The sequence below is a fragment of the Dicentrarchus labrax genome, unplaced genomic scaffold (genome assembly GCF_905237075.1).
Source record: "Dicentrarchus labrax unplaced genomic scaffold, dlabrax2021, whole genome shotgun sequence".
In the NCBI taxonomy this organism is placed as follows: Eukaryota; Metazoa; Chordata; class Actinopteri; family Moronidae; genus Dicentrarchus; species Dicentrarchus labrax.
The window spans coordinates 7,289,239-7,361,327 of record NW_026136707.1 but is presented as its reverse complement, the minus strand read 5'-3'; the positions used below and the strand labels follow the sequence as shown (position 1 = coordinate 7,361,327).

At 41.3% G+C, this 72,089-nt stretch overlaps 3 protein-coding genes across 6 annotated transcripts; 1 reads left to right on the top strand and 2 right to left on the bottom strand.

Moving 5' to 3' along the window:
• The first annotated feature begins 23,345 nt into the window (after positions 1 to 23,345).
• Positions 23,346 to 36,670, top strand: eva1ba (eva-1 homolog Ba (C. elegans)). Of its 3 annotated transcripts, XM_051407152.1 has the most exons (5): positions 23,347 to 23,642; positions 29,932 to 30,019; positions 33,446 to 33,607; positions 35,084 to 35,178; positions 35,270 to 36,670. In XM_051407152.1, exons 4-5 carry the CDS (start codon positions 35,112 to 35,114, stop codon positions 35,695 to 35,697), a joined length of 495 nt encoding a protein of 164 aa, XP_051263112.1. In that variant the 5' UTR covers positions 23,347 to 23,642; positions 29,932 to 30,019; positions 33,446 to 33,607; positions 35,084 to 35,111; the 3' UTR covers positions 35,698 to 36,670. The 3 variants fall into 3 exon arrangements, with proteins under 3 accessions (XP_051263110.1, XP_051263112.1, XP_051263109.1); XM_051407149.1 differs by lacking the exon at positions 29,932 to 30,019; XM_051407150.1 differs by lacking the exons at positions 29,932 to 30,019; positions 33,446 to 33,607 and having other exon boundaries at positions 23,346 to 23,642.
• A 3,937-nt stretch (positions 36,671 to 40,607) lies between these two features.
• Positions 40,608 to 53,094, bottom strand: sh3d21 (SH3 domain containing 21). 2 transcript variants are annotated; one of them, XM_051407142.1, is made up of 17 exons: positions 52,893 to 53,094; positions 52,200 to 52,357; positions 52,037 to 52,094; positions 51,069 to 51,178; positions 50,548 to 50,635; positions 50,405 to 50,466; positions 50,280 to 50,319; positions 49,722 to 49,816; positions 49,228 to 49,329; positions 48,806 to 48,857; positions 46,177 to 46,227; positions 45,961 to 46,078; positions 44,866 to 45,022; positions 43,904 to 43,987; positions 43,624 to 43,820; positions 41,501 to 41,564; positions 40,608 to 41,366 (listed from the first exon to the last, which is right to left on the bottom strand). In XM_051407142.1, exons 1-17 carry the CDS (start codon positions 52,894 to 52,896, stop codon positions 41,334 to 41,336), a joined length of 1,473 nt encoding a protein of 490 aa, XP_051263102.1. In that variant the 5' UTR covers positions 52,897 to 53,094; the 3' UTR covers positions 40,608 to 41,333. The 2 variants fall into 2 exon arrangements, with proteins under 2 accessions (XP_051263102.1, XP_051263103.1); XM_051407143.1 differs by lacking the exon at positions 43,904 to 43,987.
• An 885-nt stretch (positions 53,095 to 53,979) lies between these two features.
• thrap3a (thyroid hormone receptor associated protein 3a) lies at positions 53,980 to 70,274 on the bottom strand. The gene is given in 11 exon segments (XM_051407153.1): positions 53,980 to 55,687; positions 56,102 to 56,248; positions 56,383 to 56,563; positions 56,676 to 56,857; positions 58,196 to 58,292; positions 58,590 to 58,701; positions 58,969 to 59,141; positions 59,412 to 60,098; positions 60,498 to 61,415; positions 64,409 to 64,553; positions 69,929 to 70,274. Coding segments are annotated over 10 exon segments (2,850 nt in total). The 5' UTR covers positions 64,531 to 64,553; positions 69,929 to 70,274; the 3' UTR covers positions 53,980 to 55,456.
• Between the last annotated feature and the right edge of the window lie 1,815 nt (positions 70,275 to 72,089).

Here is a 72,089-nt window from a genome sequence, read left to right as displayed (position 1 = left end):
ATATTCAGTGAGAATGAATTACAGTCCCACATACATGGATTACAGAGTAAGACTAACATGTGTCTGTCCTGGAGGTTGCTGACAATTAGAAAAATATGTAATAATGTTTCCTGATGTTCCAGCCAGCTGTTTTTTCCCCGCACAGTATGAAAATCAATTAACAGAAAAGATGTTTCAGTCCAATCTGCATTTACGACTACACTCCCACTCAAAATATTGACGACAAAAATATATGCACTCTAAAATGAATTGTCTATCTGCAGCAAGTTTCAAGTTGATAACTCTACAGCATGAATTTGAGAAACAGTTGGCAGTAATGGAAAGTGTAGATGAATTGTTGGTATAGTCCTTTAATTCAAGCCTTGCCGGTGTGTCAACCATTCATTTAGTTCATTATTATATCCTTTATTGGGTATGCATGCTTTTATTTTCAGCCATTGGATCACAAACTTAGAGCACTCTGTCCATGTGCACTGACAACCGCACCACACATTATTTTACTTTGTTGCGTGAACGAAAAAAAGAAGTGAAATTCAAGAACAGAAAACAAAAACCCACCTTCAACAGTCATGGAGATCTTTTTTTTCATCTACTGTTTCTGTTTCTATCTGAGCCATCACTCTTCCCACAGAAAGCCAAATAGAGCTAGAGGTAGTCATTATAGGCTTCCCAGGGTAATGCTTGACTGACTGCTCAGGTCTATTCTCGCTCAGTCAGGGTGAAGTGGGTGCACTGTGGTTCTTATAGTAGACACTGGGTGACAAACATTCATATGGGGTGCAATTCTTGCGGTTGTGTCTTCAACCCCAATGAGGCATGGGTGGAGTACCACTCACTACAACCAAACCAGGATTTCCCAAGTGGTGCCAGGCACCCGTGGAGAAGAAACAAGTCTGGACCAAACTCTGGCTACATACTGGCCCAGATGTGAATTCCTCAGGGGTTTGGTTTGGGATCAGTTCCATCCGGGCTGCTGGTTTGCTTTGCATATCCATATTTTTGTGTGGGGCTGTATACAGTTGTAGGACGTAACAGACCTCTGGAGACTGGAGTCTCCATCACCACATATTATGATTGGAGGTGTACTGTGTCTGCTACCTGGTGGCAGTGATGCCAGATTGGGCGGTTTTCCGCCCAATTGGGCTACTTTTGTTTACGTCAGGCGGGAAAAAAATACATTGGGCGGGTGAATAAAATTTGGGCTGCTTTTGTTCACATTTGGTGAGTTTTTAAAATTGTGAAAACAGGACTCTCTCTCTCTTTTTAAATAAATAAATAGCCTAAATAAATAAATAATTGACATGAGTTGTATTCAATCAGCATCTTTTTTTTCTTTTTTCAATCGGCATCATTTCATTTGGCAACTTAACCGTGACGTCAGTTCAGCAGACAGCAAACGCACTGTAGCTGCGCTGAATTTGAAGCAGGTGGCCTAGTTAAGTTAGTATCATGCCGAAGTGGGGAAAATACAAGAAATCCTACTGGAAGGTATGGGAGACCGACCCTGAACTAAAAACCTGGATCGCGCCTGTCCCAGGAGACAACTCTAAAGCCCGTTGCAAGTATTGTAACACAGAAATAAGAGCTCACCTTAACGATCTGAAAGAACATGGCGCCACAAACATTTTTTCACAATTTGTGATGTAAATAATGAAATTTATTAGGCCTACATGGCTTAAAAGTGCACCTTTTTACATGCAGCTGGCATTATTACTAATCTGGGCCAGGCGCTAGGATGCCAGAGGTTCATTTGCAATTTGTGTAGCCTATGGTTGACTGCGCTCTTGTTGGTTGCAATTTGCAAAAACCTATTTATCTATCATTTATGTGTGGTTTTTTGATGCAGATATGAAGCTCTGGATATGTTTTCTATTGCACGTGTTATGATTTTACGGGTTTACACGTGGTTTGGGCTGGTTTTTATTGGATTGGGCGGGTTCTAAGATGTGACTGGGCTTGAAACTGTCAATGTGATCTGGCAACCCTGCCTGGTGGTTCTTATTCAGTAGACTGTTTTTTGGTCATGTGGTTGCTGTTAATCATTTTGGAGGTTTGGTTGGTTAAGGATAAGTCTGGAATCATGGCAGGTCATTGAGTCTCCAAGCAGTTACCGATGTGTGTATTAGTGATGGAAGAAGTATTCTCTTTAGCAAAAGTACTTAAAGGCCCACTGTGTAACATTTAGGAGGATCTATTGACAAAAAGAGAATATAATATTCATAGGTAGGTTTCCACTAGTATACTCACCTAAAAATACGGAATGTTGTGTTTTTGTTACGTTAGAATGAGCTTTTTTATCTACAGGGGGAGTGGATCCTCTTTTTTGGAGTCAGCCATGTTGAACCACCAAGACAAAACAAACACTGGCTCTAGACACAGTCTTTCACATTTTTCATGGCCACTGTAGTTTGTCCTACATGCTTGGAAGGTAAGCAGTATTCAGTTGGTAGCAATCTGCAACTTCACCACTATGTGCCATTAAATCATACATACTGGTCCATTGTCAATATGGACTCATCAGTGTACAAACAGCACTTTACTACTGCAGCTGGTAGTTTTAAATACTTTACATACAGTAAAGCACAGTGCTTACCTAATAGGGGTCTGACCTCCTCTGATGGGTCCCAACATAAATCTAAGGGGTTGTGAGATGATTAAAGGGTAGGAAAGAAGAATAAACAAAGTTCTGTGCGTTTTGTATGATGATTTTGTATGAATATTTTTGCCTCGCTGGGCCTTTAAATGAGGGATGTAAATGACATCATCTGAGGACTTTAGAGGTGAAATGTCTGTTTGGCTGGACTGCTAACAATAGACACCTGAAATGTGACATGGCGCCCCAACCAAACAATGTGCTGTATTTTATAAAAGTATCTGTTTTACGTAAAATGTGAATCCAAAAAGTATCATGTAACTATGGTTGTCAAATAAATGTTGTAGAGTACAATTGTAGAGCAGTATAAGTAGAAAGTAGCTGGTGTCACAGGAGAGGAGCTTGGTAGCTGAAGGCGCTCCTGTTCTACTTTTGGAGACTATATGAACCACAAGTAGCTCTGCATTCATAGAGCGCAGTGTTCTAGAGGGGTCATAGGGTACTATGAGCTTTTTAAGATATGACCATGAAGAGCTTTGTAGATGAGGAGGAGGAATTTAAATTCTATTCTGTATTTTGCAGGGAGCCAGTGCAGAGAATCTAATACAGCAGAAATATGTTCTCTTTTCCTAGTTCCTGTCAGTACTCATGCTGCAGCATTCTGAATCAACTGTAGCGTCTTAATGGCTTTATTGGGCTGGCCTGATAATAAGGAATTGCAGTAATCCAGCCTAGAAGTAACAAATGCATGAACTAGTTTTTCTGCATCTGTCTGTGACAGGATGTGTCGGATTTTTGCAATCTGAAGAAGTAATAATTTTTCCTGTCAAACTTTGCTAATATCACAGTCGTTTTAACACTTCCCTTACATGCATCAAGCTGAGTTAAATGTAAAATTCATAAGAAGCACACACTGTCTAGGATGTTTGAAAACCATTTAACATTCTGACATAAATAGATTACAGCATGAATTACAGCACACACAGGGTGTGTACTTTGGCTCTGTTTAGATTTAGAAAATGAAGACCTGCTCTTTTCATGCCTTTTTAAAAATGGGCTGTGCCTTTTGAACACCACTCTTTTTAAAAGGCAGCAGCGGCTGAAATCCCTGACAGGCTATCATTTCCCCCGAGAAAATTAATGTATTTGAAAAATGTGGCAGCAAACCTATATCATTTTATTTTTTCTGGAAGTGCACACAGTGTTCTGTGTTAAGTACACTGAAATAACATGGATAAAGGAACAGTTTCAGAAGCCTGAATATTACACAGATAACATCTCTTCCTGTGTTAATTGAATTCAGATACCAAAAAAGCCATTTCCATCCAGGGAACACTTTAAACTCTGTGGTGCCCTTTGTTGTTACATGTTTGATTTAGACAGTTTTTTGTTGTCAATTTATATTGTAATTAAACTAAAGTAAGTGCCTTGAACAAATCAGTGATTAGATCTCCAAAATGTCTTCCAGTTCAACAGAAATATTTGTTTGTGGAGCCAAAGGAGAACAATTAAAAGTCAGTGAAGTCAGACCTGAACTACCACATTAAAACAATTAGAAAATTGGCCTATACTATCATCTTCAGAATTTTGCACAAATTAAAGGACTCAGTCGGCTGTGAATCTGTCATCACAGGTTGTCACTATAAACAGTAAAGTAGACCACATCAGTCCAGTTCCCAGATCTTTGTACTGGCTTCCTGCGTGTCAAATAATTGTCAAATAGCTTTTAAAATACTACTGTTGTCATAAAGTACTGAATAGGTTAGGTAGCATTTCTGATCTGCTTCGATGTTATGAATGGTACAGGTTTGCTCCAACTCTCAGTTATTTTAAATCAAGGCTGTATCTTTAAATATCAACTTGTTGTTGAAAGGTATTATACAAATAAAACTGTCTTTTCCCTCCTTGATTGGTAAAGATCTGAAGGCAGCAATGAAACAGAAACTGAAATGTCTGCAGTCCCTCCACAAATTCATAATGAAACCTGGACGTCCATTTTGACCACAATAGCAACTTCCATCTGTGAAAATGCTTTGCACCAAAGCCCAGATTACATTTTTGCTGCAGTGCTTTCGTTGTAAATGATCTCCTGTACAGTAAAATAGGCTTTAAGAGGGCCTGACTGTTATTTATTAGGCTCCAGCCGATCTCTCTCCACCATCTACAGCAGCAGGTTACGAGGCTTTTATTCCAAACACCTGGACCATTAAGAGGAGCAGCAGGGATGCAGAGAAGGGGACCAGGCCAGATTAGTTATAGAGAGGACAAAAGGAATACCTCAAAAAGGACAGTGTGAACCTGCAACATCTCCAACCTGTTTCTGAAGATCAGATGAATAGTTTATGTATTGGTATACACATTTATAGGCATGAATATTTGCACAGTAATATTTTATCTGCTTTACTGGTGCCTCCCTCAATCAACATGTTAGTGGAATCAAATAAGTCAAATTTCTTTTAACTTTGACAAGGTGTCAGCTGTGTTTATGCTCCAATATGTATTAAAACTGGCATAACAACCTGTGGTTTAGAGTTCAGGGCTTCAAGCTGTGTTTATTGTTCCCACTACACACTTGCATGCATCATCTCTTTCTTTCTCTCTGTCTCTCTCTCTCTCTCTTTCTCTCTCTCTCTTTCTCTCTCTCTCTCTGACTCTTTCTCTCCCTCTCTCTCTCTCTCTCTCTCTCTCTCTCTCTCTCTCTCTCTCCACACACACACACACACACACACACACACACACACACACACACACTCACTGCCCCATTGCTTCCAGTGAATACTTTGTGAGCCTGTAATAGTTTATTTTCCCCCCTCATATGTCCTGGGGTGAACTCAGCAGTCCTGCTCTCCGGATTGCAAGTCTGGCTTCAACGAGCCTCCAGGCTAAACATTACCCCCTATACTGTACAGTCCAACCAAACAGTCGTTGATTCTATTTCTGGACACCTTAAGATGACTCAACAATGAGTCAACCGGAGCTAAGAATGCTGTAAATACACATTGGTGTTGACCAAGAACACTCTTTTCATTTTAAGTTTGTGTAAGAAATGTGTTTGAGCTCATAAGGAGAACATTTGGAAGCTGACAAGGCAACTAAATCTACACATATTGTATTAAATGAAAGGTCTTTTTTTTTTTTACCTAATTAGAATTAAATACAGAAACCTAATCAGGGGGAACTGTTTTGTTTGGAATACATATAGAGGAATGTTCATGGTATAGTCATTATTCTTGGACGCTGAAGGCACATTTCAGTCCATCCATTTAATTTCCCGTTTATACACTGGCTTCATCCTCATGTTACAACTAATGCTGCGGTTCATCAGATTGGATCCAGGAGAAAGCAAGTGGGGGAAACTATGTGCTGGAAGAGAGGTGAAACGTCTTGGGGGGAATCACGCAGTCTTGCCCTGCTTGCTTTGTAGTCCAAAGCCACAGCTGCAGCGCTGGAATTTAATTCTCTCAGAGGACGTGTTTGTTACGTTTCAACCAATGAAGCAAAAAATGAGATATGCTTGGAGTGAGTGTGGATGAGGTGATGTTAAACATTTAACATAATCTCCAACTTATATCTATCCACAAACATGCGGAAGACACAACAGCACTTAAAAGAACCAGTAAATTGCGCAGCTTTTGCATTTGGGCAAGGCATTTTGGCTGTTTCCCAGATTGCGTGTCACTCATTTCATCAGTGATAAGCATTGTACTATGCTGTGTCCGCATAAACTCTGGGGGCTTGAACAGGAAACTGATTTATGAAGTCTTGCCCGTTTGTTTTTTTCCAAGCATGCAGCCTCAATGTAAACACCCTGACACTGCACAAGCTGATTACAAGTGAGGCAGATGGTTTCCACTCCAAGGGAGTCATGTTTTTGCATTCCCCTGTCATGGGAGAGCTGAAAAATGCAATGCAGCACACACGCACGCACACATGGTACATTCATAAGCACACTTATATTCATGCACACATCACACACACTTTCATACAAGCAGGGTTCATCTACTACACTCCCTGAACTCTCAGGTGTTGATATATTCAGTGTGCTTGAAGAGAGCCATTATCAAAAAATAATGGCTGCGGAGAGCCTTCAGCAGAGATTGTCAGGGTGGATTTTTTGGCTGTTCATGCAGTGCTGTGTCTGCAGAGATCTGAATCCTTAGAGATTTCATAATTGTACATTTTATAAATCACTCAGGTTGAAATTTGAGCCTTGAAGATAAGTCTCTACATTGAATATCCCCATAAATATATCATTTCTCTGTGCTACAGACATGCTAAGAACAAATGGTTCATGAACTCAGTAGCACGATATTTTGAATGACAGTAATATATTCTGGGCTGCGCCTGAAGGAAGCGATATCTTACAGTAAGAGGGTGCTTTGATATGGGTTGACTGTGCACAAAAAAGATGAGATTTGTCCTGCACATGTCAGCTCTTGCTCCGGCTCCTCATAGGGAGGAGGAAATTATTTTTAAGTACTTTAGCTGCTAACTCGAAAGGTGTGAATGCATGCAGCGAAGATCAAGACTAGATGCTGACAGGTGAACATTTTTGTGAGCTCCTTCACTCTGACATGCAGCCAATGGCTTGCAACCAAACAAATTTCCTGCTGTTCTTTCATTTCTGTCTGAAGAAAGGAAGGTCACACTTATCTGCAGGCCAAAGAAGTTCTCTGAGAACAGACCATGGAAGGACAAATTCTTCCCAAAAAATCCTCGGGTCTTGAAAACAGAACTTGTGACAAACTTGTTCTGGCACAATTACAAGCCGCTCATTCACTTTTTGACACCATTTTGCTCTGCCGACTGTGCAGTGGTGTCAGAGTGCTTGTTTTCCAATGAAAAGTGGCTCAGCTTGTTATCACAAGTGTCAGTGTGTGTTGACTATAACTGCAGGGGTTTGTTCCGGTGAAGAGGTAAATGACCAGCAGGCCACAGTGGTGACCACAGTCCAGATGGATGCCTCTAACCCGAAACTGTTGATTTAGTCAACCATGAGTCAACAGTTCCCCACAGAGGGGGACGGCATGATGGAGGGACAGAGGAAAGGAAGTGCAATGGTGTTGAACGATTACATGGGGCTTAAGCTTCTGGGGTGGGGGCAAACAGGAAGCAGATGCCCGAGTGATTCAGAGGCTAAAAAGTGAGCGGTGTGTACCAACTGATGTGGGTGTGGACTACTATAATTATTATGTTGTTGGTGGGTGTTTTTGTGTGTGCAAGACTGTGATGTTGGTGCGCATGAGTGCATGTGGGCATATGAGTACGAGTGATCAGGCTTGAAACCTGGCTCTGAAAAGTTTATAGCTGGATCTTTAGTATTGATATGGATGAATATAATTTTCAGTGTGCGTTTGCTGTAAATCTTTGTCATTACTGGGATTCATTGTAACTGGCTACAGCTGCCATCCTCAGTGAAGGAGAAAGCTAGAGTATTCCTTTATACATGCACAAAAACTTCGGTTTGCAGAGGCACCACTTCATCCACCTTTCACATCTGCTCTCTCTCCTGTCTCCTGGCCTGTTAGTTCCTGTCCTCAGAATGTGCTGTCAAGTAAACCTGCACTCTGACTCTCAGCAGTGTTGACTTCCAACCTGGCTCAGCTCTGCAGTCCCCATCAGCAGCTGTCTATGCAGCCGTGTTATTATCTCGATTACACTCCTCCAGCACACTCCTCCGGGCTCCACCTTAATGAGAGGGAGGAAAAGAAAGACAGCATCTAATGGCTCTGGCTTGCATCATTGGACACACATAATTTATATACACACATTTCGACACATATGTAAATGGTATACACTTGCATGTGCATAAACTGAAATGTATATAGCCATGCCTAGGGTTACACAGCTTAAAAAGCTGTCACAGACACACAATCATACACTTGCACATACATGTACACCATACAGCCTGGTGTGTGGGGCATCTTCATATTCATAGCAGCCCTTCGCTGTGGGAAAAGCATGATTGGAAACAGATTGTTTGTTGACATAATATTAATGCTAGTTTCTATGTCATTATGTGCAGGCTTTTAAGAGTGCTGTGCTCCCAAGGCTGTACAATTGCTTGTGGTTTACAGCCAAAAAGCTGGCCTACCCCACATTTGTGCTTGATGTTTCACTACAACTTGTTCTCAGCAGTCATGAATACCAGCGAGGGCTTGTATTTTTAGTTCATGTCTGTGGGATAGTTCAAGCTCAATTCTGAAAAGTATATCTGTCACCCTGTGTATGTATATAGTGCAGGCAAGGATAGGAGTGGCTGTTTTTATAAAGGGGATGACTATAAGGCTGGGCATCCTTTGGGAAACTTGTGGTTGACGGATGTATATCATGGAGGCTCAGGCTCACAGAGGAAGGGGCTGTGTGGATTTATTTGGCACCTGATTGGCAGGTTGAGTCCCAGGAGGGTGACTATTGGCCAGAGGGAGAGACTGGCAGGGTGAATGTAGGTAGAAATATTGTCTGTTTTCGAAGTCAGACATTTTAAAATCTCACTGCCATTGTTTTTCCTTCTGTGATAGCTTGCTTCGGAATGAACTGACTGACCCCCTTGTGCACACGGCTATGCAAGCCAAAAAAAATCGATGTCCCTCTCTTTATAAAGAAAAACGAGTCAGTCATTTCAAGTCTGTTTGTGCCATTAGATCTGCATCATCATGAGACCCAGAACGAATTGATGACTGGCTTTCTGGATTCTGGATTTTAGGCCAGAGCCTCGAGCAGGGTCACCGCACTTAAACAAGTGACTCTTTACTTGTGAAGCCAAACAAGTTTTAGTATTTCATTTTTCAGAGAACTTGTCAACCAGGAGGCATGGCTCTTCCAGTGGGCCCCATAAAATATAAAATCCTTTGATGATAACCTAAGATAAAGTACACTGGTCATGACAGCAGAAGACCTGAAAGTCATGCTTTGAACAAAATAATGCTACTCACAAATACACATCTATAAATGAATCCTACCACACTCTAATGAGTGAAAGTAGCCTATAAAATCAAACCACAGTAACAGGAACATTATACTATATGATATTATATCACACTATGGGACAATATGATTAGGAATCGTTGTAATATAGAGATGAATGGCTTCATGTTGCAATTATTTACTGCTATTTGGTTTGGTCTAATTACTGGAAATTGAATAGGAAACCTGAATTTAAGGTGGTTTAGAGATGTTTATAGTATGTAGTAGTAAAATGTAGGCTACAGTAATTTTAATAATAATTTTGAATTAATTCAAGAAGATCATAAAGACAGAAGTTATAAATGGATAAGAAACCCCTCTTGTTTGTGTAACTAGTGCAGTGCCCGTAGAAAGTATGTATTGCTATAGAAAAGTGGGAGGTTAAATTCTTTTTTCGCTTTTTCATGGATGGCCAAATGAGGTTGTGTTTGAAGGTGTAGCAGCTAGCTAAAGACGAACATCCACAGATTCCGATTCCAGTTTGTTGTCCTCGCATATCCGGATCTCCTCAGACCGGAACAGACTTGGTCCGGACTCGTTCAGTCTCAGTAATCCACAAAAGTCAGTTTAGAATTCGTAAATCATTTATGAAATCATTTATTAACGGTATCTTTGTAGTCCAAACAAAGCCGACGTTGCACACCCTTAAACCACACAGCAGCCATGTTGAAACTCTCAGGTCAGATAGAGATATTTGAGGCACGCACAGACACAGACAGACAGACAGAGATTTCTTGCTTTTATAGAGAGATGTGGAGTTGCGACTTTTGGACTAGCTGCTTTATTGGTACAAATGTTTACCAGATGTGCAACAAATTTGTTAACACCTCATTTATAATAAATTGGTGAAACATGTGGAGGCCAGTCCAGTGCAACAGTTTAACATTCAGAAATGATTTTTGAAGCATTAACGTATTATTAACATCAACAAATAATTTCCACATTGATAAAGACACAAGATGCTTCTAATCTGTTCAAATGTTTTCTTTTTTTCTTTTTCAAAAGTGTTACCACTCTCCTTGGTCACTGCGGACCACAAACAGTTAAGTATTCGAAACAGGCTGCAATTGCAGTCTTGTAAATTGGCTCAAATTGTTTATGTGTAAACCAAATTGGTACCTCTGAAAAGCCCTGCAGCACCTACACTGCACTCTGGAGCTTCCCCTTGCAATATGTGCAGTGTTCAACGGGGTACTGGTACCTGGACATCAGTGGAGACAGTTGTGTGAGGGCTTGTGAACATTTTGTACACAGCTGTATGTAAAATATGCAGTAGATTCTGATGTCAGTGTGAGAGAATTGGGATAATTTTCACCTCCTGGCCTGAGAATTCAGTCAGTAGTACTCCTGCATGTGTGTCAGGCTAATGATGACCTCCCTGTGTGATCTGACATTTCATGATGTTAATTAATTTAAGAGAAAGGATGTCAAAGGCCAGGAGACAAATCAGTGGTCTTGTTTTTGTCCATTTTTTCTTTCTGTTTTTCTTGCTTGGCCAGTTGTTACACTCATAGATTTGTCACTTTCTTTGTATTTTTCTTTCGAATCCATCCGTCAAAATGTGTTTGGAAAGTGTCTGTTTTGTAATGCTGGAGCTAACAAAGAGGCAATGCAGGACCAGAGGCCAGGTCATGGGTGGTGGCAGGGTTACGGATCGTAGGAGTGGGGCCAAAGCAGCAGAATATTCTGAACCAATGACATTATCATTTTGACAGTCAACAGCTGCTCTCCCTTTTCCTCTATATCGCTGTCTGTCTGTCTGTGTGTGTGCAGGAGAGACAACCAAACTGGCTCCAGCTTGCTCTGGGATTGATGCCTTTATCAAACCATAATCACTACTCTTGCTGTTTTTAGTGTCAGCCTCAAATTTGATACTGTGTAAGTGTTAGTGGCCGTGGTTATGCCCCATGATACTGTCTGCTGTTCTGTGAAAACAGCTGTAATCTTTGAAACATGCTGGCTGCAATTTTCCGGCCTTGGCAGCTAAATTTTTCATTTCAGTGACGTCCAATAGAGCCACTGAAAAGTGTCATGTGTCATATGAAACTTCAAAAAAAGATTTTAAATCATGTGTTTTTTCTAGGCGAGGAGGACCTACATCAGCCTGGATGACAACATGCAAACACACAACTCCATCTCTTTTAGGAAAAATGGTCCATTGTTATAAAATGTTTTATATTCTGGATGTTTTTTCACTTATGATTGAAAAAGTATGGAATTTGAACAGCTCCAGAGTTCCGCTCTCTATCTCAAAATGGAAACTAGTGCTTCAGTGGCTGAGCGTCACCAATCAAGTTCCAGCAATTTCATGAAGGAAGCCATAAACCCAGTACAACATTGTTCGTGTTTATTTTGGGGTATATACTTAACATCTTTTACAGTTCCCTGTAAAAGAAAGCCCATCATTATGCCTCATGTGTAAACAGAGAGGGATTTTTGGTGTTGCTAGGAGTGGTGCTGCTGGCAAAAGTGGCCAGAGGTGGAAATAATTATTCATTATCTCGGACTGCAGCTGACCGTTTTTCTCTCCACTCGATGTGACTCTCTCTGTGCTCTAGGCAGGCTGACAGTGAATTAATGTGACTGGCTGTTAATAAAGCTGTTGTTTCAGACCTAATCCGAGCTTATAGAGGAATCCACTGCAGGGCTTTACCGCTATAGCCTCTATATCCAACACTTCAAGGCTGGAGAAGGAAGTTGGCCAGTCACATAGTTTCCATGTAGTACATACTTGCATGCACACAAAGAGCTGTTCTTAAATATGCAAAGGAAGACTGGTCTGTAAAAGAGCAGTTTCAGTCGTGGCCTCCTGCGCAGTCTTTGTAATATTGTTTAGATGTGCAGCTCCAGCAATAGAAACATTGTTTGTGATATGCCAGTCCTCTTTTGAATCAACATATGCACTTTGCACTGTAATGTTTTGAAGTTGCATTTGTGTCACTATATTTAACAAAACTAAGAGGGAAATCAGACCAAAAACTTCCCTGCATTAAACAATGTAAGCGATTGTGTTGGTGGTTGGGGGGGGAATGAAATATGATACACAGTCAAGTCCAGTTTGAGTAACAGATTAATGTGTTTAAAGCAGACGCCAAAACACTGCACAATGGTTTGTAATAGTAACAGACAGGATTGTACTTTTTTTTTTGCTTTGCCAGGGCCCCCTGCATTGGCACCCCCACTTCTACTATAAAAAGATTTACCCTTCTATTTAGTTTTTAGTCCTTGATATGAATGCCATGAAGGTCTGCACTGGAATCCAACAGCTGCTGTTGTCAGCGACGCTAGAGTAAAAGTCAGGGGATCACCAAAGTCATTCACAAAATTTTGAGACAATCCATCCAGTAGTTTTTAAAGGGCCAGTGTGTAATATGTAGGAGGATCTATTGGCAGAAATTGAATATAATAACCTATTAAGGTATAATCACCTCAATTTAGGAATCGTTGGGTTTTCGTTACCTTAGAATATGCTGTTGTTATCTACAGACGCTGCTGCTCTCCTTTCATGTCCACCATGTTGAATCACCATGTTTCTACAGTAGCTCAGAATGGACAAACCAAACACTGGCTGTAGATAGGGCCTTTCGTGTTTTTGCTAGCAGGGCGAAAAAAACAGATGACACTTGCAATGATAAACAAGGCTTACATTCCTGTCAGCGCAACAGGTAAATAATAGTAGAGCACAAGACCGCAGACACAGTGTCTCATATTTTGCAAGGAATGCTCACCATTTTAAATAAATGAAACCCCACTCTGGTGAATAGCAACTAACTCGACACCAGGATCATCATCACGATAAGCTGAGCAGGAGGAATGTGAGAGGTTCAGAGGGTTTGGATCCTCATGGCTTTTTCGCAATTCACTGTCATGAACTGAGGCGAAAAGTGGAAGAGTTGGAGAGGAGGTAGGGAGGAAGGGAAACTATACTGTATAACTGAGGAGGCAGGGAATGTTGAGATGTTAATGTAATCTCACCCCTTACCTTCTCCTCGATTTTTGCAAACTTTGTAACCCCCTCTGTGTTGAGTGACAGAGTGGGCCCGGGGTCAAGGGTGAACACTACGGCCTTATCCTAGCCCTCAAGTTGGTCAGACCACTGCCTGCTCCGTGGATGGACCGTCTCTGTGAAGCCCTTGATCATTTCCTGTCTTTGGCTTCCCGCCTAATACCAAACAGACCTCTCCCTCAATCTCCTTTCTATTCAGCACACTGCATGGGTGTGCCGGAAATGAGGTATTAAACTCTTAATACTTAATACTTCTTAACATGTTTAAGCTTAGATATTGGACAATATGATATACTGTAGTGTGACACCTACTAGTGTAGTATTTGAAAAAGTCAACAGCAAATAAAGTAAATCCACACAGTTTTTTTATGTGAAGTTCAGCTTCACCATTGACCAATAGCAAGTTTTGAAATGCTGAAATGCACTGTCCACCTTTATTTTGCCATCTATGGGATATTTAAACTGCTCCACAAAAGAGCAATGGTGTGCCGACAGTAACAAGTTACAAATGCCTCAGAATTCACTTATCGGCCTGTTGGCAACAAGCTAACAAACTTTTGTTTTTCTAACAAGCTTTTTCCCCTCTTCAGTACAACACTTTATTATATTAAATTAATGAATGTTCAACCCCAAGAACAAAATATCAGGGGGCAATAAACTGTACAGGCTGGCTGGCATTTTAGCAGTTAGCTCACCAGCTACAGTAGTTCACCAACTGGCTATACGAGTAGTCCGTATATCACCAACCTTTAAATATTTTGCAAGGATGGTTTGCCCTGGTAGCTCACCTAGTAGAGTTGGTGCCCCAAGTATCAAGGCTGAGTCCTTGTTGCAGTGGTCATTACAGGTGTGGCCACTGGTCTTTATGAGGTCATTATTTCCTTAAGAGATTTTTCAACACCACATTTAAAATTTGATTCACCTTTAGGGTGGAAGCAGACCAATATCTCCAAACCTGAGCCACTGGAAGTAAGTAAGAAAATATATTTTTAATAATGGGTGTGAACTGATGCTTTAAGCTTGTTATTAAGGAGGATGTAGGTGTATGGAACACTAAGGATAGAATACAGTATGTACTTGTATGTCTCTATACATACTACTAGCGTATTTCTATGTGCCTACATATGTGCATGTGATTTATTATTTATGCATGCAGAGGGAGTGGAAAATCACAGCAGGACAGAGATCAGACTTATGATCACAAAACAAGCCCTGTGCACAGGAGCTCCCTGTTCTAGGATCCCATCTGTCCCATAAAGAAGCTACTGCTGGCAGATGACTCCAGTGTGCTTTTTTATGGGAGGGCACCTGACAGGGCTGGTGTTAGGACTGGACCCAGGAGCGACACCCAGACAGTATGGAAGGTTTAAAGGGGGTTTTATTCCACGCACACACACACACACAGGGGATGAGGGGCGGCCACAGCAGGAACGGGTGGGTGAGATGGCGGAAGAGACCGGAGACACAGAGGCACAGGAGAGCGGACACAGGAAGCCAAACTGCACAAGGGACCCTGGGGCACGGGAAGAAACGGTTAGACAAGGGGACACGCACAGGAAAACACAAGAGAGCTTGAAGTTGCCTAACTCAATACTGAGAGAAGCCACGAGAGTTACCACCACATAGGCTGAAACAATCTGGCGATGAATGGGAGGAAGACCGGGGTTCTTGAAGACTGAGGCATGATGACTGATTGAGAGCAGGTGAGACAGCAGGCAGCAGGTGAGGAGAATGGAGGCCGCACCCTCGACACACAGGGAAGGGGAGGAGCAAAGGGAGCAGGAGGGGAGCAGAGCCATGACAGTACCCCCCCTCAACGGACGCCTCCTGGCGGCCTACCGGGCTTGTCAGGATGGGATCGGTAGAAGTCCGAAAGAAGGGAGGAATCCAGGATGAAGTGCCGGGGAACCCAGACGCCCTCCGGCCCGTACCCTTCCCAGTCCACCAGGTACTGGAAACCCCGGCCCCGCCGTCGGACGTCCAGGATCTGGCGAACTGTGTAGGCTGGGTGGTCGTCAATGAGCCGGGGGGCGGAGGGGGTCGGCCGGAGGGCACAGAGGGCTGGAGGAGACAGGCTTCAGGAGAGATACGTGAAACACAGGATGTACATGTAGTGACGGAGGGAGTTTTAACCTCACCGCCACAGGATTGATGATTTTGTCCACTTCAAAAGGTCCAATAAATCGTGGAGCCAGCTTTCGAGACTCTACCTGCAATGGCAGGTCTCGAGAAGACAGCCATACCTTCTGACCAGGTGTGTAATCGGGGGCAGGGAGTCGGTGGCGGTCCGCCAGGCGTTGGTTTCTAGCCGCTGTCCGTAGCAGGCTGCACGAGCCTCAGTCCAAACCGGCGACAGCGGCGCAGGTGGTCCTGTACTGACGGGACCGCCACCTCCCCTTCCTGAGATGGGAACAATGGAGGTTGAAAACCATAAGCTGCCATGAATGGGGACATACCTGTGGCAGCGCAGGTGAGGGAGTTGTGAGCATATTCGATCCACGGAAGAAATGTGCACCAGGAGACCGGATGTCGGGCGGCGACGCAGCGCAAGGCAGCCTCCAGTTGCTGGTTAGCCCGTTCTGTCTGGCCGTTGGATTGTGGGTGGTAACCTGAGGATAGACTGACAGAAGCACCCAAGGCCTGGCAGAAGGCTCGCCAAACCTGGGAGGCGAATTGTGGACCACGGTCTGAAACTAGGTCTTGAGGGATTCCATGTAGGCGGAACACATGGGTGACCAGGAGTTTGGCAGTCTCTAGGGACGAGGGGAGCTTGGGCAGAGGCACGAAATGGACAGACTTAGAAAAACGGTCAACAATAGTGAGAATGGTGTCATTACCTTCAGAGGTAGGCAGTCCAGTAACAAAGTCCAGGGCAAATGGGACCAGGGGCGACTTGGAACGGGCAAGGGGTGTAATTGTCCAGCTGGCAGCTGGTGGGAGGATTTCCGCGGGCACAGACAGAACAGGCGGCTACAAAGGCTCTCGTGTCTCTCGCCATGGATGGCCACCAAAACTTCCGCCGTAGGAAATCCAGTGTTCGCTGGTAACCAGGATGGCAAGAGATCCTGGAAGAGTGAGCCCACTGGAGGACCTGGGACCTGGTTGAGTCTGGAACAAAGAGTCGGTTAGGGGGCCGTTACCTGGGTCGGGTTGTGAGCGTTGTGCTTGCTTCACCAGAGCCTCTATCCGCCAGTTCACTGCAGCCACCACACAAGAAGCCGGGAGGATGGTCTCTGGTTCAGTCCCCGGCGCTCGGGGTCGGCTTGGCGTGATAGGGCATCTGGCTTGGCATTGCGGGACCCAGGTCGGTAGGTGAGGGTGAAAACAAAACGGTCAAGGAACAAAGCCCACCGGGCCTGACGGGAGTTGAGCCTCTTGGCTGAGCGGAGGTACGCCAGGTTCTTGTGGTCCGTCCACACGATGAACGGGAGAGCAGCGCCCTCCAACCAATGCCTCCACTCCTGAAGGGCTACCACCACCGCCAGCAGCTCTCTGTTCCCAACGTCATAGTTCCTCTCCGCTGGGGACAGGCGTCTGGAGAGGAAGGCACAGGGGTGCAGCTTCTGGTCCTTGGGGGATCGCTGGGAGAGTACTGCCCCAATGCCAGTGTCAGAGGCATCCACCTCCACCACGAACTGGAGGGAGGGGTCAGGATGCCGCAGCACCGGGGCAGAAGTAAACAGTTCCTTCAGGCCTAGAAAGGCTGTTTCTGCTTCAGGGGACCAAGCGAACGGTGCTTCACCGAGGTGAGCTTAGTCAGGGGGCTGCTACCTTACTATAATTCCTAATAAAGCGGCGTAAAAGTTAGCAAACCCCAAGAAGCGCTGCAACTGTTTGCGAGTGGTGGGTCTCGGCCAATCAGCCACGGCCTGAATCTTGGCTGGGTCAGCCTTAACCTGCCCCCGCTCAATAATAAACCCCAGAAAAGACACGGATGTCACATTGAACTCGCATTTCTCGGCTTTCACGTAAAGCTTGTTCTCCAGGAGTCTCTGGAGTACCTGCCGGACATGCTGAACATGTTCCTCCTGGGACTGCGAAAAGATGAGTATGTCATCTAAATAGACGAACAGGAACCTGTTCAGCATGTCTCTCAGCACATCATTGACCATGGCCTGGAACACAGCTGGCGCATTGGTCAATCCAAAGGGCATCACCAAATATTCGAAGTGGCCTAAAGGGGTGTTAAAGGCAGTCTTCCACTCATCTCCCTCTCTGATCCTGACTAGATGGTATGCGCCGGAGGTCTAATTTCGAGAACACTTTAGCCTTATGAAGGGGTTCAAATGCCGGGTCAATGAGAGGGAGAGGGTACTTATTCTTAATGGTGATGTCATTAAGCCCTCGATAATCAATGCAAGGGCGGAGGGACTGGTCTTTCTTTGTTACAAAAGAAACCTGCCCCTACCGGAGACGAAGAGGGTCGAATAAGCCCTGCCGCTAGTGAGTCACCTATATATTTCTCCATGGCTTCGCGCTCAGGTCTGGAAAGGTTATACAGGCGACTAGACGGCAGAGTGGAACCAGGGAGCAGCTCTATAGCGCAATCATATGGCCTATGAGGAGGTAATGAGACGGCACGATGTTTACTAAAAACCCCCCTAGGTTGTGGTATTCTACAGGGACGGCAGATAGATCAGGGGCTCGGGAGGTTTGGGAACAGTGGGATGTGTTACACTAGCGGACTGGAGACAATGTGAATGACAGTGAGCACTCCAGCTAATGAGTGAGCCAGTAGACCAGTCGAATTGGGGGTTGTGGAGTTTTAGCCAGGGGTAACCTAATACAACAGGAGTATTGGGTGATGAAATAACCAGTAAGCTAATCTCCTCACGGTGATTACCAGAAAGGATAAGTGTGAGGGGAACGGTTTGCCGAGTAATGTTGGCTAAATGTTTCCCGTCTAAGGCGTTAACGGGTTGGTTGTCAGGGAGTTTGATAGTGGGAATGTTTGCCTGAAGCACGAATGCCGAGTCGATGAAACTCTCCTCGGCACCTGAGTCGACTAGTGCTGTGAGGGGAATGGAATTTAACTGCCAGTGAAGGGACGCTTTTAATTGCAAGCGACTAAGAGGGGCAGAGGAGGAAGCGGGACTTGGCTCACAGGAGCAACACCATTCTCCGTTTCTTTCTTTGGCAGCTGGGGGCAGGCAGCCAAGAAGTGACCGTGCTGGCCACAATAAATGCAAACCCGGACCTCATCCGGCGTTGGCGTTCTGCCTGAGTGAGGCGGGTGCGACCCAATTGCATAGGCTCTTCTACGGGCTCGGGGGTACCTGGCTCGAGGGGCGTTTGCATGGGGCTGCTAACTGGGGATCTACTGAGATGGTGGCTCTGGGTAAGGCATGGAAAGGAGAGGCTTGTGAGCGCCCCCACTTCTCACGCCGTCTCTCACGAAGACGATTGTCAAGCCTAATCGCTAGTGAGATTAGCTCGTCAAGGCTAGCAGCGCTATCCCTAGCCGCTAACTCGTCCTTCATAACCTCCGACAGCCCATGCACGAAAACAGTCTGCAACGCCTCTTCATCCCAACCACTCTCTGCCGCTAAAACCTAAACTCGACTGAGAACTCAGCTACTGAACCAGAGCCCTGACGAAGATTCAGTAAGCGTTTAGCGCCTCTCTGCCTTGCACTGGATGATCAAAAACCTTTCTTAATTCGTCAGAAAATCGCTGGAAGGTTTCACAAATAGGGAGTGCTTCTCCCACAGGGCGGTTGCCCACTGAGCTGCTTTCCCTGACAATAAGCTAATCACAAAAGCCACTCGGGCGCTATTAGAACTGTAGGTCAACGGCTGTTGTTGGAAAACTAGTGAGCACTGAAGCAGAAACCGCCCACAAGCCCCCAAATCCCCAGCATACCGTTCAGGTGTAGGAACGTGTGGTTCCCGGGCGGGGGGGGAGGAGAGGCTGCATGCGGCATGGCTGGGGAGGCAGAGGGAGTAGCTGCTTCAGTGGCGGTGGTAGGAGCTGTGGGAGGAGTGGAGACCTGATCGAGCTTGGATCCAAGGGCGGCCACACTACAGCGAAGGTCTTGGATGGCTGCCACGATCCCGTCGAGGACCTTCTCGTGTTGGCCCACCTGTCCCTGGTAGGCCAGTGCGCCGGACGGAGTCTGGGTCCGCTGGGTCCATGCTGGCCAGATTGTTCTGACAGGGCTGGTGTTAGGACTGGACCCAGGAGCAGACACCCAGACAGTATGGAAGGTTTAAAGGGGGTTTTATTCCACGCACACACACACACACAGGGGGATGAGGGGCGGCCACAGCAGGAACGGGTGGGTGAGATGGCGGAAGAGACCGGAGACACAGAGGCACAGGAGAGCGGACACAGGAAGCCAAACTGCACAAGGGACCCTGGGGCACGGGAGAGAAACGGTTAGACAAGGGGACACGCACAGGGAAAACACAAGAGAGCTTGAAGTTGCCTAACTCAATACTGAGAGAAGCCACGAGAGTTACCACCACATAGGCTGAAACAATCTGGCGATGAATGGGAGGAAGACCGGGGTTCTTGAAGACTGAGGCATGATGACTGATTGAGAGCAGGTGAGACAGCAGGCAGCAGGTGAGGAGAATGGAGGCCGCACCCTCAGACACACAGGGAAGGGGGAGGAGCAAAGGGAGCAGGAGGGGAGCAGAGCCATGACAGCACCAGGGGCCAGAGACAAAGACATGTGTTTTCATGCACTGGAAACAGGGTGTGGAGAGTACCTGAAGGTATATACCTTGACTAGATCCATCTACAGGTTTGCCAAGGAAGTTTTAATGAGCAGTTTGTGAATGCCAAAATGTTTGACAAGCTTGATGATAACCTACACTAAGAAAATGACAAAGAAAATGTTATCCCTCCTCTCTCCTTTGTCTTCACTCATTCTGTCTGTTTCTCCATGTTATTTGTCTATTGACGCAAGCTAAAGCTCTTAGCAACATGTGTTTGCTGTTTGATATCTCAGTATGTTTTTGATTTAAGAGAGAACAATCCTAATTTTCTTATGGCGCCCTCCTAGGATATTTTATTTCAGTGTTCGGTGTACAGATGAGTCATCCATGGGTGGTGTTTTTTTTTTTCCTCTGAGGTTTCTGCAAGGAAGACACAGCTTTAATTATTATGCTTCCATGTCAATTATCAGATTATTGGCTTTCTTGAAAAATCACAGCTTTCCTATAAGTGGATGGCATTAAGTTTGCACTTCAAAAATGTTGACAGTGTCTCAAGTTCAAACGTTTCCTTTCTTGATTTTTTTACCTTGTGATCTGCCCTTACCAACCAAACTCAGCCTTACATCAGAGGTTTCCATGCACTATTCATCTACACAGCCTCCCTACAGTGCAGATCACCAACAAAGGCTCTGTGTGGCAACCTTTGGAAAATGAGTGGGTGAGGCGGCTCTCTCATGAAACACACTGCAAATATTAATGTAGGTTAAAGACAATAGTTAGCTTTTGTTCCTATGAAACCTGTTTGGAGCATATTGCCTCGCTTCACCCCGGCAGCAGCCTCTAAGAACGAGTGCTATCTTGTTCAAATCCCCCCCGCCCCCCTGTCTCCACACACACACCTTCACTGCTTATTTTATCCTTCCCCACCTGCAGAAAGACCCTCCCTGGTCATCAGCCACATATCCTTCCCTGTTTCCGCCTCTGCAACAGATTATCATGATATACTGTGTATTTACATTGAACACCACGTTGGCATGCTCAGGTTTGTCTGACTTGATCCAAGAAAAGTCCTCCTTAAAAGCCATAGGTGCCCTGTAATTAGACTGCTCTCATTTCCCTTTAAGTATCATTTTCTCTTGCTTGCATATTCTTCCTTCTTCTTATTCTTCTTCTTCTCCTTTTTATTCCCCTGTCTCTCTTCATTCCCTTACCGCTAACTTATCCACCCTCCTCAGACCAACCCAGTGCTGGAGTATAAATCAGCCCCAGGGACAGGTGGACATCTGCCAGCCATGAGGAGATCTAGGCAGGAATGTGATCACTGATGCAGCTCAGAGAAACATTTAAATCCTGGCACTAAAGGGACAAAACTTTTTCCGAAACCCCTTGCTCTAGCCCCTACACCTCCTCTTCACTGATTGAGCTGACAGGGAAAGATATTGGAGAGGTGCCTTCTGCTTTTCTATTTGTTTTGTTTGCATCCAGGATTTGTTTTAATGAGGGGATAGGGAAAAACAGAAATTTGAAAAAGAAGCAGTGGGAGGATATTTGATTTGGAGTGATGGGCCTGAAACCCCAATGGGTGCAATATGCAATGCAATTTCAACTGAAGTAAATGTATCACAAGTTTTTGTGGCCGCTCATATGCTGGCTGCTCAGGTTAGCAAGTGGGTTACAGAGAGAAATATGTGGGATCCGGACCAAGATGTTCTTTCAAGCCCCAGCAGGGTGTAGCACAATAACAGCTCTGCTCTAATGTTGACCCTTTGAAAGAATAAAATGAACTCTTGATTTCACTGCTCTCAGCTTTTTCTTCCCTAGTTTCCCATGAAGAGTCAGAGTAACACTAATGAAAAATGTCATTATGCCCTCCCCAGCGCATGGCTTTAATAAAATTTGGTCAAGACGAAGCTTGGTGGCCACGAAGATTTACAGCTGAGCCCACTGGGATGGTACACGGCTCTTAAAGTTGAGTAAATGTTGAGCTGGTTGCAAAATATGACAAGCACAAGTTCAGAGTGTGTGCTGTGAACTTGAATATATGTGACTTATAAAACGTTATTGTTGCTCTAGTCGTGCGGTTGATCATTGATGCAATCTACCAGAAGAGTGTTTTTTCATGTAGCTCGCAGCTGTTAGCAATTAGTATGTCAACTCCTTCAGCATGGGAGTTGACATACTATTGTGATTACATGTTTACCATGTTTTGTGTGAGGCTGCTTTCACCAAAGCCATATAGCCTTCTCATTATAGCTGTGCACTGCAGTTCTGGGTGGAACGTGACTCCAGTAATAAGTTGCAAATGCTCATAACATTTCTGAATTGACATTTAAAATATAAAGCGACATAAAACCTAGGAGATTCTTCATCATATTGTAAGCATCATCTTCAACTTCATGCATTCTGAGGAAGCTCTTACGACACTTTCTGTCAGCACATTGCAGTTTATATTGCATGAAAACAGTGTATTGTGTATATAATTATGAGTAATATCACCAGGGGGTAAATATGTTTTTAACACCCAACAGAAGCAGAATAAATGTACTTCTAAATGTATGCATAATAAAATAGTTTGACATTTGCTCATTTGCTTTCTTTCTATGAGTTGTAAGAGAAGATCAATACCACTTTTACATATGTGCAGTAAATATAGGCTAATACAGTTAGCCTTGCTATGCTAAGCTAAGCTAACCAGCTGCTGGTGCTAGCTTCATATTTAGCATGATGTGAAGGAGGTATTGATCTTTTAACTCTAACTCTCTAAGAAAGCCAATAATTTCAAAAAAATGACAGGCTATTACAGAGCAACATTACACACAACATCCACAGTATTGTTTCTTTGTTGATCTTGTTTTCCTGTCACACTGGACTGTATGGAAAAACTTGAGCAGATTTTCCTGGAGTAGCTTGCTGCCGGTTTCCTTAACAACAGAGGGTAAGTCCCCCCCCCTTCACACCACATCACACCCCACCACACACACACTAGACCCACACACACACACACACACAACCACTTTCCTCCCTCCCCTCTTCCCCGAGCTTGCCCTTTTTAGGCTGTTCCTCTTTTTTTCCGTCTGAAAAGGGGGATAGTATGACAGCTTTTCCTGCTTCTTGTGGATTGGAGCCGGGAGAGAGAGAAATCTCTGTTACTCACTTCGTCTCCAACTTTGAGAGGAAGTTACCACCTCTTCCCCAGACTCTGTGCACACACACGCTCAGGCAGACACACACACGCGCTCTTCAGGGCTTGACCACACCAGCAACAGGGAATCAACTGAAAGCAGTCAGGACTGCTTGTAATGCTGTGTTGTTTTTCAAAATTTGGAGGGAAAGAGGGCAGAAATTTGCAGTTTGCCTGAAGCTTTCTGTGTGGACTGAACAGATTCAGAGGGACATTTCTTGTCATCACAGACTGGTGAGTTTATTTCAGTGTATGTGCATTACCATAGAAACCCCAGTGAACCACATCTCTTCTGTAACTGAACTTTTAGGATGGATCAAGTTTTTCTGCAGTTGTGGTTTTAATTCTCTGCATCTCATGTGAACTAAAACGTTACTTTGGCAGGCTTGTTTAGAGATGAGTGGGTTTGGGAAAACTTCCATGGGCTATAAAGTTTGATATCTGGTTTCTCATCACAGCAGCTCTAGTAAGTTTTTACTTAACGGGAAATATGAGTTCCTTGTGTGATTGTTTATATTTTGATAAACTGTGGTTAAATAGGACAAAGAAGTGAAGGAGTTTTTGATAACAACAGAGTAAACAACTTGATAAAGCTGTTTTTTATGCATGTTTTTTTTTTTAATAGTAATAACCTAATATCTTATTGCAGTAGAGCATTATGTTTTTGGCATAATCAGATGTGGACTAAGCTAAATATCCACATCCATCCAAGCAGTGACATGTTTTCAGCGTATATTCTGTGAACCACTGCCAAAGAGGAGCTGATGCAGCACTTACAGATGAGACGGGACAGGAGAGCCTGGGTATGGCTTTCCTGTGCAGCTGCACATTATTGGCTAACCTTGTGGCGATTAATTAGTTGTCACCTTGCTACAATCAAAGCAAACATCCTGTCGCTTTTTGTATTTTTTGTGAGCACACGTCATGTAATCAGAGACAACTGAGGTGAGAGATCCTAAAAATGTGCCATGAAAAGTATACACATGGTGCATATGGCTCTATTTCTTTTTCAGCTGTTGCCCTTTTTTTACATGAGCTCATGCAGGACAGCAGCTAACCACATGTTTCAGCTTCCAAAGCTCTCTTTCTCTCCACTGGACTGTGGTCAGCACCTCTTATCAGGGAGAAAGCGAGGTGATGGGTGGAGGCTGGATAGGGCTTGGCTGTTCTCAGGGGTCTCCTTTAATTTGCACTATCTGAGTGGGCTGGCAGCACTTTAGCTGTGCCTCCTCCAGTCAATCAGATAACCTTCCATAGGATGAGTGTGAATGCTTAGTTAAGTAACCCCTTCAAGGCAAGCTGAAAAGAGTTGACTTCTGTATGACCTCTCCAAGCTATTCATGCCAGCAGACTTTCCTTTTCCCAAAACCCTACTGACTCCCTTATCAGCTGGCCTGTCTTATCTATCCTGAGGATGGTTGTTAACTTACTCTATTTACTCAGAGGTCAGAGGTCAGACTCTGATTTGGACTGTCTAAGCTCCCAGGGTACCAATTTGTGTAAGGGAGATACAGAAAGTTTCAGCCTACACAAAGCTGAGATAAGTCAAAAGAAGCCTAGCATAGACAGCTTTACACAGTGAAAGGAAATAAATACAACCCCTGGCAAGAAAGGTAAATGAGTAAAATGTGCTGTAAGTGATTGTTTTATCACAATAATGATCAGCAAAAAATATCTCCCTAAAGTGGATATTCTCCTGGTCACATGTAAAGAGCTGCTCCTTTAATTTTCAGTTTCTCATTTAGTGTATGGCTTAACAAGAGCACTATTATATTAAAACATTAATTATCCCGGACTGTTGTAGACCACAGCAATAACAGTGAGGTAGTTAGCAAGTTCAGCAATTTAAGTCTTAATGTATATACATACAGTTTAATGTGTCTCTTATGTCCCAGTATTACTTGGACACGCAGAAAAAAAAATTCTGCATAAAGAGTTCACTCTTGGTTGGTCAGTTTCTGCATTGTAGCATGGTGCAGGAAAGCTAGTCCAACAGGAAATGTTAAACAGAGTAAATGGAAAAGCTTCATAAATTAAAATGAGTTATGATTTCATGATGCAGCTCTGCTATCATGTTCACTGTCTTTTCCCAAACTCTTCAAGGCTAGCTAAACATGGTATCACTTACAGTTTAATCAGACCATTTGTAAAACTGTAGCAGTGGCTCACTGCATACACACACACACACACACACACACACACACACACACACACACACACACGCAATCTGTGTTTTGGCAGATAATAATAGTTCAGTTTTAAACTAAATCACACTGACCTTAACTGACCTGCGACTTTGATTTGGCTCTACTGTTGACCAAAAACATATCGGTACAAATGAATCTAGGAATAGTTAAAACTACTGTGATAAAAAAAAAATCATGGTGCACATTTAGCCAGTGACATGAAGCCATTAGTTTTACCCGGATCAGCTGATCATCAGTTGATCTCTTTGAAGCATCCATAACAGAGTGGTCCATTCAAATACTACTGCTCTTTACATCTAACTGTTTCTGCTGCTGCTGCTGTTATTTTTCAACCAATGCCTGTTATACAATACAACCTTAAAATGCAATGTTTTTTTTATTTTTATTTAAAGAGCCAGTGTTATTTTGTGCCATCGAGTAATGTAGTTGCAGATTACAACCCCCTCGCCTCATCCTCTCTTTCCAAGCATGTAGGAAAAACTATGTTGGCCGTAAAATTCAACGGAAGGCCCTATCTAAAGCCAGTGTTTGGTTTGCCTTTGTTTGGCTTGGTCCATTTTGGGCTATTGTAGAAACATGGTGATTCAACTCGCGGCATCCATGGAAGAAGACCCGCTCACTCTGTAGATAAAAACGGCTTGTTCTAAGGTGACAAAAACCCAACAATTCTTATCTTTGTATATTAATGAGAACATACCTTATGATATTCCTTTACACACCGGACCATGAAGGCTGTTCATTAACTATTAGTTTAAACAGTTTCTATAATACACTACACTTTCTCTTGTTTTTGCTTTAGAACACAATGTCTTTGCTCACCATCAGTTCAGTTTGAATAATGCCTTTTCGAAACCCTTGTAAATATTCAGTATTATGGTCCTCAGATGGGAGAGTTTATAGATAACTGCAAGGTTTTACTCAGAACAGTTGTTCTCTTTGATGATGTCATAACCTTGTTGGCCATATATGAATGATGACATTATCAATATACATGAAGATATAAATGACAAGAACTTATACTCTGCCTACCACAGCTGTAATCTCACTAACATTAAGCAACCAAGAGGATATTTCAGAGTAATAGAGAAAAGGCAGTTTGATGAATGACTGTCTCACAAACTGTGTTTAGCAAAGCTCCCATCAACCACTGATGTCTTCCAGGGCTCAGGGCTTATTGCTCTCTAGTAGGAGCTTCACTGGTCAAGACACTCCCCTGTTGAGGCTCGGGCAGATGTTTGACAAGCTAAGTCCAGCGGGTTTGCCTAAGCTTACACTCCTGTCTCGGATGCACACACACACACACACACACACACACACACACACACACACACACACACACACATACGAAGGGGGACACGACACACAGAAACTGAGACACACAAAAATGCACTTGAACTTGCACAGAAGTGGTGGGCTTTTATTTAGTTTAAACTGTATGTTAATATTTGGTCAGACATGATATGATGCAACAGACAAGAACCTCATGTATAGTTGGTATGTTTGTTGTGTCAAACAATATTAGCAAATGAGAGTTGAGCCAAGATTAGTTAGTCACAGTCTGGAGGCAGTATTAAATAGACAATCAGAAAAAAAAAAACATTTGTAGGAAGTCCTAGAGGATTGGAACCAATGACAAAACAGCAATGAGATCCCTTTTTTCTAGACTGTACCAAATCGCACCAATTCTCCAACCCCACAACCTTACAACCGTATAGGACATTTCATTCCTTAGCGACAAAAAACAAATGACAAAGCATTCATTTTACATCTTCCTATGTGGTAACAAACTTTTCAGTAGACATTTGAGGCTCTGAGGGGTGTATTTACTTATCCCTCTTGTAAAAATATGATACCACTGTAATTCAAGGAGCACCATGATAATTCTGTTGTTGTAATTACTACTGATTGCTAATAGAGGTAAGTAAGTAAGTAATATCTAAAAACAGGCAACAGCCTTGACTTTTACACTTTAAACTCAGTTCCTCTAAATCTCTTGGAGCTGCACTATGACCGCTGTAGAGTAAATGCTATGGACCCAATCATATAAAGGGCAAACACGTGTTTTGTGTCACAGAGTAATCCGTAGGGTTCATATAATTGACACAGTATGTGGCGTTGGTGTTCTGTTGGATGGTGGCCCAGATCGATGAAAAGCGTGAGATCATAGCTCTATTTTTGGAGCTCTGAGCTTAGGATGATCTAAAGCCCACTGCGCTTTAGAGAATCATAAAGGAATGTTCATATGAAACAATACACAGACAGATACTATACACACACAAATAAACTATGTCAGCAAACACACACTCAGCTGTGGTTCCACTGTGACCTCCTACTGCCATGAGCACTGCTTGATTTGCTTGATTGGTACCGTGATAACGTCAGTATGAAGATGGTACATAGGATATCTCCTCTTGATTTACATAGTAAAGCATTCTGGCTTTGCTTCACATCAGGAACACATCTGGGTGCTATTAACCACTTGCCCTTACCCCCAGCTCAGTCCCATATCTCCATTACCCTCCTATTACCTGCCATAGCCCACAAAATATGCCACTCACTGGACAAGCAGTGCACTGTGGTTCACTTTTTATGACACAAGGATACACAGGGATTCACTGACGCAAGGGTTGCAGTTACTCTGAGGCAAGCTGGCGCCACAATGGCAAACTGAGTCATGTTGAATTTATAACCCTGCCCTTGTTAAAAAGTGCAATGTCAAGTCAAATAATATAATAATAATTGGCCAACAATGCCTGACTGGTTTGATTCTGTGTTTACTCCTTTTTTGTCCTCAACAGCAAAGCTGTTGTTCATTGAGTCTATGTCAAATAAAGTACATGCCCAAAGCCAAATACATCAACACATGAAAAAAACAAAGCTTTCTTTCAGCTCTATATCAAACACTCACCATACTTAAGAAGTTTGGATAAGATTGAATCGTCTAATGGAACAAAAATGTTTGAATGCTGCACAAACAATACAGGTCTGGATCAAAATCAAAATGTATTTCTAGCTAAGACCCACTCAAGAAGAAACTTAATAAAAGTCGGGCAAGTTCTAACTTTGCATTTGTTTCTGGAGCTGGCGGCACACTGTAGTTCAGACTAGGGTCAAATATGATATAAAATATGTTGTTTGTCTGTTTTTTACCTACAGAAAGTGTTAGATGGGTGGGGGGTTTTCGTGTTTAATTTAAGCTACATTCACACTGCAAGCCTTGTTTTTTGCCCAGATCAGATCCAAACAAATATTACAGTGGCACAGCTGGTATTTCTGACACACCAGGAAAAGTGTTACCTGTGTGTTAATTGTATGTGCAACATTTTATTTTCTGTGGTCTGTTTAACTCTTCAAGTACAAGAGTAAAACAAACTATAAAAGTATTTGCCAATACTCTCTGCTCCAGGTCGGTTCGAGGTCAACCTCACCTGGTGCTCCTCGTCTCTGTCTTGATGGCAACCACATGCCTGTCTTGTTTCCAAATGCAACAGTTTTCCTCTCAGTCAGATCCTCTGGCAGGCCTTGACATAGTGGAAGCAGCACTAACAGTTCACACAGCTTGAAACCCAAGATCTTCATGTCAAGAGCAACTGGGAAGAAATGCACTCATACTTTCTCCAGAAATGTCCTTTGCAACCTTCTTGGATGTGAAGAAAGCTCACTGTGGCTTCCACAAAAAATTACCTTCACCCTGTGGACGTTCATGAATGCTTTCACAGACATTGTGAACAAGGATCTCGGTTTGGACAGTGTTTCTGTTTATCGGGTGGAAAGTGATCGCCTGCACTTCTGCTGTTTTGGGGGTAGCTTGAAGTTCCATTATGTTTTAGGACTTGGAGACGGTTTTCTGGCTTGATTACAGGTGTGTGATAAATTGCTTGTAGAGACATCCAGCAGACACTTTTGTGATACAGTTTCAGATTCTTTGGCAGTTTGAAGGGTACTGTTAACCTTTTATCGTCCACTGAAAGAAATTTCCTCATGTGTGAGGGAATAACTAAAACCGAGCTTTGATTAGTATATTTAGCTAAGGGGGACACACAGAGTTTCAGAATGTGCTCCGCAAGCTGAAAATAGTGAATAAATTACCCAGAATGGTTTGTTTGATGCTGTGCATCATTAAGACCAGACTTGATTTTTTTTCAGTAGCAGCCGCAGAATCAAAGCAGGAACGTTTTAATGAACATAATCAAGAGCAAGAATACTATGTAAGATGCTATGAATTCTAATTTACAACAGCTTCTGTGATCTCCCTCACAAGAGACAGCCTGTGTGTGGACTGAACAATGAAATGTGATTAAATTTAAATCTGGCAGTTTTCAGTCTCTGAAGCTTTGTCCCAGGCAAACCGCAGAAAGACCGTCCGTTGTGCCAGGAATTGTTGCGGCTGCACAGAAATTCAAGGTATTAAAGATATTTCTTCCTCTCTGTGGTTCGGCATGTGTCATTACAATGAGTAAATAACACCGACTCACTCCCTTGTGTAATCTGACCTTTTCATCTTCTGTGTATAAATCAAATGTGGCTTGACTCCCTGCATAATTTCCACTGAAGGGGTTATGACTTTGACATGATTTCTTCATTGTGGAAGAGGAGTATTGTGGTTGGATGGCTTATGAAACAAGCATTACTGGTGAAGTATCTAGGGAAAAGTGCTTCTATTCTGTGACAAACTTTTGCTTTGGAGGTCTGCCCCTGTTAGGAGGTAGCTAATAAATCATCCAGTTGACATCTCAGCTCAGTCATTCTGTCTTAACATACTTATCTTAGACAATAGCAGTGATGCTGAAGAAGGGCTTTAACCGGGATGTTATTCCTGCGGAAAGGGACAAAGGATGGACCAATGTGGTCTCCAAGTGGATGACAACAAAAATATCACACTACATGATAGTTTGGAGGGTTTTTTTTATTCAGCTCCTCCATCCAAACCAAAGCAAACAATGCTCAGTCAGAAATAATGTTTGACCTCTTCCAGGCTGCAACACCCCACCATGCTGTGTTTATGCTGGCTTCAGTCTGAGCACATTTTCTGCAGTGACTTTACATATAAATAACTCCGCTGATGGACAGATTTTGGGAAGAATTAGCTGAGTTAGTTGCAACCTTTATCATTTGTTACTGGGATTATATTTTGTTTTGGTTTAATATGAGATAAAGACATGAAGACATGTTTCCCACACAGTTGAAGTCATATCAGGATGGGTTAAGTGATTATTTAATAGTCAGCAGCGTGCAAAGGACTCAGGAAGGGGATGCCTGAGTGTTTGACCTCAGGATATGAGGCCAGGAAAGAGCAAATGATAAGCTAGCAGGGATAAAAAATAGGACTAAACATTAACGTCACAGGAGCTCAGACGTGGCACAAAGTCACGTGCTGCCACAGGTTTGGCTAGATCATTGGAAAATCCCATTTTAGCTGTTTTATATGTTTTATTTTATGTATTTGACTCCTATATGATGAATTATATAAATATTATAACCTAAAAGCTTGTATTAAAAGACAACACAATTGCATTGAAATGATTGTTGAGGTTTGCAATAACACCATATGGTGTCCTGATTCTTGAGATATTCTCACTTCTAAGTCAGAGCAGTTGGTGTGAAGGCTCCCACAATTCGGCACTCCACAAAAGTTGCAGTTTGGAGTGTGAGAAGTAAAAAGCTTTGTTTGATTGTTTGTTTATTTGATTTATGCCAAAGTGCATGGCCATCCTGGTCCTATCCAAAGTAATGAAATCATTAAATGCAAATTAGGAGTTTGTTTTGTTCTGTTGTAATTGCTACTTTGAGTTAAGCTGTCATGGTTATTGTCAATATCTGAATATGTCAAGAGATTATGATTATGTGAGGAGCCATAATTTGAGGACTGCTGTTTTTAGTCATAATATTTACATGGGGGGTTTATAATGCAACTTAAGCCTGAGTAAAACATGATGTGACAAAATGAGACATCAAATCACTAATGCATGACTCCTTTGTTATAATTAAGGTTTCATTTTCAAGGCTGTAGGGTAGGGCAACATCTGCAATAGAAAAGCAAATTGGGTCACTTGGAGAAAATGACTGAAAGTTGAGTCATGGAATGGTACATAGCTGGGGAGGAGGAGGTCTGTTAATAATTTCCTTCTTGGGGTGAAACAAAAACACAACAAAACAACAGGGCAGGATAATTAGTGTTTAGATAGACTTTAAACAGGTCTCCAGTTGTCATTAACCACCAGTTACAGATGCCTAAGTCCTGATGAAGATCAGGTTTGCAGCATTCCAGTGTGAGAAGGGGCCAGTTACTGTACTGTAGGTGTCCAGTCATTAGATTTGACCTTGGCTAGGAGAACGGCTGTAGTCATTCGAGCCGTTCACTTTATTACCCTTGAGACAAAAACAAAATATCTCATTGAAATCCCATGTTCCTCAGCTCTGCTTGGATAATGATGAATAGATCCCATTAGTAGGGAGGGAATAGTCTCTGCGGGGGGGAGGCGATGAACTTGTTCATAATTGAAAAGAAAGGAAGGAAGCTCGACAGGAAGACAACGCGTAGGTCCATCCCTGTGGCGCACTGCAGAAACAAAAGGCCCATCGTCTCACTCCCATGGGGACCGAGGGGGCGGCCTGGAAAGCATGTTGCTATAGTGACCGCTCTGTCACTTAGCCCCCGAGCGCTGTCTCAGTCAGGCGCTCTGTAGTGTACATAGGATCTGCCAAGAGTCAGCAAGATCAGAATCTGCCCTGGAAAGCACAGAGGCTTTGCTAAACCAACTGCAGCTGGCAGAGGAGCTTTTTCCTAAACAGGCCTACAAGTTAGAAAACTTCACAGCGCAGCATTTTTAACAGCTCTCGATCCCCCACCTGACATGTAAAGGGGTTTTATTGAGTAAAGGAAAGTGATTGTAGGGTTCTTGTTGTAGGATTTTAGAAAGATTGTTGCAGTGTGAGTTGCTAGAGACATAAAGGGACTTTGGTGTGGCAGGAACACTTGAATGTTTTGTTCCCCCTCTTTTGTTTTCCTCCTGTTTTAGAGTCAAACTGAAGTTTGAATTCTTCTTACTTTTTGTGTAAGAGAATATAAACTGTAATGATACATGCAGCTACTGTGCATGTTTTTTTTCTCCGTTTTTCAAAAAAGGACAAAACTGTTTTTGGACATGAAATCAACTTCTAAGCCAGATTTCTGAGAATAAGAGCTGACAGATTTTGTGGTGCACGACAGACTAGCACATCATAGCCTTGTATAGCCTGCGAACATTGATACAAGAAGCTTTTTTACCCCTTTCTCAAAAAGTCCATTTAGGGCTGGCTATGTGTCCACATCTGCCCCTTCAACATTTTCCCATTGTGCTGTTAATTTGGCATCCCACTCAGAAAGTGGAAGCTTGTAAGCTTGTAAGCTAGGCTAATTAGCTTCCACTCGGAAAGTTGAAGCCAGACTTTTCTTTTTATTCATGTTATTTCAACACCTGCTGAATCTTTGCCAGCTCCCACACACTCAGTGACTGTGTTTATTACACAATAAACGAAGAGAGTAACAAATGTGATATAGCCTATATCTTCTGGTTCTTTGGTAAAATATTTTTTTCAGTTGGACTTTTAAAATATTGTTTGCTTTGCTTTTTCATATTGCAATATACAGCCTGAACATTCCTGTGTTTTTGCAGTCACTGTGCATTTACTGTGTACAGCTCCAGACAGCACAGTTCCTGCCTCTCCTGTATCGTGCAATAGGCCTGTCGTTGTTTGCATTGCAGACACCTCAGTGAGTTTGGATCTAATGTAGCTTGACGTCTGTGTGTGTGTCTGTGTGTGTGTGTTTGTTTGCTCTTGTCTGTTTAGCCTGAGGACCAAAGATCACAGTCCGTGATCCAGCAGCAAGGGAGAGAGAGAGAGAGAGAGAGAGAGAGAGAGAGAGGAGTGTGATCATTTTGCATCCATTTTCCAACTTCTCATTACACTATGAGTTGGGACTGAGGACGTGCTCCAAAGTTTCATTTTGTGGTAAGTTTCATACTTTATTTGTGCTCTACGTTCTGTTTACTTCTGCTTTAATAGGAGGATGTTTGCTTTGTTTTAAAGTTTATTAGTGGGCCACATTACATGTGGTTTACACATGTGTTGTTTTATGTTTGCATTTGACTGAAAGCTACATCAACAGATAAGCACAAATGCTGCATAAATCATTAAGGTATTCTCATCGTGATGAAAATCAGGCTTATCAGTGGGTACAGTTTGAAGGTAAATGCAAACACAAACATGTGGTTTGTGCAATTTGACATCCATATGATCCATGTGTTGGCACACTGACATATGGCTCAACTTAGAGAGTAGTGCACTCAGGTTAGAGTGGGGCCGCTTCAGAGTTCGTCATCATTTCACATGAACAGAATGTTTTTTCCACAGCCAGCCACCATACAAAGCACATGTTAAAGGAGAATGGCGCTAACATGAGTTGGAAGCATGAAAGGCTTCTCCTTTTATTTTGAACTGGTCTCTCCTCTGTTGCCATCAACACTCTTATGTGTGTCATGGTACAACACCATGATGTCATTAAGCTAGGGAGATGGAAATTGTTCACAAAGTGGAGGAAAAAAAGCCAAAGTCAGCAGGAAAGGGCAGCATGCTGGGGGAGAAGTGGAGCTGGGGAAGGTAAACAGAGGAAATGCAGAAAGACACGACCCTGGTTCAATGTTCCATGGTGGCAAGTCCAATAAATTATTTTTTCAGATGAGAAACAGGCTTGTTTCTCCTGAAGACAAAATCTACTGAGAGAGGAGGTAGCATGAAGGTAACACAGAGGACTGAATATAGATAATTGCTGAAAACAAAAACCAGACTGCAAAGGACAATGAACATGAACTGTTCTTGTAAGTCATCTGCGGCTCCAAAGGTTCGACTTCCTTGGGAGTGTTAGGAGTCACGACTGCACGCAGGCCGGTTAAAAACACAATAGAGCTCCTCGGACCAACAGGAAAAAAGGAGGAGGACGGATCATTTAAATGTCAGGGTTACGATGTCCAAACAATACCAATAGGACAACAACACACTGGCCTTTTAGTCTGGGCTTCACAAATTGATCTGGGAGTCCCTTCAGGCAGGAAGGAGTCCTTTGTGACTACTTGGGAAATTGACTCTTGACCTCTTTTATAGAGAGCTGTCAGGGTTCAGAGAGAATGGCAGAGGCAGAGTGCCATGTGCCAAATGCGTTATGATGATCCCAGTTGAAGGCAGTACTTTAGGAGGACACAGAGGGGCTTTTGTTTGACTCTTGGAGGCCTCATCCCACCCGTATGAAAAAGTACTGTGGTCAGTGGGTTTGCCATCCAGGCGCTGCACAGAATGTGTCACTAGAGGAAGGGTGCTCGAGAAGTATTTCCAAGACTTTTAGCACCTGGAAGAGCAATTACATGGTGTCTAGTTGCATTATACACAAACGTCAGATTTAATATGCCGTGTTATACTTTTGTTGTTCTTCAGGCGTGAAGAAAGCTGAGCGAAGATCACCATGGATGTGAAGAAAAAAGAAATGGACCTCCTGAGCAACAGCATAGCTGCATATGCACACATTAAGGGTAAGTCACACACTGCCTTAGTGATCTCTATTCAAAATATAAAACAACATTTTACTTCATCTGATTTGATCCTTTTTGGTCCTTTTCTTAGCAAACCCAGAGAGCTTCGGCCTTTACTTTGTGCTCGGAGTGTGTTTTGGTCTGGTGCTGACGCTCTGCCTCCTGGTCATCCGGATCTCCTGCAAGCCGCGGACAAACATCGCCTCAACCTCCACGCCTGAGAAGAAACACTTAAAGGACATCAGTGAGGAGGACGAGGAGAGTGAGGATGATGAAGATGAAGATGGGGATGATGTAGAGGCACCTCTCCCTTTACCCAGCACAGAAATCCCTGTTGGTAATCATACCAGCCAATCAGATGGGACACTGAGTGTGAACGTATTTACTTCCGCTGAGGAGCTGGAACGGGCGCAGCGACTGGAGGAGAGGGAACGTATCATTCGTGAGATCTGGAGAAATGGCCAACCTGATATCCTGGGGTCGGGAACAGGGACTATTGGAAGAGTGCATTACTACTAGGATACACAAGGCTTCAAGGGAGCTCTGTGAAGGACAGACATAGACCTTTGGGTAGGCAAGAGGTCCCTAAAGCCTGTAAGACTCGAGAGCCTGTTTTAGATACAATGCAACATCATGGAAACAGGACAACAGTGATGTGACGCTTATGCCAATACCTGGCTCTGACAGAGCTGAACTGTGATATTGCACTTCCTATGTAGCAATGTTTGTTTTTAACTGACTTTTCACTTTTAAACCAAGAGGTGTCTTAAAAACTGATTAATCCATATGGAAAAGATGCAGTATGAATGTGGGAGCTGATGGACACTTGAAGTAATCTGTCTATTAAAATGTATGGCGCTTAATGATGAAGAAGCACACAACAACTAGGCTAATGTATGTAATAAGTCAAATTGAAAGCAGATGTAAAGACAATGTAGGCCTGTACTGTACGTTGCAATGAAGATTATTTGTTTGCAGAAAGGACAATTCTCCTCTGGACTGGTGAGTTTGTGGGGGAAACAGCTCTTGAAATTTCTCCAAGAAGACACTCTCACTGTAAAAGGAAATTACATTGTTTGAACAAGCACATATCAATCAATTTGGGGTTGTCAGATTACACATATAGAGCATGTAAAGACAATTAAAATTGGCGTCTTTAATTTATGATCACATTAAATCCATGTCTGTGTTTTCAGGGATAATTCCACCAACGGAAATGACAGAATTAAAGTTTTAAGCTGAAATAATTTACTGTTGTTTCTCTTCATAATGCCTTTAATGTCAGAGAAACATACAACAGTGCTCATTCTCTGCGTACCTTTGGGCCATGGATTTATAATCAAGATAAAGAGAGAGCCTAAATTTGCTAGTAAGATTCGTGGAAAGGTCACTCTTTGTCTTTTGTTATTTCTGCACAATGTCTCTTGTTAAAAGGTTAGAAATACAGTTTCTGTTTTGTTTTTTTTAAATAAAATTTGTGGGAACTCCATAACAGTCTCCTTTGACAGTAAAGGTCTGGTAATTTCCTTCCCAAAGGGAATACTCGGTACCAGCCGTAACATAAATCAAGCGCACCCTTTGTGTGAAGGCGGTCCATTTAAACTGTCGGCACCTGTTCACTCATTCAACTGTTGCTCCTGTTGTGTTTCATTGACAAACATATCGCCTGAAAGTCCAGTCATGTTACTATAAGAACGGTTTTATGTATTAAAAACGCCACATTTTCGTCCCTCGTCCCCCGCCGTTGGTCTCATCTTCCTTCCATACAGACCACTTCCTGCCTTCACCTGTTGACTGCTGCCTCCCCCTCATCACTATTATCAATAGTATCTCAGCACAAGCTGCTAATTCTGACATGTGTTTTGTGAATTAGCTGTGTTAGGTTGCTGTTTATGTGTGCTTGGCAATGTTTTTTAGCTCTACATAGGGATGGTGAGTTGTTCTACACACCACTATGATCCTGACTAAAGTATCTCAACTGAGGGGTTGCCAGGACAGTTGGTATAAACATTACTGCAAATACACTGTTAGTCATGTTAGTGCTATTATCTAATTCCCAACATCTACTTCCTGGTTCACAGAGGATACATCCTTATGACTCTAGATCTCCTGACTGGTCCTCTAGTGTCAGAAGCAATTTAACATTTTTGGTTTTAAGTACTTATTAGATCATAATAATATGTTAGATTGGCACAGCATTTTGTACATTCATTGTTGCCAGACTTATCCTAGTAACTTTGGTGATCCTCTGACTGGCAGCCATGCAGGCAAAATTGTCAATACTTGGATTTACAATTAAATACCTACAAAACTAATTGTCCCATCAGCCTCAGCTGTAATTTGAGTTCAGTGATAAATAGCCAATTTTAGCATGCAAGGATGCTGTATATGCTGGCTGCTTGTTTCTGCTCTCATATTGATGCTGTATATGCTGGCTGTTTGTTTCTGCTCTTATATTGATGCTGTGTGTGCTGGCTGTTGTTTCTGCTCTTATATTGATGCTGTGTGTGCTGGCTGTTGTTTCTACTCTTACGTTGCTGAAATTAGTTGGTTCTTAATTTCTTTTCTCATGCTAGCTGCCATTTTCTGCTTGTATGTTGTTAATAATATGTGTGAATTATTTGCATTGGTAGCAATTGTGAACATAATTAAGTTACCGGTAATTAATAATTATTTTTTTTCCCTGTTGTGGCTGAGTTCAATTTCACTCCTGACTGTTTGGCATGCTTTGATGCGTTTGATGTGGGCTTTAATAATTTTGTGGCATATTTCCTTCTACGTTGTTGACATTGTTTGTGGGGGGCTTGTGGTTTGTACACTGGCATCTGGCATGTAAACATGACTCATCCTGTACACAGCCTATTTACATAACTGTTGCACTGTTAATACTGTAATATTGGCTTCATGAGAAACACAGTATGGCTTCTGTCACGCACAAGACAAGACGCATTTTCACATTTTCTTCAGACACTTCATATTTGGCTTGGTTAGAGAAATGTTTCAGCTGGATGATGGTGCTGCTAGTCACAAACATTTCATACGAGAAGCCATCTCCATTTCTAAATTGTATACTCCCTGATTGGAGGTTTGTTTAGGAATGGCCACACAGGAACCACTACCAGCCCACACTAAGAAGTTGCTTCACTAGATAGTATATTCCCTTTTGTTGTCTGTGGTGCCTTGCAAGGTGAATGGCCTACACATAGCACATAATACCTGGTGTCAGGCTCTGTATAATGTGGTTTTGGGGAGAGTGTATTAATGTCACTCACAAAACTCTGGTGTTATGACTGGTGTGTGCTCGCAGGGAGGGACGAGGTCAGAGATTTGATGGCCAATTTCAACTCTGTCTGTTTTCACATAACAAATCTGTTCCACGTGAGTCGATGGACTGAAATATTGTTGTGCCGCCAATAATGACTTAAAGAATGCTGACGAACTGCCCACACTGGGCGAGTGTTTGTACTGGACATTATCACAAGTCAAGCTTTAGTGGTTTGGTGATTCACAAGTTATGTATGAGGTATGAATTCTTGGCATGTCAATAAAGCCATATGAAAGGGAAAATATACTAAATAATCATCTGTGTATGGCATGGCTCCACATTCTTTCTGTTGGCCAATCTGGAGTCAGAAACTTACGTCGGTGCTGTGAGGTTGGTGTAATGTTGGTTGGACATAGAAGCAGACCAAGAACATCCGCCGTGGAGTCGTCCTCGAAGTACAAACTGTGGAGGAGCAGACAGGCTTCAGGTTTGCTTTGGGGCCCCGCTCTGTTTTTAGATGGAGCCCACACTGAAGACCTCTCTGTTGAGGTCTTGAAAAAGCCTCTCATGTGGTCACAGGCTTTCAGAAATCAGTGGCGTTGACGGTGCGGACTCTTTGAAGTAGCTGCATAATTATCTTTTGTATAAACCTCTTGAAAATGACGTCTACCTAAAAATCATAGGACCCAAATAATGTTTTACTATACCCATGATTCAGTATTTCGAATAGTGTCTTTTTCCATTTTACAGGATGTAATCATGATCACATGTAATTAGAAGGAACATATTTTAGCCTCATGGTAATTACGCAGTTATGAAACAATACATCAGTAAAATTAAGTGAACACCAACATGAGGGAAATCCAGTTAGGCAAAGCCACAAATCTCAACCACAACACGGCGTGGGAAAGATCTCTACAAAGACGAGCGCAGTACAGACTGTCTTTTGTGGTCTTTTGGCTGTTTCCAGAAATGGCCTTTACAAATAATAACATCTATAGCTGCATCTATGCTATTTAACCACTTCTTTAAATAGCTAAATTAATCACATTTTACCATGATAGCCAAGTTTGAAACTTTTTTGAGTCAAAAAGCAGTACTTTGGGAGTGCTTTTTGATTCTTCTCGGTAAAAGTCTACATATTAAGACAGACTTTTTTAATATGCTGCAGATTTATTGCCATTTCCCATGAGGTCATGCATTTGTTCCTGCATCTGCCCAGCTCCTTTCTTTGACAGAGGCGAACTGTTCTCTGTCAGTTCAGCTCCTCTTTCTCTACTTCTAATTTTAACTCTGAGGAGTTTTTTTGTATTTGACCTCTGAGCTCCAAACTGCCTCAGTTTTCAGCGCTTAGTCTTCAGTACTTCACACAGTTCCACTTTACTTGTCCTAAATTCCTCCTACATTATGGTGCACTGTGCTGCGTTAGTGTTGTCTGAGACCTACAGTAGTGAGTCAAATATTTAAGTATTATAATTTATTGGAGCGCAGCAGCAGCAGCCATCATCATTGACATTACTAAATATTTTAGAGGTCTGTCAGTGAAAAAGTAAAATCTTTACTTGTGTTTGCAGGGCAGAACAGAAATGGCTTTCCCCCCCAGAAAATGTCTCTATGAACTAATCCTTTGTTTGTTTAGTTTAATTTATTTCACCCCTTGTCCAAGAGGGAATGTACCCTTAATGACCATTATTCAACACGGTTTTTAAAAATAGTATGTTCCCATGGCAGTTTCAGAAGCACCCGGTCCCTGATGAGCTCCAGATGTCGTCCAGATGTGCTTTACAGTGGGCAATGCTAGTAGGCTTAGACAGGAGCACACCACCACTACCACCACAGTCGCCACCATTTGGAGCCAAGACCGAATCTATGCGCATTATGCTGAAGATGGCGCAGTCCAAATAAGTTAAATGGCTCTCCCTATGGTGGCTGCAAAGAATTTGTCATTAATTCTCTTCCCACGTTCTTTAGATCCATCGCGATGAGTCACTGTGTTCAGAGTTTTCAGAGTGAGTCCGTTTTTCTCTGAGTGACAGTGGATGACTTTTCGACTTGACTGCAAAAAAAAAAATGCAGTTGACCACAAACTCTGTGTAACTCCTGTAGCATTTCAAAAGCAATTTTGTAAGATTGTGTTTCATGCGCTATCCATTAACATCAGCCATTTTGCTTAAATCTTTAATCTTAACACATTTGCTCCTTTTTATTCCAAATGTGAGGTCATTAGTGCCAGTTCATTTCGAACAATCCAGCATTCACTGAAAGGTTTAGCACTTCTCTTCATGTAGAATTGTCATACAGTGCCCCCCAGTGGATTGATGCAGCATTACAATCTGGTGTAGAAAATCCCCTGCATGTCAGCCCATGTTTTTCGACAGTTGTATTTCAGGTATTAACATTCAGATAACAATGCACTTTTGGATGACTTTAAAACTATATTTTACGTCTTTGCAAAAGACATCACAATATTTCCTCCTATGTACAGCTGCATATATTAATTGTTTGCCTGAGGCATTAATTGTCAAATGTTAAAAGTACAATAAACCAATAATAAAGGTCATAAAAAGGACAGTTGAAACAGAACAGTGTAAAACATAAATTTGCAACAAAGCTAAACCCACTAAGAACCAATGTTTGTGATTTCCAGCATTCAAATATGTAAAACTTTTAACAGTACATCATTTAAAAGTCTTTGTCCGAAGTTTCACCAGTCCAGTGCAAGATTAGCTTGATGTTATGTCCAGCTGTTTTCTACTTTAGCCCTCGCTAATGAGTCTGCACTGGGAGAGCTTGTTTGTCTTTTCCATCCCCATTCCAAGCCAGAAAAAATTTCATCTTGTTATCTTATCACAGTGTCAGACAGGCAGCCCAGTCACAGTCTGCGTTGGGATTAATGCTTCATCCTCAAAGTTTGCACTTCCTCCTGTATGGGAAAGATTTTCACAATCAATTACAGTCATGATCTTGGGAACCACAACTTCTGTATGCCTTCCTGTGGCAGTATGCAGCAGGCAGCAAGTGCGAATGAATGCAAAACTCAAGGCATGCCTCACTGACCTGCAGTGCCTGTCGTTTGTTTCCCTCCTCCCTCAGTTCGTCTTTCACTTCCTGCATGTCTCGTCTGATCAAAGGTGAAAGAAACAAAAAGTGTTTGCAGACATGGGTTTATCTAAATAGGTCACCATGTACACTACCAGTTAAGTCAAATGAATAAATGAAGGTATGTGACTTGAATTGTTTGTAGTGAGGCTAAATGATCTCAAAACAGAAATTAACTCAATCCTAATCCCTCTAATTAATCTCTAGAAGTGCAAAATAAATTGTGTTATTGTCCTTTGAGGATTGGAGGGTTTGCCAATAAACGTGAATGTTTGGTAATGATGTCCCATTTTAAATTTCTGTTTTGGTTCATTCTCACCGCTGTCATAGTGCACTCTATCCATCATAAACGAAAAACGCACAAGGCCCTTTCTAGAGCCTGTGTTTGGTTTGTTCATTCGGGGCTACTGTAGAAACATGACAGTTCAACATGGTGGGCTCAGTAGAAGAGCGCTCGCTCCCTCTGTAGATAAAAATGTCTAATGCTAAGATAATGAAAACACAACAATTCTTATTTTCAGGTGATTATACACTCATCAAAACATACCATACCATTCTGCCAATAGATCTTTTAATATTGTGCTTGCATTCATGCCCAGGAACATGACTTCAAATGAATGATAATGTTGCTCGTATCTGCCAGATGTGTAAATGAGCTAATGTTTGCAATATGATGATACGTGAATGTTGTTTCTACTGCCCAAAGTGGCCAAAATCAGCTATTGCAGTTTAAATACGATGACTGAGGTGGCACAGTGACACTTTACGGTCAACATGGGAGCAAATGTCAGCTCAAATGCTGGTATTACTGTGAGGAATGAAAGATTATCTTACAGATAACTTGGCAACACATATTTTAAATACTGTGACTGACACTATGAAAAGGTATCTAAAACCTTGCAAGCCAACTTTTACCATGACTAGCTACAATAAGGGTCTGTAGCTTGATTACCAGCAGCAGATATTACCATGTAAAAGTCAGCATAGAGTAAGAAATAGTGCACTTCAACAGTGCAAGCAGGACTTAAGAAGGATTGTCTTATGCGTCATGGAGCTCAGAGAGCTTCATTAAGACAGCAAAACAAGGTAAGGAGGCTAGGAACTGACTGAAAAAAATTACAATTTATCTCTAAAATTGTGCTTGAAAATGTAACACCTACAAATTAAAAAAAAAACATTCATTATGGAGCACTGATTTGAGCAAGCTATGTTCACACTGTTTTTTCATGTAAAAACCTTTCGAGGCCCATAACACCGGGGGGCAACAAAACTAACAGGAGAGTGAGGGAGATGTCAAGTCTAATCAGACAACAAGAGCAACTGCGTGGGTGGACTGTGGGTGTGTACTGTAGGTGTTTTAAGCGGATGTATATTTTTAAATAACATGCTACTAAGCAGAAAAGGACTTGTGCTTTTTCAATATACGTCTCTCTGTAGATTCACATTTTAATGCTACTGTGGTTGAAATCACAAGCTCAGTGGCCAGGAAATCATGTGTCTTGCGCTGCACACATTCTCACCGACCAGGCCTCTGTGATATTTCATATTAAAGGCAAATCAAAGAGACGAGAAGCAGAAGATCTAAACGTTGTTCAGTTCAGTTATTTTTTTTCTGGATAGAGCACTCGTGTTTAGTACACAGCTTGAATTGCTCCTTTTGGTTTTGATTAGTCATTTCCTGTGTGTGCCAGTGTCCACAAACAACACCAGAAATTCATTTGGGATTGGACAGTCCGTCTACGCCTTCTTAAAATAAGTTTTATATTTCCTTTTAATATTTTTGTTCCAGTATCGTTCAAGCATGTAATGCACACAAACATCTGTGATTGGTTACGAGCTAAAATGTGGCGAGATAGTGAGCAGAGATAAAATGAATTGTTCCAAAACACTGCAATCGCGGTTCCAAATGGGAACTATTAGAGAACTACAGATCAAAGCTAGCTGAATAGGGTCGGCCTGTGAATACTGTATGGGAGAGCCTAATATTTCCTGAGGTGGAACACAGTGTAAAAAGAGAAACACTGCTCTATGTGTTTCAAGGCGAAAAGATTTTAGAAAAATACGGCAGCTTTAGTACTCACTCATGTCGCGTCTGTAGCAGCTCCAGAGCCATCCTCAGCTCTTTGATCTCAACCTGCAGGCTTTCCACAGTTGGCTCTTCTTTATGCGTCACAGTTCTGCCATCCACAACTACTTTGGGTGGTGCTGGTCGAACCGGAGGCGGCGTCTTGGGTCGATGATCAGGCTTTGCGGGTGAGGGCAGGAGATTTTCTGTACCCTGCAATGAAATAGGTGGCTTTGCATGACATTATGCATACTTTATGCCAAAATATTTTGTCATGTAGGTGAAATGTCACAAACCTTTTGCCAGCCAGCTAATTTCTCTGTCTGGAACTTTTTTGGCGATAATTCTGGTTCTGTCTGGTCAGTGGCACTCTGAGCCGCCTGTAAAGGAGCATGAATGCCAAGCCTTAATGGCGAACGTGGCTAATAATCATACCTTACAATCTACCTTAAGAACTCTCTTTCTCCAATGTCGGCTTAACACCTAGGGCTGTCTTTTGTGGCAGCCATTAACAAACGATACTTTAAGGAATTAATTCCATAATTTCCTAGAATTACTTTCGATAAAGCCCTAGAAATCATGCCAGAACTTGTTGCTGTTGGTGTAATGTTGGCATGTGAGCATTTCATGAAAACTGGAACGTGTCTCTCACTAGGGACTTTTCTCTTGCTCAAACACATCTTGGCAGATGTGCAAGTGCAGACATTGTTATGTCTTCCTCTCTTGCTACGATTTCTCTTTTATGACTGCTGAACCGTAGTGCAAAATGGGTGAGTCTAGAAAATGAGTACGGCCTAGAAAACCCCTTTTTCTAACATTTACCACTTATGGTATAGGTTAGGAAACATTTACTGTTATTCAATTGCAAGTTGCACTGGAAATAACTTGACATGGATATATTTCACTACATTTGACCTGCAGCAAAGCAAACACCACCAAATAACAAAATGGACCTAGACATGCAAGGCACTACTAAATGTGTTTCATTTTAAGAAACACTATCTTGCTCAACTGTATTGCAAAAAAGTACCTTTACCTGACAAGTATGCACAAGATAAAAAAGGGAGTTGCCTCATTGTTGCAGTAATAGTTTAAGTTGCAAAGGTCATCTACAGAAAAGGTAGTTGGCCCTAGCCTTGTGGTTTATCGAGTATGAGTCAGTGAAGTGTTCGTTATGTAATTGCTCACTTCTGTTGTTCAGATTTCAAGCAAGGCAAAATTTGTCTAAAAAAAGTGATAAATCAAGTCTGTCACTAACATGGATTGCTGCGACCAGGCCTGATGGTGGTCTTCTCTGCGGGGGTTTGGCTCTGTTTGCTGTAGGATGACTCAGCTTTTCAGTCTGCAAATCCACTCCATCAAACTGGTCGACCTCTTTCTCCTCTGGTTGTTTCAATGAAACATCGCCGTTGGTTCTATTGAAAATAAGAGTATGATGTTAGGATTTAAATTGATGTCAACTTTGATTGATGTTAATAAAAAGTAGAGAACAAAAGGTGGATTTATCAAAAATGTCTCCTAACATCTTTGGTGAAAGGAAACTGGTGCACAGGCTGTTGTTCACATTCTCAAAAGAAAAAAAAAAGAGTGTGGTTTCCAGTTTCCTAAACTCTGGTGGGTTGCAGGTGCAGAGCATGGCAGCTACAGTCTTAATGTCTCTTTGTATGTCTTATTTTGGCCTGGCGTATGTTTGACTTTCACAGTATATATACAGTAATGGCAGATCTCCAGGGGTCACAACTCAACTGCATAACTTGTATGCATTGGTAAGATCTGATACGGGGTTTATAAATAATCAGCCTCGGCGTAAAGGCCTAGAAGATAGAGCTTTTTACACATTAAGAAGGATTCTTAAGGAAGCTGGAAAGGTATCCCTTCCAAGCCCACTTGCTTGGAAACAATTTTCAGAAAAAGCTTGTTCTCCATTAGCAGCCCCCTCAGGACAGGGACGTTTTTGTTTTCTCAGTTGTGTGTGTGTGTGCCTGTTTGTGTGAGTTTTACTCAGGAAACAGGAAATGGGCTGCTCTCGTCTGTTTAGGCCCGATCTGACTCATCCCAGAGTTTCCACTGAGCCGCTAAAGGTCGGGCATCCTGGCATTCTTCTTAAAGGACACCATGGCAACCGGTGGCGGCAACCAAAACCTTTAACATCTAAAGGCGCCGCTCCCGGTGCCAGACCAAAGAGGAGAAAGTGTTCCTGACATTTCCTAAAGTCCTTTGGCTTTAGAAAGGTTGCAAATGAATCACTATTCATGTCCCCAAGTTGGAAGACATACTCTCTAGTAAGCCTTTAATAGGTTTGCATGGAGATTAGTTGTGAGACAACATCAGAGATGCTCTGGCATGAACTCACTTGGGTAAAACCTTGTTAGGTTTGTCTTTGACGGGCGGCGGGCTGGGCTTGTTGATTGGTGGAAGCTTGACTTTGGTTGGAGGATTGCTTCTCAGGTCTTTACTGTCTGGTTTATCATCTGTAAAGCAAATTCATCCCATTACTCCAAAACGTTATTGATCTTTGAAAGGATCACAATTCAGTTATATTTATAATAAGAACCACTGCCATTTATACCTTTTGTCTTTGCTAGACCACCTTTCTCCATCGCTGAGGCCTCTGTCTTGACTGCAACAGGGGTAGGGAAATAACCATTACCACAAAGTCGCATTTGGTATGTAAATAACTGGGCTGCACTTTAGATAAAATATTTATTACTATAATAATAATACTTTATTAAAATATTAAAATTACAGAATTGCTGCATTCAACGAAGGAGTGACATCCTACGTAGGGATTTCGTCAGGCAAATATTCACTTTGAGTCCACTGACTAGCTTAAAAGTTTCTCTAAGCAACTACTTTGAAGGTGCTCTCAATCTGCAGGGCATTTCCCAGGTGTCATTGTGTCTACCAGTATGAATAAAGAGCAGGTTTGTTGCCAAAAGGTGCATGCATGCTCAGAAAATCTGCCTTCGGTATATTAAAGTTAGCTTTCACACCTCATGCAGGTGTGTCTTCCCCCTGTAATAAAGAAAAGTACTGATACGCTTTATCTATTCTGATAATGTTGACATAACCACTTGTGACAATGTATTATTGTTTTCAATGACATGACTTAGGAGAACTATAACATTGCCAGTAAAAATAAGCTGGTTTATTTTATCAAGCTAAGAGAAGAATTTGCATCTGTTTGCCCCAGAAAGCATTATAGTTTAATGTGATGAAGAAAAAATGCTACTGTGTTTTTAATTAAACTGTAATCTAGTTTATGAGCAGTTGCATGGGAAGGCAAAGTTGTGTACACTACTGGAGCAGACCTGGTCACAGCTGTATCCAATAGCACTGCACTAATAGTTCCCAAGGGTCTCGGAAAGTTAATCAGGGACAGTCACTCTGGCTTAGAAAAAAAAATACAGCCCCTGAGAGGACTTTGCCGTGGAGACTGAGAGACTAGATGCTTGAATTAGGAAGCTTCAGTGAACTGAAGGTAATGTGAGAGGTTCCTATTTGCCATGCAAGTCAAGTGTGTATTTCAAAGAAGAGTTTGTGGAATTGGTTACAGCTCTGCTTAATAGATATAATCACAAATCAAAGAAGCAAAAATGGTCTTTGTATAGCCTAAAAAAAAAAGAAAAAAAAAAGAGAACATAGTACTTTGCATAATGCTTAGCACTCAGATGCATAACGGACCAAATGAGAACACAGGATGCCTACCTTGAGTGTTCAAAGCATTGTGTAACATTCCCTCTCAAGCAAACATCCCCACAGCAGTAGTAGCTCAAGTGCTGCTTCTTGTGCTGGTTGTGAAAATCTGTGTGACAGAGCTCTCCTCCGTCCCCCCACCCCCTTGTTTCCTCCAAGACTCCTGAACTGTGTCACATGACCAGACTAACCATCCCCCATCTTACTATAGTCTGAGACTTCCTGTGAAATTCTTGTGAGTTATACTGAGTGGAAAAAATGCTGCAAGGAGTATAATGTGGTGGCAATATAAATGATGAGACTCTGTGTTGATATTCAGTCAGTTAAAAGTTGCACCTGCCTGTTTAACCCCAAAATGTTTTGATGAGTAGGCATTTTGAATTTCGAACCAAGGAAAGTGTTGGAAGTCTAAAGTTGTCATTTTTGTTTTGTTGGTTAAAAAAATAGCCAAATTTGCATCTTGCACCACAGACAGCACTCCTCAGCTGAAACTTGACAGAAGCCACATCCTGCTTTGTGTAGCTTGCAGAATTTATTTTTACATCTTGTTTCAAATGTTATGATCTCTTTTTTTAATTACCAAACTAAGGTCAATTTTTGTCTAAAACTGTGAGATTACTTGAGCAATGACAACAACAATTTAGCAATTTTGATGTAAACTTTTACAAAGAAAACCTACCATCCACAAATCACAAATATCATTATACTGATTCAAAGTTGGCGTATCACACAGTATGACAAAATGTGTGTGTGTGTGTGTGTGTGTGTGTGTGTGTGTGTGTGTGTTTGTTTTTGTTTTGGATCATCTGCACATTCAGTGAAAATAGTCTTTTTTCTCATGTAATGATAAATAAACAGGGTGTCGAAACTTATTAAGGTCAGTGATGGTAAAATGTTCTGATAACGCAGTGGATTCAACGGTAGTCATTGCAATACCACAGTGCAGAAATATAAAAATATACCCAATGTACCTTACATACTGCTGGGTAGCTTATCTATAATATTACATTATTAGTTGATTATATTTTGTATTCAGAATTTGAAGTAACTAGAAGCTGAAGCTGCCAGATAAATGAAGTAGTAATACGAAGTATAATTTTTTCCTACAAGGACACTTGTAGGAAAACTTCAGCGCTGAATATGAAAATAGAGGAAACAGAAGTAATAAAGAAATAATGTAATTAATTCATATGGGGAACTATACTGAAAGAGCTTCAAGTTGCTTTGGTAGCACATTAAAATAATGACATTGATCAGGGGGCCATTTTAGCTGCTTTTATACCAAATGCTGAATCCAACCAATATCGCTGCCAATTTCTCCATCTGCTAAAACAACAGTCCATCACAGTCCAGACTGTCACACTGCCAGGCTAAACACCACTGCAGCCAGCAGTTCTGAATCACAAGAGAAGCTCTAAAACAAGAACCCTGGTAGCTCCTGAGTTCATTTATTCCTGAGCTGCTGTGTTTGATCAGTGCAACATAAATGCCGTCGCTCTTACCTGAGAGTCTCTTGTCTACGTTGCGTTCAGGTGGTTGGCTTGCAGTCCCGGACTAGAGGAGGAGAAACGTAAAACTCAAACAGATTGCCATGTACGTCCCTTTGTGAAGTCTCTATTTCACACTCTTTCCACTAAGGGAATTTTCAGTGAGTAATTCCAAAACAGAGGATGTTAAAGACAGCCCTGACTCACTGCATACTGGCTGCGGACTTGCTAAAGTAAGTCAATCACCAGCCAGCTGCAGAACTGCCATTCTGTATATTCTAAACAATTTCAAAATGATAGAAAAGGAATTGGATATGAATTACTATAAAACAGGTCCAAAGCTTCATGGTAGCACAGTGCAATTGTCAAATCTTGAATATATGGGAAAGGTCCGGTCCAACAACGATGTTCTTAGAATTGTGTTTTAGTCCACTCACTTTCAGACTATCCATTGGTGGTATCACCATGACAAAGTTATCAGGAAAGAAGCCACAGCGTCCGTTTAGCTCTCCCTCCCACCAGCCTTCATCTTCTGCTTCCTTCAGATGGAGATTAAAGAGTCACATTAGAAGCTCAAACGCGCTGTCCTTTGGGACGTGAAATTGCTGCACAAGAGGTTACCAAGCGGTCAAGCAAGACATGGCTGCCATATTATCAATTTATCACAGAAGGTATCTCAGAAATCTTCAGCATATGATTTGGAAAACTGCCACATTCGTGTCATTAAAACAAATGTGCGTCATCTTTTGCACTGCACACAAAATTTCCCTGAAAGTGACACAACTGGTTAGGCTAAACGAACAATGTGATACACCTGCAACTACTTTGTAAGAAAAGAAATGACACCCATAGGAGTTTGAGTCTGTTAAAAGCATGACATCATGGGAAGACATGTTAGAAACAATGCAAGAAAATAACAGTGTGCTCAAACCTTTTTCAGTATCACAACAACATCTCCTTTTTTCAGGTCCAACTCGTCCTCTGCTTTGGCCTTGTAGTCAAACATTACTTGGCAACACTCAACCACTGAGAAGACAGTAAAAGAGACAACCTGAGCATTATAGTATATGTATGACAGGAATAAGATGATGACTAATCTAATTATCCTTGGATACAACCTTCACATACTAATTCAAAGAATAACCGGAAAGAGGTTGTGACAGACTGGAGATAAAAGTTGTAAACCTTGATCCCTAAAAGATATTCCACTCTGAGGCAACCCTCTGTAACAGTGATTAATCAAGCCACGTCACTGTAAGTATTTTTATTTGACCCCACCTGTAAACCATTCACATAGAAGTAAAGGAATTCCCGCTTCTCACATGTTTACAGTGTGTCTAAATAGACCTGTTTAGTTGCTTTTGCACTAAAAATAGAAACTGTCTAATGTCAGGGTTACCCTTTAGCATTTAACCCATGATTGTGCAAACAGTTTAAGAACTAGAAAATGCCTTATAGCAGCTTATGCTGTGACTTAAAAAAAACGTACCATTTCTTGCTTTGTTCCTCACACTTGCCCTCTGAGATATCTTTATGAGGACAAAAACAAAGTACATTAAGTCAAAAGTAAACAATTCATATACGTATCAGAAACGTTATTTCTACATTACATACCTCCTTATTGAACACCATATCAGTGAGCTTGGGTCTTGCCTTGCCCTCATTCTGTTTGCCATCTGTGAAAAGAGTTTAACAGTTTAGATTATATGTACAGAAAAAGGTACAAAAAAGTAAACAGAAGTTTTGTCTTTACTAACCTTTAGGAGAAAAAATTTCTTTGACAAAATTTGACGGAAATGCTCCGACTTTGCCATTTTTCAGCCCCATCCACCATCCATCTTCAATCTGTTGTGTAGATTATATCAAGGAAAGTCAGAAAGTAGACAGGAAGAAAACATAAAGACAAAGCGTATACATTCCAAACATTACGATCATCTGATTACTTGATGGGCTGAACTCTCAGAACTTGTCAGATCAGTTCACATGCATTTAATGAGCACGGGAAACATGCTTTGTCACCCTAGCGGCCGAATACAAGGAGAATGTAATACACAAAGATTTAATGAATACCTTTTGAAAAATTCTCTTTATTTACCCAGGGACGATAGGCTGAGCAAGCCTTTCACCAACGCCCTGATTTACATATAATGCTACAGCTTTGCCTACTGAGCAGCAAAGCAAGCAGGAGGTAAATGCCATGCTTCTGGGTAAGTAAACAGTAGGCTACCAGAGTTTTCACTATTTGGTTATGTGAGTTCAAATAGAGATGGGACTCTACCTCTTTGATGATCTCTATGGTGTCCCCAATATTCAGCTCCAGCTCATCTTCATTCATGGGGCTGTAGGCAAACTCTACCTGGCATTTCCTCGTATGTTTCATCTTCTTCGCTGGAAAGACAAAGAATCACCAGCCACATCAACAGACCGATGTAAACTTTATAATCTACTGGTAATGCTGTTGGAGAAAGAAGAGCTAAATAATGGTGTGTTTAGCTTGACAGGAGGCAGAGGAGTCAGCTCTCAACAGGACTGTAAGCACTTGGCACTCATTCACGTCTCTAACATGTCTAAGCCCTCAAAAGCACTTTTGGTTTTCATCTGCTCCATTTTCATACATTATAATCAGGATTTGTGTGGCGAGGATGTGGTAAACATATATTTACAGTCAGCTTGCTTGCTGCTGCACTGTCTTGCTGAATGCATGCACCACACTAACCACAATTTTAAACACAGTTACAATAGAAAAACCAACCTGTTTTGAATAGCAATATTTTAATGGTTTATTTTGAGTGCAAGCTAAGATAAAGGGTTTATTTTCCAATGTGTGCAGATTTTTTAACTGGATAATTAGTCTGAGTACATTAAATGTAATATAATAATCTCTGAAAATGATATAATGTGCCTGACACAAATGAAGAGTTTCATTCCAAATGGAGATAATGATGCCATTTGAAGTCACTGATACAATCTCCCAACAAACTGATATAATAGTTCACTCCACTGTTGGAAAGTTACATTTAGGAGCAGATGTTTGCCTACAAAATAGTTATGTTTTATTTTGAAGAATACAATTTATATTGTATTGCAAATAAGTATTTGCCTGATAAAGGTCTCGGTTCAAATGTGTCACACTTATGCAATAAAATGTGACAAAACATGGACGTTTGTAGTAATATGAATATGTATGTTCTAATTTCTAAGTGATAACAGTGAAGAAGTGCTGAGAATTTAGACTTAGCATTGTACTTTTTCTAAGGCTTCGTGGTTCCCTCTTGCTGTCACCTATCAAATAGACTGGCACCTCCTGTAATGAAAAACCAAAATGGGGCATATTTTAACACACGTGAACACACATAAACACACAGCACAGTGTCTGCGCAATGCTGTGGCCAGTATAGCCTTAGCAGACCTTGACAAAGTTAGCGGGGAAGATGCCTCTCTTTCCTCCCAGCTCGCCCTCCAGCCATCCCTCCTCGCTGGCCTTGGTGACCTTTTTGACCACATCCCCCATCCTCACTGTGATCTCGTCTGCCATGTTGCCCTCGAAGTCGATCAGCACCAGCACCTCTACAGTGCAACCGTAAGTGGGGCAGAAAATTAGATTCTTTGCACAAAGGCTGGTGTAGTTGCTTTACAAGTGATCTGTTCTGACATTTTAAAACCAAGACAAACCTCTAAGCAGGGGAGTACAACCAAGGATATAGGCTTTGAGCAAATTACAGATTAACTGTACAGTTTTCTTATTTCGTAGTAAAAGAAGTAAGACATTTTCTCAGTCAGTATTTCCCTGCAGCTTTATGAGAATTTAAGACAACTGAAAAAAATAGTAAATCTTAAAAGTCTGCGATTGAAAACTTTCCAGGAAACACATAGTATATACAAATACATACATTAATTCTATGCAAAGTAATGCTAATTACAATGCTAATCTATCAGATCAACAGCATTTTGTTCAGTCACAAAATAACTTTCATTACTTCACGCTTACTCTTTGTGTTTTACTATCAAATCTCCAAAAGTCCAGCAAACAGCTGAACGGATTAAAACATCAGTAAATTCCACTACTGGGCCTACATAAGAAAATATGATGACACCGACTTACCCATGGTGTCTTTGTGTCTTTCTCCTTCAGATTTGAATATGTAATTCCTTCACAAAGCAGCAAGCCAACTCTTGAGTAGAAGGAGAACTGAAAAAGTGCGGTTGTGTTGTCTAAGACGAAGAGATATGGCAGCCAAGGCCCTTCTTCCTACTTGTCAAACATTAACATTGAGCAACTTTTCCTGAGGCTAGTCATGGCAAGTCTGTAGCAAGGAGTAGGATGGGTCATATTTTACAGAGAGAGAGAGAGGGAGAGAGGGAGAGAGAGAGAGAGAGAGAAGGAGGAGAGAGAGGAAATGGAGAAGAACAGGTAAGACAGGTTTATAGTGAAAGAACAAAGCTTATAATAAGTGAGGCTTAAACATGACAACATGGTTCATCTGCAGCAATGGAAATATCTGAACACAAAAGTCAGCATTCACAAGCAGGACAATTACAATGTAATTCAGGTTTGTTGTGCTCAGTCATATATCTTCGTATTTTTGTCGGTAATGATGTTGCTGTTGTTTTTGTACAGCCCTTGAGGCAAACTGGCTGGCCATTTATAGAAAGCAGAACCAGGCTGCGCAAGAGTAAATTTGACATACCAAAATAACACATGGCAAAGAATGGTAACAAAATAAATATAGGAAGATAAAACACACTTTCTTACATTATAGGCTGTAGATGTAGAAATTCATGCTGCTTCCCTTTCCTTTGCTCAACTTCATATGTTGGGTCATCAGACTAATTATCATATACAGAGAACTGTTCCACTCAAGTACTTCCCCATCCTCCCTGTTGAATGTTAATAAATGAGTCCTCTCAGTCTAGTTCAACATTGTGTAGGTGAGCGTGTTGATTGTTTCGACTGATCAAGGACTTTTATCAAAGTGACCTGACCCCATGGTCTGGGTACTGTTGTTTCACATTAGGACATGGGTACAGCTTGTCATAGTATAATTGATCAACTGTACTGTTGATTGTACTATGTGTTCAGTGTTCCCAAGAGAAAACTACAGTGACTGCCATGAAGTGGATTTTCAAATAATAAAGAATTGCTCTTACACCTAAGAGAAATTACAATAAAAAAGACATCAAGGCAAACATTAAAGTAATCAGTGTCTCTTTAATTTACAGTCTCTAAGAAAAAAAACAGTAACAACACCTATTTTATAAAAGCAATACTCCCTAAGCAGGTAACCATTAAACCATTCAATCTTAATCTTTAGGCCTGAATTGTACAAATATAACCAGTGTGACCACAGCAAGGCACAAAAATGGTGTAATTCAATTGTATGGGCAGTTTCTCAAAAAGACGTGAGTCTAATCCTAGGGTTAAGGAAATAAATCATTGGGGATATGCACTAAACAAATATTGTTATTCTAAGATTAGACAAACTATAATTCTTGTCAAACACACTACCCTGTATTTCTTTTTTTTTCTACTAATCTACTAATGTGCTAATTTTTAGCCTCTTTTATCACAATGATGACACAGTTGCAAACACATTTACATAATTGATTAAATCATCATTAGCTGGAGAAATGTTTGCAATTAGCAAATGAAAAACACAGTCTAAAGCATTAAGAACAAATTCTCCTTTACAAAGTCAAAATTCCACCTGCCTAAGCAGGTACAAAAACTACAATGAATGTCTTTGGAGGAAAACATATAATCACCATCAATATTATACGTTGATAAGTGGTATCCAAAATAAATCAAAGCGCTACTTTAAAGTATAGACATCTTTGACAGCAAAATGTTTAATGAACATGTTAAATGTACAGGTAGTTATCCTTGTAACGCTCTCCTATGCTGCAAGCTAGTATTGTAGATCTGTTGAATGTTGTGTAATGAAAGACTGCAAGTGTAACCTGCAACCCCATACAGTTTGGTCCCATTGTCAGATCAGGGTCATTGTGGAGCGCTGAATTGGCTAAACAGTGATGTTTTCAATGTCAACATGAACTACAGTGTACTTCTTGCTGTCATTATAATCCAGACAAGACACATCTCAAAACAACAAGCCTGCTTTTTTTTTTTTTTTTTTAACTCATAGTTCTGTAATTGGAGTAGATTTTAATGCATTCATCAGTACTCATATTTATTGTGTATCCCACTCACAAAACATTTCTTTATTTGCAAGGCACAAGCTGATTTGATCAACAATTTGATCTTCTCTTGCTACTTAAAAATACAAATGTCATTAAGGACTCTCTTTTTTTTTTTTTAATGATCAACGTGTAAATACTACCAAAATCCCCAGGAAAAAGTTTCACTTTACTATATGAAGCAAAAAAACCCAAAACATGTAACATAATCTGAAATCTTATGAGAAACAGCAGTTCACCCTGAAACAGTGCTTCTACTAGTTATGAGTTGTAATCCTTGTGTGGAAAATGGTCAGCTCAAGTCCGAATGAGTATCCTACGCTGAAATTAAAGCATAAAAGTCTTATTAGTGATAGCTGAGTCTTAAAATTTTTAATCTGAATTAATTAATCCATAGTGATGGATAGAATTCAGAGTCAGATCCCCTAATAACAGAAGAAAATTGAGATTTTCAGCACATTGCTTCACTACTCAAGTATTCTCTCCATCAATTTCTCCTTTATGGTCCTGTTCTGTCTCCTCTTCCTCATCGCCACCTTGCTCCCCGTTGACCTGAAACTTGTCATGGGCCCATTTGGGGCTGATGGTGTTAGTGTTGGTTTTGCGGATGAGGAATCGTGCCCTTCCACGCAAAAAGCCTCCCCGTCCTCGCCCTCTGTTGTCCACCAACTTGAACATCGTCTCCCCATCTCTGTCATCGTGCTGTGGGAAAGGCAGAAGAGGTTGAGGTGTGTCAAGACAAGTACTGACCCTTCCTAAGTCCCAACCCTTTCCATCCTGTGCTCCAGTGACACTTGAGCAAACCTTGGTCAGGACCTCGGCCAGCTTTCTCCTCTCCTGTAGATATGCTATGTGCTAGGCTCGTCTATGTTTAAAAGACAACCACATTTTGAACATGATTAAAAGATAAAAGCGACAAAAGCGTCTTTTCAACATAGACGAGCCTAGCATGTGGCATATTTAAATAGTTACAGTGAGGAAGAAGTTGGCAGAGATTCCAAAAGGTGCAGGACTCAATTGCAGAAGTAGAAACTTGAGCTAGATTAGAGTAAACAAAACCATGTGGTTAATTTAAACAGACATTGGAGGCATGAATGGGAAAGACATCAACCCTACCAAGTAGTATTTTCTGCTCTTGGGAGTGTACTCTGGGTCCCAGTCTTCATTTTTTGGGTGTACTGCCATGTTTGGCATGTTGTTACTTTGTGAACAGTTTCCCTGATAATTGCCTCGGTTCCAGCCCCTTCCACGAATTCGAACTTGCTGTAATCAGAGAAAAAGACAAGAAACCAAAAATCATTCATACAGCAAATTGTGAAAGTAAAATGTACAGTGTAATTTGACACAACCATTGCTCAAAACTACGCTCCTCTATCAACATCATGCATCACACTTACAAATCCTCCACGTGGCCTTCCTCTTTCAACTAATGCTGGTGACTCCCTTTGACCCAGTCGGGACCTGTCAAAGGCTTTATCTTTGGGTTCAGACTTGCCATGGGGCAAATCCTCTTTTTGGGACTTGGAAGATGAGGAAGATGAAGACGAACTCGAGCGAGAGCGCTTCTTCTTACTTTTCCTAAAAGGAGAAATGGTACACACAAAATTCTTCATGCCTACCTGTTTATCAAGCAAGGCAGATGAACAACATTTGTTTGAAAGAATACAAGGTACAGGGCAGTTGCACATACTTTGATTTCTCGTGGCATTTGGAGAACTTTTCCACAGATCTCTCTCTACTAGAATCTGGGGAATCTCCAATATCTCTTCCCCGATCCTGATTATAATCTCTTTCATGGGTGGGATATTTTTTACGGCGCTCTATATCCAAACGAAGATCCATTGGGTCACCCTTCAGTTTTTCCCCGCCGTCCTGAGCAAATCAAAACAGAACACAACGTCGTGGACAGACTTTGGATTAGCATGTAGATCAGTCTGCTTCAGCCAGCTGCTTTGTAAACTTAATAGTAAGGTCCATGGGTAAAGGGGGGAAAAAGCCAGGTAACAGCCAGCTGGCTTAGATAAAAACATGTAAATCTTCCCCACTGCACTTAAAGGGCCAAACCAGTAGTTTTGCATGTTTTTATGATTACCTAAAAATCTGTACCATTCCCCAAAGCACGTTTTTTATAAATCTTTTTTAGCATTCAAGGCAGCTATTTCAATATGGTAAGAAAATGTACTTGAAAAAATCTCTGATAGGCAATCCATCACAGCAACATGCAGTCACTTTATTTAGTGCCAAAGTTAAGTTATGTGCCAAAGTCAACCGTCAGAATAGTGTGTTTTGAAAACCTCCACACTGGTGCATTCAAATGCTTGTCCAGGATCCAAGGCTTCAAGAATCTGTTGCACAGCAGCAACAAACAGCGCCAGCATACTTCGAATCATCCTTGCTTGTTGGTCTTCCATGTGTAATAGGACCTCCAGCAGCCTCAGCGACATAGTGCTTTCAGGTATTCATAACCAAGTGTTTTCAAAACATTCCCTGAATGTGCACAGTGATGCATTTCCTATTTGAAAGAAGTTTCAAGTCACTGCAAGTTGATTATCAGACTTTACTGACATAAACTGAAACAAATAGCTGCCTGGAAGGTGGGAAACCAATCTAAAAAACTTTGAGATATGCTTTGGGAAATAGTTCCTTGTATCTACTATTAAGTATATGCATTTCTTTGTTGTTGACTTACTGTATGGCTGGCAAAACCACTAGTATGGTTCTTTAACAATGGAAGAAGATAGGACTGTTCATTCATGCCAATTTAAGTTTACTCAGTTTAATGCTCCTTAGTAGTATCTGCACCTCATGTTTATAAATGCTTGACCATATGTGTCCATGCGCATCAATAAGGAAATATTGTGAAAGTTTACTCAGAAAGTTAAGCATGTAAATATAAGCACAGGTGCATAGGGTGCTTGCTGTTGGTTATTTCCGTTCCTTATTTTTTTAAAGAATACTTACGAAGATAATTGCTTAGTCCTTTGAACAGCTTTGGCACAGTGGCTTCCATTTCTGAACTTTAATGATTCATTAGCCTTGGTCAGGCTTGTGCCCACAGTCTAACCATGTGTGAAGGCGATATATAACAAACAACAAAGTCAAAGTGCCTTATTTTGCATTTGCATTTCTTAGACTTTGTGCATCTCCCTTCAAGGAAAGCCACAGGCTGCAAAATGTTCAGTCTCACCGTTTGCTGTTGTTTGCACATACTTCATACGAAAGTGTTCAGTCACCTTCTTCTGAGCTTTTCATCGCCTCAAAAAGTTGAGAGTGTTTCTTAAAAGCTCTTGGCGAAACATCAATTCTCCTGCGAAAGAAGCACAGTTAAGACAAGATGATTAAATGCACAGGAACCACGGTAAAGGTGCCAAAACAACCAACTGTGAGCTACATTGAACTGCGAAGACAACATAAAACAGAAAAAAGAAAAGAAAAATTGGTGGGAAAAAAAAACTGACCTCCACCGAGCATGAGAACAAATAAGCCAAGATAGTCTGTTGATTTTCAGGTAGGAAAGGTGAGAGAAATACCTGAAAGCTGTTAAAAGAAGAGGTGAAGCCACAGCACACTGAAGGTGAGAGGGTCACTCAATAGGCGACTCTACCTGTGTATCTCTGGGCTTTTTCTTGGCTTCATCATTTCCTTCTCTGCAGCTCGTCTTTGGTACATGGTGAATCGCTCGTTTAGAGTCATTCCAGAAGATGGAAAGTGCTGAGCTGTACAGGGAGACAGGAAAAACAGCTGTTAAAGTTGTTAGTGTTTCTACTGTCTGTCACATTTTCATCCAACTGGGCTGCTGCATTGAATTGAATATCCCTATGCGCCATAGTATTTTATATAAAAATGAAAGGTTACATGGTCATGTGTTGAGTAGCTTTGAAGGCCAATTCAAAAAATGATTTTGTCCATTCCTAAAATAAAACTATTAGATTACTCCACTCTTTGTAATTAATACTCGGACAGCATGAGAAGTGAGGACTCACCTTTAATGTGGTGAACAATGGTGACAATGTGTTGCGCAAACAGCTCAGAGGGACTCCTCTTTAATGGAGCATTCTGAACATGTTGAAAGATGGAGCGAAACTCCTGATCCTTTTTTGAGGACTGCACAAGATCCTGAGACAACTGTCGCTCCTCAGCTAAAATATCTGAAGAGCTGAAAATTACAAAAAAAAACATGTTCTGTTGCTTTTATACAACAAAGGCAAATAACAGAAAACATGTTGCACTTCAATCAGACAAAACAACGAAACAATTCATTTTTTATATATAATTTTCTTAAGAAATCAATCAATCATCATTTTAGAGCAAATCTGCTGGTACTATTGCAAAGTCTCCAGCCAGATGAACAGATATATTGGAATGTATAATGTACTGAGGAAAGAACTGGTGTGGGATATAATGGAAACCATTATATGATGCTCACCTCATCAGGCTATCTCCAAGAAGATCCATTCGGACATTTAATTTTGCTTCCTGTTGTCTTGAGGACATGAAAGGTGAGTACTCACTCCTCATCATAAACATCTCTCTGTCAGAGTTTATCCTTGGTGGTGGTGTAGGTGATGGGATGGAGGGAGATTTTGCCATCTTCCTGGCTTTACCACCCATGTCTGTGGACAGTTCCTCAAACTTTCCTGCTAGCTCCTTCTTGGCGAGGGCAGCAGCAATGGCTGCTGCTTTGTCCTGCTTTCGGCTGAGATATATGTCCTCTGCCATGGAGTCAAGGTCACTGTTGGCTACCTGTGAACAGGCCACATTCTGCCATTTGCCAAAGCATTCTTCAAACAGTTCCCGAGCCGAATGAGTGACCTTGCTCTTTGGCTTAAAGGACTCGTCCCCATTGTGCCAGTCTTTGTGAAGTGACTTTGAAAGAGGCTTGGTTAGCTCCTCTTCTTCCTCCCCATCAGCAGACAGAAAAGGAGAAGCTTTCAAAAAGCTGCTTAGAGACACTTCACCATCAATGTCCTCGTTGTGCTTTTTTGACACTGAGTCAGAGATAATTGCAGATGCTTTGCCATTTACTTTGCCTTGTTCCATATCCACATTATTGGCTTCTGTGTTCTTGCCATTTTCCCAAGATTTAGCTTTTTTATTTTGCTCTTCCAAAAACCTAAACAATGACAAAGAGATAAAGACCTGAACTGAATTGGGCATGCAACAGCGAAATTAAACTTAAACCAATTGATTATCTCACAAGATTCTGTGAGAAATGTGTGTCAAATAAGTAGTTTATCTATGGAAATAAAGACATGAAAGCATAAGGGATTTCAATGAACAACATGGCAAACATTTTGAGTCACCCTGAATACCTTAATTTTATTTTAGTCTGTTATGAAAACAATGCTTAACAACCTAAAGATTGCAAAGTCGAGCATATGCCAGCATAAAGTGTCTGTGCTGTCTAAAAAAGGCATGAGAAAGCATTTAGGCAAAAAATCATAATGTTTTATCTGTATGTATTGCGAAAACAATGTCAGAAATAAATTGAGTAAAATAAAATTATTCTTACTTTCCGAAGGCAATGGAGATCGCTGTTTTATCTCCATCCAGGTATTCCTCATTGGAGAAGAAGTCAAAGCTGGAAAGCATTGGATTTAGACCTTCATGAAGGGTTTTTTTTGTTGAGGGTGAACTACACACAGTCTGCCAGGAGGGGGTGCCATTGCTGATATCATTGGTGATTTTAGGGGCGGGACTAGAGCGGTTAGTAGTTTGGCTGTTCTGACCAACAATAACAGCAGAGCTTGCCAGAGCACTCATTCTTTTTGGACTGCTGCTGCAGTCTTTCAGGCTCTGCCAGTTCCCCTCAGTTTTCCCACTGCCTGCGCCTTCTTTGGCATCTCCTGCCAACACCCCAATGAGCTCCACTGGCGCCCCATCTCCCCCTCCTCCCTTTTGGACCTCCTTGGAGGCTGAGAACTCCTCTTTCACATCTTTAGAGTTTTGTTTAGTCGGCAACAAGGTTTCCCTACATTTAGGAGAGGAGGAGTGTGAGGAAGAGGAAGAATGGTGTGAGTGTCTGGATAATGGCGAGGAGGATCGATCAGAGTGGTGAGAGTGACCACGAGGGGGGCTTCCTGAGCGTTTCTGGAAGTTGTGAAATCGTCCTCGTGAATAGTTTTGTTGCTGTTGCTGCTGCTGCTGCTGCTGCTGCTGCTGCTGTTGCGGTTTTTGAGGGTGCTGCTTGTAATTCTTCCAGTTGGGGCGGAAGTTGTTGTTATTGTTATAGCCACCACCACACCCACCACCTCCACGTTGGTAGCGTCCACGTGGGAAATAGCCCCGCCCTCGGCCCCTGAAGTTGTATGGCCTCCGGAAGCCTCGGTGGTAGCCCCGGAACTCACGATTGTTCTGGTATCCCCTCGGATATTTCTTCTCCCGGTTATGAGGTGGAGAATGAGATCTTGACCGTGACCGAGACCTAGAGCTGTGAACGAAAGCAAGGGGGGGAAAAGAAAAGCACATAGTTATTAATCAACTCCCGTTATTATAACATTAGTAGATATGCATAACAAAAATTTAGTTTATTTGGGTTTCTGACCCAAAAAGTAATGCAGTCCAATACAACATTTCCTGAAAGAAAAAAATCACAGCCTCTGGGGGAAAAAAACACATAACATTTCTATCATACAATCTCAACATTTTCCTAACAGACAGACAGATGCATGCATACATACATACATACATACATACATACATACATACATACATAAGACCTGCTCTGTGTGTTCTCATAAAGCCCACTGACATAATACAAATGTAATTACAACCTGGTCAGTCTTTAAAAGTTAGGCTAGGGCTGAATAGACAATAAAAGTACAACAGGGACACAAACAGTTTCTTTGGGGCAGTGAAACCACAGTGATGACAACTTAAAGCTGTAAGTTCATATACAAACAACAAAAAATACAGATAGCCACTTAAATTAATCAATACATTTTTTTGGTTTCTTTAAAAGACAAGCATTACTACCAAGTCAGACTAACCATTAACATAACATATGGAAAAGACATACATGTCACAATAAAACATTATATATAAAGATGAGCAGTTGCATCCAGCATCCATATGTCATTTGAAATAGAAAAAACATATGCTAGTATGTAGGAACCCACAAAGGAGCACTGCATGGAGAAAAGCAGAGATTTCAGCATGTTACTGAGCCAGGCTGCAGGGTCAGACTGGTCCACATGGTGGCTCTGCTGCACTTCTGATAAAAAGCCTTGTGCCGTACTCCAGTCTGAACCTTAAACACAGTCTTAAAGAGTACAACCGTGATCCAGTATCTTCTCTTCTTCAAGTCAATGATTTAATGAGCCCAACATGCTCTTTTCAAGCCAAACTGCATGTCAGCACAACATCCACTACTTTGCACATTTTTGAGATTTTGAATGTAGCAAATCTAGCATCATCAAAACAGTTCTTCTGGAAGCACTAGATCTACAACTACATCTTCAGCAACTTTTCTACAACTGTCAATAATTAAAAATCGACTCATCAGCTGGTTTTCCTATGAGAATATTGATGTAATAAAAAGACCTACAGAAATGTATAGGTATATTTGGGACTTTACAAATGTATCAAATCCTACAATATATTGCTGAACAATATCATGAATTAGCAGAGCAAAGCAGCACCACAGCACATGCAAACATGCCTTATAAAAAAAAGCTAAAGGACTCACCTATCGTGTTTTTTCATTGGAATTCAGCGTGATTAAAAAAGGCAGCGCACTGAGCAGCACTGCACACTCACAGTGCGAGCTACAGATACTACATCTCCTCTGGCCAGCTCTGGTGGAGCAGAGAGTCACATGGACCATAGGAGGGGAAAAAAATCTACTGGAATCCTTTTTGACTCTATGCTTGCCAACTACACGAGCTGTTCAAACAGTTTACTGAGGCATTATAAAAAGACAAATTAGACACAAGTTACCATTCTGACTGCAAAATACTTAAAATATCAACATCTTATTGAGGTCTTAGTGATATATTTCAGCAAAATATATTATAGCTTCTCTTATTAAACTATTAAACGTGTTATAAGTCACTAAGCATAGTTCAAAGTGAGTGTTTTTGCTGAGACACTGTCTACATCTGTGGTCCATTTAAGTACTGAGGTTATAGTGTTAAAACAAGAGATGGTGACTGTGAGAGGGAAGTCAAGAAAATGTCCAAATTGAATCTGTTTTAGGTTATCAGACCTGTCAACATGTTGGGGATGTTTTGCCAAGGAGATATAGAGAATGACGCTTTTTTGGGTGTTTGTGTGCGAGGCTCTGTTTATGTACAACTTATGCAAATGTATGCATTCAGGCCTGAACAGTTCCTGTTTAACCACAGAACCATTTGAACATGTGCAAGGTGGGTTCAGGAAGAACAAACCATTAGATTCCTTCCATGTCTTATGCTAATTTTAATATGTGCTGCGACACTGCCAGGAAATAAGCCGCCCTGCCATTTTATTGCCATGCCACAGTTACTCTGCCAGAAACAGCAAAGGCATCAGAGTGAAGCCTCTCTTTTTTGTTCCAAATGCACACCAACAGTCAGCACGTAACTCTACAATCAGGGCCTTTTTATTTAAGCAAATCAAACAACAACAAATACTACCCACGATGAAATATTTTCATATGCCACTGAGGTAGTATGGAAATGTTTTCCTATGCAGTGCAAGCTGCAATAATATTCACTTTAACTAAAGTAAGTTCACTAACCGGCAGCTGAACTCTTTCTCAAACATCAATTTCCTCTGGATACAGAAGCCGACTCCAGAGTTTGGGTCAGACCCAAATCCATTAATACGCTTCACCGTTCATATGAGAACTAAAGTCATAAAGGACAAGACAAGTTCTTGCTGATGAAAATCAACAGCTTTGTTACTAACAGGAAATGCTGATTATAACAGAACACAGAACTGCTTGTTGACATTCCCACTGTCACAAATGAAATACCTGCCTCATTTTTACATGCCAGATCTTACCAGCTCATTGCATTGTCAGTCATTTAGGACAAGTTAGGAGATAACAAGTAGAATTTGAGTGGAAAACAAGCTTAGCAGGAAACATGGGATGATCAGTACTGGTGTCTGTGCAACAAGGCAGCGCTTTGCCTGCTGCACCTGCTGTTAGTTTCTCTATTGTTCTGTTAAGAGATTTTTCTTTTTTTTTTAATGACACCCGACTTTGTTAGGTCACAGTCGTTCACACTTTAAGCATTAGGTGGGTCATGGCATTCTTTATTCATACGTACTATATTTGACCTATTAAAGAATCAGTTATTGAACCAGGTTTTAATAGGCCCAGTCCGGCAACACATGGACGCCTTCAACAGTCAAATAAAATGCAGTTGATCTTGACCATAAAAACACAGTACAGCCAGATTGTTCAGAAAATAGCATTGTTCAGAAAAAGGACTCTACCCGTATCGGCGCTTCCTAGAACGGGATCTTGAGTGACTTCTGGAGCGAGATGTGGAGCGGGATCTTGACCGGGACCTTGACCGGCTCCGAGATCTCGAGGCAGATTTTGTGGATCTGGACATCACTGCAGCCAGCCCACCTCAAACTGTCACACAAAAGAGTTGTACAACCGAGTTAGGATTGTCAGAAAGTGTAACAAAGCAAACCATGAACGTGTAAAAAGGTAACTGGTTATTCGATCACCTTTTCAAGGCAATGCCTGCATAGAATGGACATTAACGACTGAATGAACAGTTTGCACAGAAGAAAAAATAAACTCAAATAGTGGCAAGAGTAAAAAATCCATGAAATACAATATCCAACAGAGATAAGCCATCCAAGATGTGCTTCAAAAGCTGCCTTAAAGCAAAAGCTGAGTGAAGAAACGGAACAGCTGTGAAAAAGGAAGAGAGCAATCTGTGGAAGTGTAGGGCATCCGAACAGAACCAGTTTTATTTAGTCGCTGATCATTTGCATAGAGGGCAGTCTTACGTCATGTCATCTGACAACTGTTGAGCCCAATATTAAATATAATATAAAGATACGGTTATTAGCAACATATAGCATACATTCTGTATTTCCACCACTGCAGAAGATAGCCAGTAAATCATCTAAAATATATATATATAAATACATAATATATAAAAACTGGTGATAGAAATGTTTGTTCTCAGTCTCTGTTTTCATGAGAAAAGATAACCGAGTTAACTATTTGTCTTCTAATTCAGTTTCAGTCCATCACTGAATTTCTTTGAATGATTAACTCATAAGATAAGTCTATCCAGTCCTCTCTAAGTCTCAAAACATACTCACACGTATATCTTAAATATACTCTAAATATATAAATATATACACTATACACAAAATTTCCCATTTAGTTAAAATGAGTGAACCCTTCACCCACCAACTACTGAGAATTTGACAGCTAAACAAAGTTAAAGATAGGAACAGATGTGGCTTAAAATATATGGCAGAAATTATCATTTTGAGGAAGTAATATAAGCCCATATTATGACTTGCTTGTCAAATGTAAAATGCCTCAGCTCAGTGAAGCCATGTTTTAGATTGGTCTAATCCAGTCTTTGCTTGGTAGTTATTATATGGCTTCGTCATTTACGATTAAAAGCCCTGGTTACTGTTAAACTCACACATGATGGGTCCAAGGTTTAATACATAAAGTCACTGTCTCCACACAAGATTGATGAGAAAATAGCTATTTCCTCTGTAGCTACTTTGCCATATCGCTTTTGCTTGTGGTTAATGATCTGCTATGAAGAGATATGCTCACTTGGGACTGCATGCTCAGTGCACTCAGACTTAACTTAACTTCAAAGGATGTTTTTTTCTGGACTTCTCCGGTGCTTCACTTGTATACTCCCCCAAATTATGAACACAATCCTATAGTAGGAGCATCTAGTTCTATCCACGGCCCACAAGGCATTATCTGTGACATATGATCCTCGGAGTACAGTAAATGCCAGGGATCAAATAATTGATCTTTCATTATGAGAGTCATCTTCAGGGACTTTGGAAGGAGGAAATTGCAGACTACACATGACAGGGATTTCAAAAGCAGCACACGCTATCACATGGTGGTCCCAGTGTGTATCCTTTCTACTATTTTGGAGGGTATTGAAATGGATCCATCTTCCCCCGCCTCCTCTGCATGCTCTATGAACTTCCCACTCTCCTCATTCCTGGCAGCTTGTTGTTTCTGGCTTTTAGAGAATAATTTCCTGAAGGTCCAGCCTCAACAGACCGTCAATTTAGCTTACTGTGCACAATTCGAGAATGGCATTCAGATGTGCCCCTTTCCAGCATGTGGTAGCTAAACAGTAAAATAAATACATTGTAACAACAACCTTCTTCATTTTGCTGTACTATATACCAAGTAAGTTAGCCTTGTGGGAAATTCTTGATGCAGAGGAAGTCTCATTCTCATATCAGTTTGTTATAGAAACTGAAATAACATGCTTCAAACTGGCACATCTGTGTTTCAGACATTTCCATATGGCTGAAAAAAGTTTCCATGAAACTATTGAATGAGTGTCAGCAGAAACTGTAAACAAAACAGTTATACAAAGTTAAAGTTACCCAGCCAAAGTGACAGTTACATGATGGCTTCATTAACATACAATAACCATATTTTAGCAAAGAGTCACTATTAAGCATAATAATATAATAATGTAATAAAGTGCATCCCAAGCACTGTCCTCCTGTATAGAATATAAAAACAAATTTATAGAATTGAACGGTAGGATCTGTTACGATGGCCTCTCTCTAAACGCTCGATTGATAACCAGCTGCAGCTGTCCCCGCTCCACACTGTGTGGTCGGCAGCCTAATCACTGAGATTTCAGCCCCTCTAAAAGACTGTGGTAAGCCTGGTCTTTAATCTCTCACTACTAGATTTGCACAGTTACTGACAATCATGCATACAAATGCACACACACACGTGTCTTACTGTACTTATGAAGACTTTTGGTTGAATGTCTGCTTTCTCGCACTGAACTAACCACTTCACCAACTGCCAACCTCATCCATATGCTTATCAGCCACTGAAATTATATTTCTATTAATACCATTACACTTGTCAACTCTCTACCAAGTCCTGCAACATCTTTCCTAGTTTCAGCCTCAGAGTTTTAGTTGAAAAATTACGTTTTATATATATATATATATATATATATATATATATATATATATATATATATATATATATATATATTATACAGTCATTGAAGAATAGAGAATAATGGTAATTATAATGGTAATTAACCAGTGATTAACTTCTTTTGACTGATAACTTAATTGGCAAACTTTTTACAATTGGCAAACAAAAAAAAAGAACAACACAGTAATAAAACATGTGAAACTAGAAAAGCAGGTATTCAACATTGTTGGTATACAACAATTGTGGAGAAGAACTGAAATGAACAGAACAGATCATGGTGGCAAATACATGCTTCAAATGGTAAACCTGATTTAAACTGATAATGGTTCTCAAATGGACAGAAGTTCATGACCACGCACGCACACACACACACACACACACACACACACACACACACACACACACACACACACACACACGATTAAGAGCCCCCCTTGGAGTAGAGAACGACAGCTGTATAATCCTCATCACCTGTTTATTTCATGTAACGGCAAAAGTAGCTCTGATCAACAATGGTCCAGCAACTTGATACACAGCTCAAAGCGAACAAGAAGGAACACCCCACTCAATCAACTGCACTATCATTAAGACTGGGATGCCAAAGTGGCAGCTGGAATTACATTTGCTATCTATATGTGCCCCTGGGACACCCCGCTAGCTATTTCAGAAAAGCCACAGCAACTGTCATTGGCACAATCTTTGGTTATTGAAATATGGCAGTGCCTCTTAGTATCCCCTCAAGACACTTCACATGCTGAGGCAGTTAATGGATGGCAAAGCCGTTGGCAGTGCTGTTTAAGACAAGATAAACCGCTCAGCTTCCTCCGTGGGTTATTAAATGAAGAAAAACAAACTTCTGAACAGGCTGATTCATTCAGCTACATCTGTATGAGTCTTAGCTGACTTTTGTTTTGGGAGCTCCTGTAACTGCTAGAAAGGCAAACAGAGATGACCTCACGCAGAGATTTCCTGCAACATTATCCTTTGCTAATCACCTACTATGACAGATGAAGACACCATTCAGCTTGACGTTGAACTTGTCGTAATGATAACATGATCCCAGTTGCAGCCAACCTTCTCCTAGCAAAGGCAGTTCAATATCACTCTCAGCTGATTTTGGTGCAGATTTGTGCTGCTTTTTATTATTACATTTTATTGGAAAAAGTTATTTGAAAACAATAATCAGTAGTTAATAAAAGTTTGGCCTGGCATGGTGCGGTTTCTACAATGCATATGAGGCTACTTTTGCCTGGAAAATGGCATACGGCAGAGTGTCAGTGAGGCATCCTCACACCGACATGCTTCTGAGCTATCTGTCATCACCGCGTCTGTGGGACTGCATACAAGAGAGAACTCATCAGCTGAAGGTCCTCTCTATTTTAGTCAGTTGTGAACAGCTTGGCAAATGATGAGTTATAGCTCTATGTTTCCAAAATGCGTACAGTTGTCTGCCTTTTTCCTCCGCCTTAACGTCTCGGCGTAAAAGCTGGAGATACAGTTGGTGTTTATGTTGTTGATGAGGGGTGGCATGCTGTATAACCAGAATACTTTCCTTCCTGCTGAAACACCAGTTGATTCAATTAATTGAGGAGCGTAAGTTGCTTGCAGACAATGAAAATGTTCTTCTCTAAATAAATGGCACAAATGTGAGCTCTTTCTCTCTCAATATTGGCAACATGTTTAATACACATAGCAAATTAATTAAATGATCAGAATATCTAGTAGCACACACACAAAGTGAAAACAAAACTAAGTGTGTCGTAGTGCTACTTCAGTGTGTGCCAGCATACTTAGACATGCCACTGGGCACACCTTTTCATTGTGTGTGTACAAGCTGGAATATGTTAAGGAGGATTGACCTCAACCAGGATCCTGCCGCCCAACAGGATATATAATGTATATATAGTGCACTATAATGTTTTCTAAACTTTGTTTTGTTTTTGTTTTTTCACATCATTGGACCCCATAAATAGATCACATCACCAATTTAGATAAGCATTTACAGGAAACTCGTGTCAGTAAGTAACAATTCTGGTCAATATATAACGTGTTAGATTTGGTTTAAGATTATGGCTGTTTACACTGGGCGGAGGGACAACTTGGTGAAACCTGCAATCACAACATGCTGTCATTGGGCTAACCACTGAAAACAGCAGTCATATAACTGGTAAAATTACAACAACTCCTTGTACTGAGGTGCCCCTTAGAATTCTCCGGTGGTCCGAGGATGCACATTGGAAATCTCTGAACCATAAAACAGTTCTCAAGATATAAATGCTGATTAACAGAATAACTCATTAAAGGTTGAAGCTTCCAGATAATTATTTAACCCTCCCTTTCACAGATATTTGCACTATGACACCTCACTGCAGGTCTTGTCCTGGATGGGGAGTAGAAGGGTTCATCTTTCTGGAGTTTCCTCATTCCTCATCAATCAATACAGAAAATAACAAATCAATCAGGAATACTTCACATCACATGAGGAGAGCATTAGCTCCCTTTTGAAGCTGAAATATCCCTATATGGTCACACAATACACTAGCCAAATCTCGATACTTTTTCAGTCCGTATTTGCCAGAAGTATAATTCAAAAGCTGGATTTGGCGGTGAATAATATTTCATACAGTGACTTTTTGGTACGGATTTATCCTTACGCTGCGCAACTTCCATCTGAACGACTGTAAGCCTCGTTTCCATGTTGCTGCCAGAGGAAATGAACTATTTTCCAAACATTTTATCTCCACTTTCAATTAAATTATTGCCAACCAGAGAGAAAAAAAGAATAAAAAAGACTTGGTACTACTTACCGGTCGGTGTTGTCGTGCAGCGTCGTTGCGTCACATTCAGGCAGCCTGTGTGATAATGCAGAAACCGGTTACACTTTCTCCCTGCTCTCCTGTGTGTCTGTGCTGTGGTGCCCAGTTAAAGTCAAGTGTCTGTGTCAGTGTGTGTGTTTTTGTGTATGTGTGTGTGTGTGTGTGAGTGTAAGAGAGTGTGTCGGCTGGAGTCGGCGGCGTTGGGAGAAAGGGGGTGTGATCGCTCCGTGCCGCTCAGAGGTTCATATTTCCTTCCGCCTTCTACCGCTGTCTGTCGTGTAACGCTTTCGTTACATCCGAGCGAACGAGCGGAGTCCAGTAAGCCGTGCATTAAAGGTGCTAAAGACTGATAGGTCCTCCGCCCTGCAGTGACATGATTCTGCATGGGAGCGTAATAATCCCTGATGAAAACTCACGGTAGTAACGCTGATCCTAAAGGGAACAGCTACTGGGGGGGTAACTGGGATTGTCGTACACAGTGGTGTAAAGTGACATTTAATATAGCGGTAAACTATTGTGAAATTACTGGAGAGTATGTAACTTCCTTGTTCCTTTTGGCTCATCACCAGCTCTTAGTAAATAGTCCAGATTTGTATTTCTATCTTCATGGGCCACTTGCACTCAGTGGACACTTTATTGGGTGCACCTGTAGGTTACTAGCTGCTATAATATCTATCTTTACTCATAATGTTCAGTTTTTGGTGTTAAAGTGTTAAAAATAAAAAATAAAAATGAATGCATGCAGTGCATACATTCCAGTACAACACCATCACTTAGGCTACTATAAGCCTCAGTGCTTAAATCTCACCTCTATTGGAGTGTCAACAAAAACCTACAGGCATCAAAAAGTAGACTTTTTAAGGCAGAACAGTTGTATTGGATTGCATTCGACTGTACGTGTGTTTACCTAATGAAGTAGCTACTGAGTGCATATTTCAGCAGGGAATGTACTTTTTACTCCACATCATCTGATAGTCATAGCTTCTAGATACATGCAGATAAATTAGACCAAAAAAAAAGTCAAGTGCCACTAACTTGCTTTTTCCAGATCTCTTCAACTGTATCACATGGTCTGCAGATATTTTTCTATATGTTTCACTCCATACTTGTACTTGACAGTTGTCATTCCTGCAAATCCATTTTAGTTACCCTAAAGCAATTAATGAAAAAGTATATTGAGACTAGCATTTATTACATGTTCTGAGTTGAAACCAAGCTTTACTGTTCTGCCTTTCAGTATTTGGCGATCATTCTCTGTGCCCAAGATGGTGCCTAAGCCCTTGTCGACTTTGTCCGAGTTGCGCTTTTATATTTTCATGATTCAACTTTCAATTAATTGGTTCATTAGGTGAGCTGAGTAAATTGACTTTCAGTTCATATTACTAGATTTCATAAATCGTTAAGTGTTAATACAATGACCAGAGAAATAATAACTTCCAAGCCTACAATTCCAAATCAAATGGGTTCAACCTTGTATATGAAAATGACTAAAGGTGAAAATACACACCACTATGTTACTCTATCGAAAGCATCAATTTAATGTGGATATTAAGTATACAGACAAGCCCTCTCAACAATCTTCTCTCTTTAGAGATCTCTCACTCTCAAAAAGGTTGGAGACCCCTGCTGTATAAAAAAGATTTAACTCTTGATCCATTCATTCAACTTTCACGACACCTGTTTCAAGGGACAAACACAAACGGAAAATACTGCTTGCAATGGACTCCAGCATTACCCGTTATTGGCGTGTGATTGTTATAAAATCAATTGAGCTGTGGGTAATCCTATTTAGAATAGGCCTACGTTTTATCAAAACAGCTAAAAGTACGGCTGACTGGTAATCAAAGCACAACATTTTAATAGATTGCAGTTGTTTTTATGACTAAGCCAAGTGGAAACACTAGATCCATTCAACTCTCTGAATACTTACGAGTTACAGATCATCTGTGCCATATTTAAAAGGAGTGTTTAAAATTCATTGATGGTTTTTTTTTTCTTTTTATTCCTCTACTTGGACCTGAATACTATGATGGGTGGTTTGAATGTGTAATCACTGTTTTCAGTTATATCTACTATTTCTTAAATCTTCTGTTGTGTCATTACATTGGTAAATGTTAGCCATGCACTGATAAGTACCATGTTACTGATATGT

What these genes read in the sequence shown, in the direction of transcription:
- sh3d21 (XM_051407142.1), bottom strand. An exon ending in CCATAGAGATCATCAAAGAG is followed by an intron (nt 50,636 to 51,068) that starts GTAGAGTCCCAT and finishes TCTACACAACAG; the next exon opens with ATTGAAGATGGATGGTGGAT. An exon ending in CTGCTACAGACGCGACATGA is followed by an intron (nt 41,565 to 43,623) that starts GTGAGTACTAAA and finishes ACCTTTGATCAG; the next exon opens with ACGAGACATGCAGGAAGTGA.
- eva1ba (XM_051407150.1), top strand. Translation starts at nt 35,112, where the DNA reads ATGGATGTGAAGAAAAAAGAAATGGACCTCCTGAGCAACAGCATAGCT. An exon ending in TGCATATGCACACATTAAGG is followed by an intron (nt 35,179 to 35,269) that starts GTAAGTCACACA and finishes TCCTTTTCTTAG; the next exon opens with CAAACCCAGAGAGCTTCGGC.